The sequence below is a fragment of the Dendrobates tinctorius genome, unplaced genomic scaffold (assembly GCF_039654945.1).
Source record: "Dendrobates tinctorius isolate UK_male_01 unplaced genomic scaffold, ASM3965494v1 ptg000126l, whole genome shotgun sequence".
NCBI lineage: Eukaryota > Metazoa > Chordata > Amphibia > Anura > Dendrobatidae > Dendrobates > Dendrobates tinctorius.
This window is the reverse complement of record NW_027361794.1, coordinates 27,982,206-28,054,294: the sequence shown is the minus strand read 5'-3', so window position 1 is coordinate 28,054,294 and position 72,089 is coordinate 27,982,206. Positions and strand designations below refer to the sequence as shown.

The window sequence follows — 72,089 nt, the reverse complement described above, 5'->3', positions numbered from 1 at the left end:
AGGATAGGATTAGATACAGAGCTCAACAGTCAGTATCACACAGGAGAGGATTAGATACACAGCTCAGCAGTCAGTATCACACAGGATAGGATTAGATACACGGCTCAGCAGTCAGTATCACACAGGAGAGGATTAGATACACAGCTCAGCAGTCAGTATCACACAGGATAGGATTAGACACACGGCTCAGCAGACAGTATCACACAGGATAGGATTAGATACACGGCTCAGCACAGTATCACACAGGATAGGATTAGATGCACAGCTCAGCAGTCAGTATCACACAGAATAGGATTAGACACACGGGTCAGCAGACAGTATCACACAGAATAGGATTAGATACACGGCTCAGCAGTCAGTATCACACAGGATAGGATTAGATGCACGGCTCAGCACACAGTATCACAGGATAGGATTAGATGCACGGCTCAGCACACAGTATCACACAGGAGAGGATTAGATACACGGCTCAGCAGTCAGTATCACACAGGATAGGATTAGATGCACGGCTCAGCACACAGTATCACACAGGATAGGATTAGATACACGGCTCAGCAGTCAGTATCACACAGGATAGGATTAGATACACGGCTCTGCAGTCAGTATCACACAGGAGAGGATTAGATACATGGCTCAGCAGTCAGTATCACACAAGATAGGATTAGATGCACGGCTCAGCAGTCAGTATCACACAGGATAGGATTAGATGCACGGCTCAGCAGTCAGTATCACACAGGATAGGATTAGATACACAGCTCAGCAGTCAGTATCACACAGGATAGGATTAGATACACAGCTCAGCAGTCAGTATCACACAGGATAGGATTAGATACACGGCTCAGCAGTCAGTATCACACAGGATAGGATTAGATGCACGGTTTTTATGTGTAATATAATCATTATAATTTGTTATAACTAGAGTTGAGCGATACCGTCCGATACTTCAAAGTATCGGATCGGAATGGATCGGCCGATCTTAAAAAAAGTATCGGTATCGCCGATTCCGATACCGGAAGTCCCATTCAAGTCTATGGGACTTCCGGTATCGGAATAAGAAAAACCCTGTTTTTGCCTTGTACAGCCTCTCTGGGGTCTATACGGGCCTTTCGGGGGGCTGTGCCGGCCTGCCGGGGGGTCTGTGCAGGCTCCGGTGGTCTGTGCCGGCCTGCCGGGGGGCTGTGCAGGCTCCGGTGGGCTGTGCCGGCCTGCCGGGGGGCTGTGCCGGCCTGCCGGTGGTCTGTGCAGGCTCCGGTGGGCTGTGCCGGCCTGCCGGGGGGCTGTGCCGGCCTGCCGGTGGGCTGTGCAGGCTTCAGGGGTCTGTGCAGGCATCGTCTGATGGGACTACAAGTCCCATCGGGCGATGCCTGCTACCATGACAGTGATTGACACATTAGCCAATGATGGGACAGTAGTAGTCCCATCATCCGGCTAATGTGTTGAATGTAAAAAAAAATAATAATAAAAAAAAAAAAAATTACATGCTACATACATACAACATGCATACTACATACATGCTACATTCATACTACATATATACTACATGCATGCCATATGCATACTACATATATACTACATGCTACATACATACTACATATATGCTACATACATACTACATATATACTACATGCATGCAACATGCATACTACATGCTACATACATACTACATGCATGCTACATACATACTACATGCTACATACATACCACATACATGCTACATGCATGCTACATACATACTACATACATACTACATGCTACATACATACCACATATATACTACATACATACTACATACATACTACATGCTACATACATACCACATATATACTACATACATACTACATACAATACATTCATACAATACATACATAGACATACAGTACATATAACATAGAGTAACATACTTACCAATACTTGTCACATTGTTCCCCGAAGCCATTGTCTTTTACGGAATAAATATTAACATAACAAACCACAAAAATACTCACCCACGATCCGAAGCAGTCCACGAGTGTGTCCCACGACGATCTTGGGTAGAGAACTGCAGCATCAGTTGATGCTGCCGTTCTCTACGGGCTGCAGGAATCCAATGACGGAAGGTAGGTATCCTTCCGCACTGTATTCCTCTGCCACTTAAAAAAAAAAAGTCCCTAGTCTCACTTTATGCCATTGCTGTGTGGGAATTTCCCACGCAGCACTGGCATAAAGTGAGACTAGGGACTTTTTTTTTAAGTGGCGGAGGAATACAGTGCGGAAGGATACCTACCTTCCGTCATTGGATTCCTGCAGCCCGTAGAGAACGGCAGCATCAGCTGATGCTGCAGTTCTCTACCCAAGATCGTCGTGGGACACACTCGTGGACTGCTTCGGATCGTGGGTGAGTATTTTTGTGGTTTGTTATGTTAATATTTATTCCGTAAAAGACAATGGCTTCGGGGAACAATGTGACAAGTATTGGTAAGTATGTTACTCTATGTTATATGTACTGTATGTCTATGTATGTATTGTATGAATGTATTGTATGTAGTATATATGTGGTATGTATGTAGTATGTATGTAGTATGTATGTAGCATGCATGTAGTATGTATGTAGTATGTATGTGGTATGTATGTAGCATGTAGTATGTATGTAGCATGCATGTAGTATGTAGTATATATGTAGTATGTAGCATGCATGTAGTATATATGTAGTATGTATGTAGCATGTAGTATGTATGTAGCATGCATGTAGTATGTATGTGGTATGTATGTAGCATGTAGTATGTATGTAGTATGTATGTAGTACGTATGTGGTATGTATGTAGCATGTAGTATGTATGTAGCATGCATGTAGTATATATGTGTTATGTATGTAGCATGCATGTAGTATATATGTAGTATGTATGTATGTAGTATGTATGTAGCATGCATGTAGTATGTATATGGTATGTATGTAGTATGTATGTGGTATGTATGTAGTATGTATGTAGTATATATGTGGTATGTATGTAGTATGTATGTAGTATGTAGTATGTATGTAGCATGCATGTAGTATGTATGTAGCATGTAGTATGTATGTAGCATGCATGTAGTATATATGTAGTATGTATGTAGCATGCATGTAGTATGTATGTAGTATTTATTTATTTTTTTTTTAACATTTAACACATTAGCCGGATGATGGGACTACTACTGTCCCATCATTGGCTAATGTGTCAATCACTGTCATGGTAGCAGGCATCGCCCGATGGGACTTGTAGTCCCATCGGACGATGCTTGCACAGACCCCCGGACATCAGCACAGCCCCCCGGCAGGCCGGCACAGCCCCCAGGCAGGCCGGTACAGACCCCCACAGGGTGCACAGACCACCGGCAGGCCGGCACAGCCCCCCGGCAGGCCGGTACAGACCCCGGGCAGTCCACACAGCCCCCCGGCAGGCCGGCAGAGACCCCCGGAAGGCCCGAAATGACGGCGCATCATGATGCGCACACACCGCGCATCATGACGTCAGGCTGTCAATCAACTTTGAACTTCCGATTCCGATGCCGACTTCCGATATTGAAAAAATATCGGAAGTCGGTATCGGAATTCCGATACAGCAAGTATCGGCCGATACCCGATACTTGCGGTATCGGAATGCTCAACACTAGTTATAACTAACCACAGTTGGTTACTATGCCCGGGCAGCGCCGCGCTTTTCAGCTAGTACTCAATAAATATGGTGCACTTAATCTCATTTGCACCTTTAGGCTGTGCCCACGTTGCGTTTTTGAAGTGTTGTTGCCGGATCAGACACTTCACAAACACTTAAAATAAGCATCCCATTCATTTTAATGCATTTTGGCCTTTTTGTGCCAATTGATGCATTTTTTTCCGCATAGGAAACGCTTAGCGGCTAAAAACGCAGCATGCACATTATTTTCCACATAAGTCCGCGTTTTTAGCCATTTCCTGAGTCCAGAAGACGTGCGGAAAAAACTGCATCAAAAACGTGCGTTTTCTGGGAAGGAGTCCAGTTTTGTGTCAGGTTTTAAATGCTAACGTGGACACACAGTCTGATACTGACACTGTCTTAGGATACATGTTACTGTATGATGGCACTTCTGCACATAGCCACTAGGTGGAGCTACATTTGACATTTGCATGAATTTTTATATCTACACATGATTTACACAAATTATATTTTCTTGTGGTAACTCTATACTATTTACCATTAGAAGCTGAGTATTTCTGTAATTGTATGTATACTGTACATGATTGATTACCACTTCTTTCTCTGTAAAAACAATCCCCTTTCTGACATTGGGTGTAAATGTACTTCCTCCCTTTGATGTGGGCTCCGGCGGTGAGCTCACATCTTTTCCGGCACATGTCAGCTCTTTTGAACAGCTGCCATTTGCCCCTAACAGCCTCTGACAGCGGCACTTCCAGCAAGATTTCCGGAAATGCCACCCATCGGTGACCCCATCACATGATCATGGGTCACCGATGGGTTGGCATGATAACCAGAGGTCTCCAGCAGACCTCTATGCTTGTCACTGCTGGAATGCTGTGTGCGCCGCCCGCTAGCCAAAACCACATGGATCAGAGATCGTCCTGCTGAACTCCTGCTCTACTTTTAACATGTTCAAAACGCTACTCAGACAATGCAGGGTGAGGGTAACACAGTGTGGGCAATGCTTTACTGTACAACAAAACAAGCAGATAACACATAGAACAGTCCCAGGAAAATACCCAAGATGGGGCACATTACAGAGTCTCATGCTTCTGCTGACTCGCTGCGATAATGGCAGCTGTGACTTCAGATCTTCCAGGGTCGCTACTCCACCTGTGGCACACACAGCGAGGAGGTAATGACAAGCGTAGGAAGATGACAGTCCAAACAAGGCCAGTTGATCCGAGGATCACAACCTGGCTTCATCTTCCAGGGTCAACTACTCCAGCTGTGGCACGCACACAGAGACGAGGTAACAACAAGTGTAGGAAGATGACAGTCCATTGAGTCCATACAGGGTGCAAAGCCACTTGATCTAAAGATCACAATCTGGCTTCTCCGAACATATCCATGGTTCAGTGATGGTGAATGGAGCAGATCTGTATTCTTCCAACCGAGGCTGAAAACCCCTAGGTTGTTTCCCATAGAATGATAGATCCGTGTCCCTTGTGATAATATGGCTGCTGTCCTGTCTCTTGTCCTTTGGATGTATAGATGTCTTGGCAGAATCTCTCTGGCTGTTTCTCTCTCAGTCTCTTTATACAGAGGCATGTAACCTATTTTTAGACTTAAAAAGTGTCCCTCATTCAGTATTTACATAAAGGGTAAGAATGGAGATGAGATTATTGCATTACTTGATTATTTAAGCTATTTGCATAGTTTTTCCCTCTCTGCTTTAGAAGTCAGCAAACTGGCTCCATAACACAATGCATAATTAGCATATCAGCAAACATCACTAGTGATCAAGGATAAGCGCACAATAAAAGTCAATATTACCGGCTTACACAAGCAAAAGTCTGTTTTGTTGACCAACCAGAAATCAACACTTAAATTTAAAGCCAACATACAGATAACATTCTATTATTCTTCATTTGCTAAAAAATAGTAATCTGGTTAATTAAGATACAATGCTGTATGTCTTCACAATGCCAAAAGTAAAAAAGTTTTTAAAAATATTAAAATATAAAAGTTCAAATCACCCCCCTTTCAAAATAAAACAATTAAAAAAATCAAGCATACACATATTTGTTATAGCGGCGTTCAGAATCGCCCGATCTATCACTATAAAAAAGAATTAACCCGATCGCTAAATGGCGTGATGAGATAAAAGGTCAAAACGCCAGAATTACTTTTCTTGGTCACAACAACATTAAAATTCAGTAAAGGACGACCAAAAGATCGTATCTGCACCAAAATGGTATCCATTAAAAAATTCAGCTTGACACGAAAAATAAGCCTTCACCCAACCCGAGATCATGAAAAATGGAGAAGCGATGGATATCGGAAAATGGCGCAATTCTTTCATACTTTACCTAATAAAGAGGAGTTATTTTTACTGATACAGTGGGTATGGAAAGTATTCAGACCCCTTTAAATTTTTCACTCTTTGTTTCATTGCAGCCATTTGGTAAATTCAAAATCATACTATCTATTCCTGACACTGGAGTGGCTTATAAACTTCCAAAGTATCGCTTGAATATAGGTCAATATTAAATAGTCTCTTGATGAGTCGCCTTTGGTGAGGACGATGAAACCCATACAAATGAAAGGCTTGGAGAGTGAGTGTGTATACATCACCTCACCCTATATACTGAGATGTGGGGTACATGTTTTTTCTATTAGTCACCTTCTGACTAATCTTCAAGGGGTGAATTATGGGTATAGCTTTATATTTGGAATTAATAAGGTTTAGTTTTATCCTTTTGTCAGCAAACATGAGGAATGACAAGAGACAACCCATTTAAGAAGATTCAATTTTGGTTAAAACTATTCCAACATTATGAATATAAAAAAAGGCTTCTCCCCTATGTGACGTCTCTGATGTTTATTAACAGTTGATTTCCAAGTAAAATATTTCCCACATTAAGAAAATGAAAATGGCTTCTCCTCTATGTGACTGCTCTGATGGCGATCAAGAAGCGCTTTCTGGTTAAAAAATTTCCCACATTAACAGGAAAGAGGCTTCTCCTCTGTGTGGGTTCTCTGGTGCTGAACATAATTTGATTTCCTGCTAAAACATTTCCCACATTCTGAACATGAAAAAGGCTTCTCTCCTGTGTGAGTTCTTTGGTGTTCATCAAGATCCCCTTTCTGGTTAAAACATTTCCCACATTCTAAACATGAAAAAGGCTTCTCCCCTGTGTGGATTCTCTGGTGCTTAACAGAATCTGATTTACTGTTAAAACATTTCCCACATTCTAAACATGAAAAAGGCTTCTCCCCTGTGTGGATTCTCTGGTGCTTAACACAATCTGATTTACTGTTAAAACATTTCCCACATTCTAAACATGAAAAAGGCTTCTCTCCTGTGTGAGTTCTCTGGTGCTTAACACAATCTGATTTCCTGCTAAAACATTTCCCACATTCTGAACATGAAAAAGGCTTCTCCCCTGTGTGAGTTCGATGGTGTTTATCCAGACTCCCTTTCTGGTTAAAACATTTCCCACATTCTAAACATGAAAAAGGCTTCTCTCCTGTGTGGATTCTCTGGTGCGTAACACAATCTGATTTATTGTTAAAACATTTCCCACATTCTGAACATGAAACAGGCTTCTCCCCTGTGTGAGTTCTATGGTGTTTATCCAGACTCCCTTTCTGGTTAAAACATTTCCCACATTCTGAACAGGAAAAAGGCTTCTCTCCTGTGTGAGTTCTCTGGTGCGTAACACAATGTGATTTAATGTTAAAACATTTCCCACATTCTGAACAGGAAAACGGCTTCTCCCCTGTGTGAGTTCTCTGGTGCTTAACACAAACTGATTTATTGATAAAACATTTCCCACATTCTGAACAGGAAAAAGGCTTCTCTCCTGTGTGAGTTCTTTGGTGGGTTACAAAATATGATTTATGTGCAAAACATTTCCCACATTCTGAACAGGAAAAAGGCTTCTCCCCTGTGTGAGTTCTTTGGTGGGTAACAAAATGTGATTTATGTGCAAAACATTTCCCACATTCTAAACATGAAAAAGGCTTCTTCTCTCCTGTGTGGATTCTCTGGTGCTTAACACAAGCTGATTTATTGATAAAACATTTCCCACATTCTGAACATGAAACAGGCTTCTCCCCTGTGTGAGTTCTATGGTGTTCATCAAGACTCCCTTTACGATTAAAACATTTCCCACATTCTGAACATGAAAAAGGCTTTTCCCCTGTTTGAATTCTCTGGTGGTTAACAAAATGTGATTTCCATGTAAAATATTTACCACATTCTGAACATGAAAATGACTTCTTTGCTTTAGGAGCAGTTTGTTTTGTAATGTCTCTTTTGTGACTTTGGTTTCCCTTAGTAGTCAGTAATGAATCAGGAGATGGGACCTGTTTCATAGGATCAGATGACAGATCTTTGCTGTGAATGGATGATGATGTGTCTGGAGTAACGGCATTCACTTCAGTTGTATCTTGTAGGATCTCAAGATCATCAGATTTAAAAATTGAAGATGTCAGCTGTCCCTCTGATCTCCTTGTACAGTCATCTAACATAAAAAGCAATTTTTTAAAATAAAATATCCTTGAGTTTTATATTTTTCAACACTTCTACTTAAAAAATGGCAAGCAATGTAAAAAAATTTATTTACCAAGACAATGACAGTTCACAGTCTAATTGAAAACCTTGTTGGATGAACCAGTAGCGTGCGGTGTTCAACTGTTTATTCATTCTGCCTCCCAAATCTTCTATAATAATAAATGCGCTAAGCAGCTTCCGGGTTGTAACAACTTCCGTCCAGTTGTAACTGGTGACGTCACAGCACACCTCTTGCCATGTTAACCCTCAACACACCACTCCTCCTCAACACACACTCCTCTCACCTTTCACCATCTCCACTCACGTCCACTCACTTTTTCACTCCACATACGACCCTTTCTCTCACTCCGTCTCTCATACTCACGCCGTCATCGCCGCTGCTCCACGATCCCCGACATCATCTTCCGCCGGCACCATCCTGGATCCAGACGTCGTCCACGCCGGCGACATGTTCTTGCGGCGACGCCATCTTGAGTATCGCGAAATCCCGCAATCCAGACAGATTTATTATTACCTCTCAGTGTCTTCGGGACAGCAGTGGTTTTATCTTTAAATTGGATTAATTTGTAATTTAATCTTTTCTAGATGTTTCTTGGCTTCGGATAGTGTTTGAGAATGATTTGGTACAATATTTGTGGTATGTCCTGATGAAGGGGTCACCTGAACCCCCCAAACACGTAGAACCACGTTAACACCTCTACAATTTCTGGAATTCTTCTTGCGGCAGCGCGGGGATGATCCTTCCTTCCAATCTAAGTGTATAAGCACTGACAGTGTAGCAGGCATAGCCCGATGGGACTTGTAGTACACACAGCCCCGCAGACCGCCCAATGACCCCCGCACAGCCCCGACATATGCCTAATGACCCCCGCACAGCCCGGCAGACCGCCCAATGACCCCCCACACACACACACAGGCCCATACACGCACACAGTCACCGCCCACACACATACACAAGCACACAGTCACCGCCCACACTCCGCCCCCACTCTTCCCCCCCTCCCGATCTGCAACGTTTCATCCACAGCAAAAACGCAGATCTTTTTTAGATCTGCCGTTTTGCTCCGGATATGCCCGACTTAATGCAAGTCAATGGGTGCAGAAACGCTGCAGATCCGCACAAAGAATTGACATGAACCCGCAGCGTTTCCACGCAGATTTTTCTGCAGCATGTGCACAACGCTTTTCAATTTATTCACTTTCATAGTACTGTACAACGCAGCTTATTCTGCTGCGCACCCGCAGGGCCAAATCTACTGCAGAATCCGCAACGTGTGCACACACCCTTAGCATGCCTGTACTTAGCAATATTATAGTGAGAAGAACCCACTTAATTTGCGGTGTCTCCTGGAACTCAATCTGGGCACTATGTGCTGGGTAATAAAATGGCAAATGTGTAATTTTCACTCTCCAACATCCACTGTGTGTTAATTTCCGGAAAGTGGCTGTGGAGTTAAAATATTCACTCCTCCTAAGGATTATAACCCTCAGTGAATTAATTAATAACATGGAATCACTTTATGGGGATTTCTACTATTCTGGTTTTCTGTTATTTAGTCATATTAGGGCTTCTGCATATGATGTGTCCAATCTCATCTGGGATCTGTTCCTGCTGTCCAGCTGGAGTAATCTGCTCCCTACTTCAGCCAATTGGAAAGTACCACACCCTACTAAAGCGCAAAGCACATGGCCGGAATATGCCAGATACAGCGCTGTCTCCTCTGGTTCAGTCCTCTGTGCTCAGCTTGCGGCTTGTGTATTTATCCCCTGCTGTGACCGTGGCCCGTTTACTGACTACTCTTGTGTCTTCTGATTCTGTGTTCTGTCCTTCTGGTTCTGACCCAGCTACCTGACTATTCTTCTTGCCATCTAACTCCACAGAATAGCAGGTAACACCATGGTCCAAGCCTAGGGGTCCCTGTGTAAGTCCAGATCCATGTAATGGTGTTAAAGGGCGATGAGCAAGGCAATCCTTGGGATATGGAGAGTAGAGAAGATAGAGCCAAGCATGTTCATGGAGGACATCTTTTGAGTTGCCAGGTGACCATGAACAGTGCTCCCAATACATTATGCCTGCAAACTATTCCAGCTAGATCTGCATTCATATAGCTAAATGGCGCTCCTTCCCTTCTGAACACTGCCATGTGCCCAGACAGTAGTGTACAACCGTATATAGGGTACAGTGCGAAGCTGGAAAATAATTTGTAAGATCCATTTGTTTCCTATTATCCTCTGTGAATAATTTATCACCACATAAAGTGACACACGTCAGATATTAATAATGGGGCCTGATTAAGAACACAAAACTGGCTGCAGGAAGAGGTTAAATCAGAGGATTTTGGACACTACTGTAATCAAACACTGTGACTATAGACAATAACATCTACTGAAATGATCAAACTCCACAGTCTCCATCAGTAATAAATGAGTAACTAGTGGTGAAACCTCTCTGGGGTAATTAGCGTATGGGGCTCGGTGACGTCACAATCTAAACTATCATAAGCTCCAATATTTTCTGTCAGATGAGATTCAAGAAGAAATATTACACATTTATAGAGAACTGTGTATAAGGCCGGTATCACACGTCCTGATATTTCCGGTACCGGAGATGTCCATGTGTGTAATACTTGTGGCAGACATGTGACAACCATGTGCAGCATCAGTGCAGTATGTTCCCCGGTGGCGGGTGCTGAAGACGCTCGGGGAGAATGATGAGAGTTATACAAAAGTCAGAATGATGACAGCAGGTGGCGGCTTTTGGGACTATTACTCCCATCAACCTACACCTGCTGCTAAGAACAGTGACAGCAGGAGCGGATGATGGGAGTATTCCTCACCCGCCACCTGCGCTATAACTAAATAAATGAATGAAAAAAAATGGCGTGGGTTCCCCTGTATTTTCTATAACCAAAGAAAAAAATGAATGATGCTTTGAGAAAGAACAAGATACTGTTCGAAACGCGTTGCTTGTTACACACAACCATGTGATTCTCTTTTACTGGATCTTTTGGACTTGCTTTTATTCACAATAAATTGGAATTTTGGAAGCTGGATTTTTTTTCCCTCTTTTTTGCTTATTTTCTATAACCAGTCTTTCAAAACTCACATCTGGGGCCTGCAACCCTCAGCTGTCAGCTTCAGCAAGGCTGGCTATCAAGACTAGAGGGGTCCCCACTCTGTTTTTTAATCATTTAAATAATTTTTTTTAAAAAACAGCGTGGGGACCCCCCATTTTTGACAACCAGCCTTGCTAAAGCTGACAACTGGGGGCTGGTATTCTCAGGCTAGTAAGGGGCCATGGATATTGAACCCCCAGCCTAAAAATAACAGCCCGCAGCTGCCCAGAAAAGGCACATCTATTAGATGCTCCAGTTCTGGCGCTTTGCCCGGCTTTTCTCACTTGCCCTGTAGTGACGGCAAGTGGGGTTCATATTTGTGGGGTTGATGTCACCCTTGTATTGTCAGGTGACATAAAAAAAAAACTTTATTCTGGCTGTGTCTTTATTTACCATATAACTATAGAATTAGTAATGTATGGGTGTCTTAAAGACAGCGCTCCATTACCTGGGCTTAGTAATGGAGAGGTGTCTATAAGACCCCTATCCATTCCTAATCCTATAGTTATATGGTAAATAAAGACACAGCCAGAATAAAGTCTTTTATTAGAAATAAAACAAAACACAGGGCAAGTGTGAAGAGCCGGGCAGAGCGTTGGAATTGGCGCATCTAATAGGTGTGCCATTTTTGGGCAGCTGTGGGCTGGTTATTGTTTAACCCCTTCGGTGCCAATCCGACCAGTGACGCCTATGTGGCATCATAAATAGATCTCCCTCCTGTGGGTCGGGTGACCGGGTTCAATCAAAGGTCACCCGACCCGCCGTTACAGGGAGACCTAGACTCGGGGATACGATCACTCCTGGTGACCTTTTAGTCACCCCCCTCACATCTGATTGGAGCTAGCGTCCATGTGACGCTAGCTGTCCAATCAGATATGGAGGGGCAGAGTAAAACGATGGCCTCAGCTTCATCCCGTTTGTGGAAGCTGAGGAGTGAGGTGACTGACAGCTGCCCTGCCCCGTGATCAGCGCCGCCGCCACTGACATACAATACACACCTCTTCTTCCCCACTGCCTGTTTCCATCCCCTCAACCTCCGCTAACTACACCCTGCACTCCTGATTAACCCCTGCCCCCCTGATCAACCCCTGCACCCCTGATCATCTCCCCTGCTGCTGCAGGCTCCTCAGCCCCTTCTTCCTGTGCCTGACAGCCCCCTCCTGGCCCCCCCGTGATCACCCCTCAGCCCCCGATTAACCCCTGCCCCCTGATCAACCCCTGCACCCCTGATCATCTCCCCTGCTGCTGCAGGCTCCTCAGACCCTTCCTCCTGTGCCTGACAGCCCCCTCCTGGCCCCCCCGTGATCACCCCTCAGCCCCCGATTAACCCCTGCCCCCCTGATCAACCCCTGCCCCCATGATCAACCCCTGCTGCTACATATCCACTTCCATCTCATCAGCCCCTTTCTGCACCCGGTGATCATCCCCCTGCTGCTGCTGCAGCTCCCTCCTGCCCCCCCCGCGCTCCTGACAGCTCCTTCCTGCCCCCCCACGTGCCTGACAGCCCCCTCCTGACAGCCCCCTCCTGATAGCCGCCTCCTGCAGTAAAGTTTCAACAAACACTCGCACATACACACGCACTATAATAAACCTTTTTTTTACGCACGCACACACACATAATGTCCCGCTCATCCGAGTCATCAAGGGTCTACTCAATTGAGGAGTCATATGACATTATTGCCTCCGAAACTGATAGTGAGGGACATGACCCCACTTTTCTCTATTCCTCCCACTCTTCCTCCTCCAGCGACACAGACTTACCACCACCAAGATGTCACAGGACAAAAAATCGTCTGGAGCCCAGGGAGGAAGAGACGGAGGCCGGGGAAGGAGACCCACAGCCAAATGTGAGTTTCCCCCAACCTAGTGCTAGTCAGGCCCAACCTAGCACTAGTGCCCCCTCCTGGACCCCTGTCCCTGAGAATTTTGCTCCACGGATTCCTGATTTCATTCCCCAATCAGGAATCCAGTTTGAGACTGCCAACTTCAGGGAAATAGACTTTTTCAAAGTCTATTTCTCGGAGTCAATCGTCAGTCTCATGGTGGAGCAAACAAACTTGTATGCCCAGCAATTTTTGGCGGAACACCCAATTTTTTCATTCTCTACTTGGAGTCCCATTGACTCTGTAGAAATGATGAAATATTGGGTACTGGTCCTGAACATGGGGATTGTGAAGAAACCAGAAATTCGTTAATACTGGAGTACTGATATTTTATATCAAACTCCAGTATTTGGCATGGTTATGAGTCGCAGACGTTCTGAGGCGATTCCTAAATTTCTTCATTTCAGGGACAATACTCACAGCCTTCCCCGCGATGACCCCAATTTTGAAAGACTGTTCAAAATTTGGCCGGTCATCGAACACTTCAGCAACAAGTTTTCTGAAGTGTACATTCCCCAAAGGGAAATTTCTGTGGCTGAATCCCTCATCCACTTCAAAGGGAGGCTTCAGTTCTGTCAGTACCTGCCCAGCAAAAGGGCGAGGTACGGGATAAAACTCTACAAGCTGTGCGAGAGTACCTCAGGGTACACGCTCAGCTTTAGAGTTTACCAAGGGAAGGACACCAGGATCCAGCCCCCAGAATGTCCACCTGCTCTGGGGGTGAGTGGGAAAATAGTGTGGGATTTGGGCCACCCTCTGCTTGATAAAGGTGGCCATCTGTACGTTGATAACTTTTATACAAGCATCGCACTCTTTCACTCCCTCTCTGCCAGAGCCACCGTCGCTTGCGGTACCGTGCGCAGAAGCCGGAGGGGTCTCCCTTTGTCACTAATTGAGCAGCCTCTCCCAAAGGGTGAGAGCTGAGCCCAATGTAGCGGCAACATGCTTGTGGTCAAGTTCAAAGACAAAAGAGAGGTCTTTCTCTTGAAATTCCATGGTCCCGGCACCACGGCCACCACCGTTCGAGGTACCCCAGACCAGGTCCACAAACCGGACTGTGCCCTGGGGTACACCAAACACATGCGGGGGAGTTGATCTTTCTGATAAAGTCCTCCAGCCCTATCGTGCCATGAGGAGCGCAAAAGTGTGGTATAAAAAACTGGCTGTGCACATCGTACAAACGGCACTGTATAACGCATGCGTGCTATCACGATGTGCAGGCCAGACCAACAACACCTTCCTTCAGTTCCAGGAGGCGGTGATAAAGGCCATGATTTTTGGAGAGGAGGACGGAGCGTGCCCCAGCACCCCTGGAACTCAAGTTTCCCGTGTGGTACCAGGACAACATGCTCCCACTAAGGGGAGAACAAAAATAAAGGTGCCGGGTGTGCTATAAAAGGGGGATAAGAAGGGAAACTCGTTTCCAATGTGAAGCGTGTCCTGACAAACCTGGACTGTGTACGAATGAATGCTTCAGAATTCATCACACGTCCGGGGACTAAACACATCCTGACATTCCACTACAGAACTCACCCACACCAGGCTGACATACACTACACCACACACACCGACCTGACATACACTACACCACACACCACAACCTGACATACACTACACCACACACCAACCTGACATACACTACACCACACACCAACCTGACATACACTACACCACACACCAACCTGACATACACTACACCACACACCGACCTGACGTACACTACACCACACACCCAACCTGACATACACTACACCACACACCAACCTGACATACACTACACCACACACCGACCTGACGTACACTACACCACACACCCAACCTGACGTACACTACACTACACACAGACCTGACATACACAACACCATACACACAGACCTGACATACACAACACCACACACACCAACCTGACGTACAATACATCACACACCGACCTGACATACACTACACCACACACAGACCTGACATACACACCACATACAGACCTGACATACACAACACCATACACACAGACCTGACATACACAACACCACACACACCAACCTGACGTACAATACATCACACACCGACCTGACATACACTACACCACACACAGACCTGACATACACACCACATACAGACCTGACATACACAACACCATACACACAGACCTGACATACACTACAACACACACAGACCTGACATACACTACACCACACACACCAACCTGACATACACTACACCACACACAGACCTGACATACACACCACATACAGACCTGACATACACAACACCATACACACAGACCTGACATACACAACACCACACACACCGACCTGACATACACTACACCACACACAGACCTGACATACACAACACCACACACCGACCTGACATACACAACACCATACACACAGACCTGACATACACAACACCACACACCAACCTGACATACACAACACCACACACACCAACCTGACATGCACTACACCACACACCCCAACCTGACGTACACTACACCACACACCGACCTGACATACACTACACCACACACACCATCCTGACGTACACTACACCACACACAGACTTGACATACACAACACCATTCACACCAACCGGACAAAGTGTGTCAGGTTGTTGTGTGAGGCGTAGTGTACGTCAGGTTGGTGTGTGTGGTGTAGTGTATGTCAGGTTGATGTGGGTGGTGTAATAAACACCACACACCAATCTGACATATACTACACTACACACACTAATCTGACGTACACTACATACTTTCCATACTCGACACGTTGTCCGCTAACGATTGGAACTAATTTTCCCTTCAAAAAGTCAAATGGCGCTCCTTCCCTTCCGAGCCCTGCCGTGCGCCCAAACAGTGGTTTATGACCACATATGAGGTATCGGTGTACTCAGGAGAAATTGCCCAACAAATTTTAGGATCCATTTTATCCTGTTGCCCATGTGAAAATGGAAAAATGAGGCTAAAAGAACATTTTTGTTGGAAAAATTAAAATGTCCATTTTTTCCTTCCACATTGCTTTAGTTCCTGTGAGGCACCTGAAGGGTTAATAATCTACTTGAATGTGGTTTTGAGCACCTTGAGGGGTGCAGTTTTTGGAATGGTGTCACTTTTGGGTGTTTTCTGTCATATTGACCCCTCAAAGTGACTTCAAATGTGAGGTGGTCATCACTAAGAAAAAATGGTGATGTAAAAATGAGAAATCGCTGGTCAACTTTTAAACCTTATAACTTCCTAACAAAATTTTTTTTTTCCCAAAATTGTGCTGATGTAAAGTAAACATTTGGAAAATGTTATTTATTAACTATTTTATGTCACATAACTCTCTGGTTTAATAGAATAAAAATTCAAAATTTGAAAATTGTGAAACTTTCAAAATTTTCACCAAATATCCAATTTTTTCACAAATAACCGCAAAAATTATTGACCTAAATTTACCACTAACATGAAGCCCAATAGGTGATGAAAAAAATCTCAGAATCGCTAGGATCCGTTGAAGCGTTCCTGAGTTATTACCTCATACAGGGACACTGGTCAGAATTGCTAAAAAAAGGCCCGGTCATTAAGGTCAAAATAGGCTGGGTCAGACTTATATAAGTCAGTTCACATATGGTGTACCAAGATGGCGTCTGTGTCTTCAGACAACACCCTGGAAGAAATCCTTGGAATGCAGAAGCTGAGATACTGGATACCATATATGGAAGTGAAGCTGAAATGGACCTATCATAGACTGACACTGGCTACTCAGAAGATTGTGTGACACCCATTTTCTGTCACTTTGTCTTGAGAATAAACATCAGTTGTGTGCAAGCCTTTGCTGAGAAAGGAGTAGACATCTAACTCTGTGCTCGGTGTGACTCTTTAAGCGTGCACTCGGCCTATATTGGGTCAGGTACAAGCAATCATATAGATCTCGCTTTAAGGGATCACCCTCACACTAATCCCAGGGGGTAGGTGGATCCTCCAGGTTGTAAGTTATATAGAAAAGGGCTTTCAATGCCCAAAGTCATTTGAACAGTATTGGGTGGAGGAGAATGTTGTGTGTTGTGAGTTCATTTTTCCCTTCGTCACTGAGGTCTGGTGAACTCCCTATTCTGGTAAAGGAAGGTAATGAGCCTGATTATCAGGCACCTGAGCCTAATGAGGATGACTGGCTGAGTGGAGTCACGGACTGGATATAAGGCTGCCGACGCCCTTCTGCCCTGCGGGTGATTTCTCTGTGGACTTCTAGGACACCAGTCTGATTCCTGCTCCTCTAAAGCTAAGTTTTCTGCTTTGCCTGTTAGCATTTGTGTTTTGTTTTTGTTTGCCTTGCTTTTCTGGATTCTGCCATTCCCTGCTGGGGTGAGCTGAATCTCCTTTTGCCGGTTGCTCTGTCTTCAGAATATTCCTGAGTACTGACATAGCTTTTTTGAAGCCTAGCGTCTTCAGGGCCTTTTTCACTGTCAGTCTGTTGGCTCTTATTTTCATAGGGTTTTTCACGGATTGCAGACAGCAGCCTTCCTGTCCTTTCCTATCTAGTTAGCTTGGGCCCCGTCTTTGCTCAGTCTATCTTTCTGTCTGTGTTAGTGTTTTCATCTTGCTTCACCGTCATTATATGTTGGGGGCTGCCTATTGCTTTGGGGTCTGCTCTGCGGCAGTTTAGATTTCCCCTTTCTTTCTTTAGGCCTATTTAATTCTCCGGCTGTGATCGAGGGGTCTAGGGCATTGTAGGAACCCCCCACGGCTACTGTTAGTTGTTGTGGATAGGATCAGGGGTCTGCAATCCGATAGCTGCCAACCTCTCTGGTTTTCTGTACTTAGCTAGCATTTCTGTTTTTGCCTCCTACGGTGACTCAATCATAACAGTTGTGGTCTAGAGGCAAAATGGTGATCATGGTTTTACGGCCGGACTACACCACCGATAAAGCATCCACAGCCAGTGATTGAGAGGAATCTGTGACTTCTCTGCATTCAGTGGTTACTACTCACCTGGGTAGTCATATGTGGGAATCTCCTCTTTACACCACTCATCATCTCTCACATATGTCTCTGTAGTATTAATATGGGTCAGATCTTCACCCTGAAACACATATTGTAAAAGTCACAGACAGATGGAGAAGTCCCATCTATGATCAGCTCTAATCCTGCCATCTCCACCGCTCTCATTACACAAGTATAAAACATATAATACTGGTGGATAAAACAAGTCTGAGCACAAGACCTTCACAGCCGTCTACACATCATAGGGGGATCTCCTGACACCTTCTCTCCATCTACCTGATGATCCTGAGGAGCACTGGGATCTTCTTGGTTACAGTCCTGTGGGAGAAGAGGACGGGGACATCTCTCTGGTATTGTCCTCTTACTGGATAGATCTGGAGGAAACACATACAGGGACTGAATTCATTCTCTACATACAGATAATTATAGGCCGTGTGTATTTAGTCCTGTCTATTACCTGGAGATGTGAGGGGCTGGGGAATCTCCATTATGACGTTCTTGTACAGATCTCTGTGTCCTTCTAAATACTCCCACTCCTCCATGGAGAAATAGACAGCGACATCCTGACACCTTATAGGAACCTGACACATACAATGATACCGTCATCCCCCGATCCCTACATAGTGTTACTGTATAATGTCCCAGCAGTGTCACCTCTCCAGTCAGCAGCTCAATCATCTTGTAGATGAGTTCTAGGATCTTGTGCTCATTGATGTCCTCATGGATCAGGGGGTGAGGTGGAGGCCCCTTGATTGGGCTCAGGGGTCTTCCCCATCCCTCAGACACAGGGTCCTGACAGCGATCACTAGAGGTCTTCTTCACCACTGTGTAATCCTGGTTATGGAGAGACACATTAATAAATCTCACTACAGACATTTCCAGAGTCATCACCTCTCCAGTTCTGTCCATCTGTTATTCCCATAGATAAGAATGATGTAATGTGACGTCATCAGAATCTCTCACCTCTCCAGTGAGACGGAAGAGGATCTCTAGGGTGAGGTGTAACATCCTCTCCGCCATCTTGTCTCTGTCCATATCCATCCTTGATGGGTAAATCAGGAAAATTCACTTCTGTAGTAGATCTTCACTGAGAGGATCCGATATTGTAGAGACCTGAATGAGAAGAAGATGATCCGATGTAACATCATAAGAATCCGGTGTAATAATACAATTACTGGAGATAATAAGGGAAACATATGAGGAGATTTATTATCTTACAGGGTTTAGTTTTCTTCCCTGACATCTACTAATAAAACCTATATATTTAGGCCACAGACAACAAGCAGCTTCCTCCTCGGAGTCGGCAGCTGAACACGTTCCTCATAGACTCATCTTCCATAACGCTAATTCTCGTCTCATTACCGACACTGGAATCGGCATTAGCAATACTGCAGGAGATATTCATTACACGCGACATGAGAAATAACTCCTTCATGGTGAGGACGACATCTTCATCTCCTACTGCGGCTCTAGAGACAGATTTGGCCAGAGTCGGTCACTGCCTCCATCCCCACCGGCCGTCTATATGAAGGTTTCCCGTCTTCCCCGCACTGGAATCTTCTCTCACGTTAGATCTCAGCTCTGAGTCACACACAGAAGTTTGAAGCTTTTAGAAAAGATTTTTAGTTTCCACAAACACAACGGACAGAAATGATCTGATCCCAAAGTCTCCATGTACAGTGATTTATGGGGTTTATTTCTGGCCTTAGGCTTTCCTATATTACAAGAAAAACTCCAGAAAAAGCCGATCTTAAAATGTTTCTAAAGAAAATTGGCTCCAACAATTCTTGCAAGAAGAAAGAAAATATACAAAAAGCAGAAGACACATTTTATAATTTTTAACATGTTGAACATTTATTAAAAAGAAATGAATCTTTTTGTGCCCCAGAACATAGATGTACACCGCAGGGACGGCACAGAGGAGGCTGCAACAAAAACCCTGACAGTTTAACCACTTGCTGCTGTGAAAAGCAAACATGGCATCTAAGAAGGTGTGACAGAGTTTGGCTGAATGCCCTCCGCCTCCAAGTACTCGATAGTATGGGGCGGCCTAGTTACTCCGATACTTACATGCCTACTAATGGGGTCTGGGCTGCAATGTATGAAGGTCTATTAGGCCGGGCCAGAGGCAGCGTCCAATAAGTTACCTTATAACGCCCCCATACACATTACACTAAAGTTCCATGAAAGCACTGATTTCGGGGGGTTTGGCCGACCATATAATGTATTTGGGGGCCTCCCGGCAGATGATGTCAGGGCAGAGAAGGATCTGACATCCTGAATTTCAGAGGATAATCTGTTTGTTCTTCCTGTAGATAATCCTCCTCTAGAGGAGTCTGGAGGCGACTCTGTCATACAGACCACAGGAAAGCTGGAATATTTGTGTGTATGGGGGAGTCGGGAGAGATCGCCGTCTGCCAAATGACCGTTCAGCCAACTCTGATCTCATGTGTGTGGGGCCGTTAGTATTACACTGACAGGCAGTGATGATACACGGCACTACAGTAGTACAGGGCATCACCGGAGCCATCAGAGGCTTGTATGTTGTATGATCGCACTGATCAGAGGGGTTTAAAAAAGGTTTAAAGTGAAAAAAAATCACAGTTTCAGCAACAAGAAATATCCATCACTATATGGAAAGCAGAGTCACTGCACAATGTTAGTTACGTCACGTCCATAACTACTTTATTATACTCGATCATCCAAAAAGCAACAGGAAGCCATGTCTAAAATATAGCAATCTTTATTGAAATATAGTTAAAAAAGTTTTATGTAAAACTGACAATACGGGTATTAAAAGTGCGGGCACTACAAAAAATCACCACATCAAGAGGAAAACCGCACAAAAACATCCAAAATTTACATATGCAAAAAATGCTTGAATGGTTGCAAAATAAACAAGTGTTTATACATGGGACTTGTGACTTATTTCAATAAATTCCAGTGCATCTCAAAACAAATTTTTTATAAGTCAAAAAACTGCAAATGTGCAAAAATATAAAAAGGATTGAAGCATTGTATAATCAGCATATGAGTGTCTTTAAAAATGTGACAAAATAAGCAATCCAAAAGTATGCAGATTTGCATGAATGAGAATATACAATTAGGGGATCATATAGCCAGTGTGTGCCTGTGCAAAGTAAGGCAGCAAAAAAACCCTAAGAAGCATTTCCAAGCAGAAGGTAAGTATAAAATAAGACAATATGATCAGTGCATTTTACCTCAGGGTGCGGGCAGGAGGACCCCGACGCGCGTTTCGTGGCAGCTTTATCAAGGCACCCTCAATAAAGGAGTGGTTTTGCAGATGGGGACCACAGACCACATCTCAGTACCAATGCTTTCTGGCTGATGTTTTGGTCACTTTTGAATGTTGACTGTGCTTTCATACTCGTGGTAACATGAGACGGACTCTACAACCCACACAAGTGGCTCAGGTAGTGCAGCTCATCCAGGATGGCACATCAATGCGAGCTGTGGCAAGAAGGTTTGCTGTGTCTGTCAGCGTAGTGTCCAGAGGCTGGAGGCGCTACCAGGAGACAGGCCAGTACACTAGGAGATGTGGAGGGGGTTGTATGAAGGCATCAACCCAGCAGCAGGACCGCTACCTCCACCTTTGTGCAAGGAGGAACAGCAGCAGCACTGCCAGAGCCCTGCAAAATGATCTCCAGCAGGCCACAAATGTGCATGTGTCTGCACAAACGGTTAGAAACTGACTCCATTAGGATGGTCTGAGGGCCTGACGTCCACAGATGGGGGTTGTGCTTACAGTTCAACACCGTACAGGACGCTTGGCATTTGCCACAGAACACCAGGATTGGCAAATTCACCACAGGCGCCCTGTGCTCTTCACAGATGGAAGCAGGTTCACACTGAGCACATGTGACAGACGTGACAGAGTCTGGAGACGCCGTGGAGAGCGATCTGCTGCCTGCAACATCCTTCAGCATGACCGGTTTGGCAGTGGTCAGTAATGGTGTGGGGTGGCATTTCTTTGGAGGCCACACGATGTTGGGCTGTGAGCACAACCCCCATGGAGACACAATTGTGCCTTTACCTGGAGATAAATTCCCAGTGGGGGCAATTTCCAAAATGCAATAACTTAAGTGGGGAATTCAGCTCTTTTCGCACTTAAGGGATCTGTATATGGAGTCTACAAACTACAGTGGGGAAATAAGGATTTGTTACGCTGCCAATTTTGGGGCTAAAGCCACATTTTTGTGAGGAAATAAAGTAAAATTGTCATTTTTTCCTTCCACATTGCTTATATTCCTCTCACACTATCCGAATTCAGATATTGTCCTGTCAGAAAGGAGAATACAGGGAGCGAAAGGGTTAATAGGACTCACAGGAGGAACCGGCCCAGAAAGCAGAAGATCCAGGAGTGTCTGCCACATATATGACTGCTCTGTGCACAGGACCTGTGATGAGGTCACAGGAGGGGAGGAGTCAGGGGTCACATGATCAGGGGCCTCAGTGTGTGCAGGACTCAGTGTGCTGGAGCGCTCCCGATAATCAGCTGCGTGTGTCGCGCTGTGTGATAGTCACAGCACCTGCATGGAGGGCGACACACGCAGCTGATTATCGGGAGCGCTCCAGGGATCCGGGGTCCCGATGCAGCTATTCGGTAAGTGATATTAGCCAATAACAACTTCTCCGACGATATTCGCTCATCTCTAGTAATAACAGCTCAAAGAAATTCACCAAACTTTTCATTAAGTTTAATAGCGAGACCCTATTAAATATTGAGCACCAGTGGGATGAAGCATTGACAGCGGCATGTAAAAGTGTGGGCGCCCCTGGTCAAAATGACCGTTATTGTGAGCAGTAGTAAGAAGAAGATGAAATGATCTCTAAAAGGCCGAACCTCTAAGATGACACATGGCCTTTGTATTTTAGGCAAAAATAATAAAATATTTATATATAGACTATTTTACAATTTCATAATTGCAAAAAGGAAAAAGGGGCGATGCAAAACTTTGGGCACCCTGGGAGATTTGTGTACTGAGATAATTTTGATCAAGATTTTACATCTTAATTAGCTTGTTAGGGTTATGGTGAGATCACATGGTGACCAGGAGCTACAGTCTGAGGAAAGGGCTAAAAAGCCTTCACTAGACCCCTGTACAGCTGTATAATGAGGTCCAGGCTTTATAGTGAAGGGACAGGAGTGAGGGCCTGTTCCCAGGAGCTACAGTCTGAGGAAAGGGCTAAAAAGCCTTCTCTAGACCCCTGTACAGCTGTATAATGAGGCCCAGGCTTTATAGTGAAGGGAGAGGAGTGAGGGCCTGTGCCCAGGAGCTACAGTCTGAGGAAAGGGCTAAAAAGCCTTCACTAGACCCCTGTGCAGCTGTATAATGAGGGCCAAGCTTTATAGTGAAGGGACAAGAGTGAGGGCCTGATCCCAGGAGCTACAGTCTGAGGAAAGGGCTAAAAAGCCTTCACTAGACCCCTGTACAGCTGTATAATGAGGCCAGGCTTTATAGCGAAGGGACAGGAGTGAGGGCCTGTGCCCAGGAGCTACAGTCTGAGGAAAGGGCTAAAAAGCCTTCACTAGACCCCTGTACAGCTGTATAATGAGGCCCAGGCTTTATAGTGAAGAGACAGGAGTGAGGGCCTGTGCCCAGGAGCTACAGTCTGAGGAAAGGGCTAAAAAGCCTTCACTAGACCCCTGTACAGCTGTATAATGAGTCCCAGGCTTTATAGTGAAGGGACAGGAGTGAGGGCCTGTGCCCAGGAGCTACAGTCTGAGGAAAGGGCTAAAAAGCCTTCACTAGACCCCTGTACAGCTGTATAATGAGGGCCAAGCTTTATAGTGAAGGGACAAGAGTGAGGGCCTGATCCCAGGAGCTACAGTCTGAGGAAAGGGCTAAAAAGCCTTCACTAGACCCCTGTACAGCTGTATAATGAGGCCAGGCTTTATAGTGAAGGGACAGGAGTGAGGGCCTGTGCCCAGGAGCTACAGTCTGAGGAAAGGGCTAAAAAGCCTTCACTAGACCCCTGTACAGCTGTATAATGAGGCCCAGGCTTTATAGTGAAGAGACAGGAGTGAGGGCCTGTGCCCAGGAGCTACAGTCTGAGGAAAGGGCTAAAAAGCCTTCACTAGACCCCTGTACAGCTGTATAATGAGTCCCAGGCTTTATAGTGAAGGGACAGGAGTGAGGGCCTGTGCCCAGGAGCTACAGACTGAGGAAAGGGCTAAAATGCCTTCACTAGACCCCTGTACAGCTGTATAATGAGGCCCAGGCTTTATAGTGAAGGGACAGGAGTGAGGGCCTGTGCCCAGGAGCTACAGTCTGAGGAAAGGGCTAAAAAGCCTTCACTAGACCCCTGTACAGCTGTATAATGAGGCCCAGGCTTTATAGTGAAGGGACAGGAGTGAGGGCCTGTTCCCAGGAGCTACAGTCTGAGGAAAGGGCTAAAAAGCCTTCACTAGACCCCTGTACAGCTGTATAATGAGGCCCAGGCTTTATAGTGAAGGGACAGGAGTGAGGGCCTGTTCCCAGGAGCTACAGTCTGAGGAAAGGGCTAAAAAGCCTTCACTAGACCCCTGTGCAGCTGTATAATGAGGGCCAAGCTTTATAGTGAAGGGACAAGAGTGAGGGCCTGTGCCCAGGAGCTACAGTCTGAGGAAAGGGCTAAAAAGCCTTCACTAGACCCCTGTACAGCTGTATAATGAGGGCCAAGCTTTATAGTGAAGGGACAAGAGAGAGGGCCTGTGCCCAGGAGCTACAGTCTGAGGAAAGGGCTAAAAAGCCTTCACTAGACCCCTGTGCAGCTGTATAATGAGGGCCAAGCTTTATAGTGAAGGGACAAGAGTGAGGGCCTGTGCCCAGGAGCTACAGTCTGAGGAAAGGGCTAAAAAGCCTTCACTAGACCCCTGTACAGCTGTATAATGAGGCCCAGGCTTTATAGTGAAGAGACAGGAGTGAGGGCCTGTGCCCAGGAGCTACAGTCTGAGGAAAGGGCTAAAAAGCCTTCACTAGACCCCTGTACAGCTGTATAATGAGTCCCAGGCTTTATAGTGAAGGGACAGGAGTGAGGGCCTGTGCCCAGGAGCTACAGACTGAGGAAAGGGCTAAAATGCCTTCACTAGACCCCTGTACAGCTGTATAATGAGGCCCAGGCTTTATAGTGAAGGGACAGGAGTGAGGGCCTGTGCCCAGGAGCTACAGTCTGAGGAAAGGGCTAAAAAGCCTTCACTAGACCCCTGTACAGCTGTATAATGAGGCCCAGGCTTTATAGTGAAGGGACAGGAGTGAGGGCCTGATCCCAGGAGCTACAGTCTGAGGAAAGGGCTAAAAAGCCTTCACTAGACCCCTGTACAGCTGTATAATGAGGCCAGGCTTTATAGTGAAGGGACAGGAGTGAGGGCCTGTGCCCAGGAGCTACAGTCTGAGGAAAGGGCTAAAAAGCCTTCACTAGACCCCTGTACAGCTGTATAATGAGGCCCAGGCTTTATAGGGAAGGGACAGGAGGGAGAAAAGTGGGGAAAGGAGCCAGAAGAGCCGGACTGCCCATCACTAACCTGCAGAGCCGCACTCCACATATATGGCTGCTCTGTGCACAGGACCTGTGATGAGGTCACAGGAGGGGAGGAGTCAGGGGTCACATGATCTCCGGAGTGCAGACCTCCATGGAGCCTTCTCCTCAGTGACATTCCCGCCATTATTCGCCCCTCACTACTGGCACAATTACCCCGCGCCGCCTTCTCTACACAGTGTTATGTGTGGAATGTAACGTGTGATTTCTCTGGAGGGAAATAGACCCCACACAGGAGGGAATTCTCACCGGTTACCGGCCGTCTACTATATGGCGGCATATGATTGTGCTATCGACTCCACACCAGGAGCTAAAATGCCCAAATCTCTAATGTAACCGCTATAAGAGAAGATATAACAAATTTCCCCTAAACTCACACAGCGGAGGAGGCCTCACTTGGAGCAATGTGACTCGCGCACAGAAAATCTATTCCCGGTTCTGTGATAAGTTATCTGCCAACAGGAAGAAGAAAGGTCTGAATTACAGCCCAGACTGGAGGAGAAACTGCAGGAGTGAGAATTGGCCAATCAGCGCTCTTCACCCCTATACTTATCTACACAAACACAAGATATGAAATGACAATTAGACGCCATTCTCACCACCAGAACGGAGAGGCGCTAACTTGGAGTAAAGCCGCGTTTTATCACCATGCCAATAAGCCTAATAAGATGCCGCTCGTAAGCTCAGAATGAGAGAGTCACTGCATATAATCTCCTCTATAAAAGACCCTAAGGGTCAGCTCTCAGCCCACCCCGATGTCATGTATAGCACTTATAATGAATACCCCAGAGTTTGTATTCGCCCCACAATCACCCCCCTCACTACTGGAGTCATTCCTTCACACACTACATCTACCTAACCTGACTGAGTCCGCGGCACAACAACTCCATTTACACATCTCTGAGGAGGAAATAGTTTCATCAATCAAAAACTAAAAAGAGGAAAGGCCCCGGGGCCGGATGGTCTTACAGCAATATATGATAAAAAATGCAGCGATGTGCTGACACCACATATAAAAACCTCTGTAATTCACTACTAAATGGCTCACAGCTGCCCCCTGAGTTCTACGTGGCGCATGTAACCGTAATCCCTAATCCTAAGAAAGATCATCTCACCACAAATTATAGACCTATATCCCTCTTATACATTGACTTCAAAATCTTTACATCCATTGTGACTAACAGGATCAATAAAATCCTCCCTCACCTCATCCATCGGGATCAGGTTGGTTTTATACCAGCGCGACAGGCCCCAGATAATATTAGGAGAGTGTTAAATATTATTCATACAACTAACATACAGCGAAAGCGACTTCTCCTGCTTGCATTAGATACTGAGAGGGCTTTCGATTCGGTGTCCTGGACATATCTCTTTACGGTTCTATCGGAAGTCGGATTCTCCCCTAAACTTATAAAGTGCCTCCAATTGTTATATGATAGCCCTATCGCTTATGTAAAACTCCCGTCACCACATCACCCTCCAATTAATATTCAGAGGGTACCAGGCAGGGCTGTCCTCTATCTCCGGATCTTTTTGCACTTGTAATGGAACCCATTGTGGAAGCAATAAGGAGAGATCAGAATATCCTGGGCCCTGAGAATATGGGAGACCAATATAAAGTCAGCCTCTTTGCGGATGATCTCCTGCTAACATTAATACGTCCCCACACTACACTCCCTCACTTGTTTTCCCTCCTTCACGAATTTGAGAAGATCTCAGGGTTAAAGATTAACATTGATAAATCCGAAGCATTATTTGTAAATTTTCCTAAGAGCAAACTAATATAGCCTCCCATTTTGGGTTTATACACAAAGAACATTATCTAACATATCTGGGTATCAACTTAACAGCCAAGAGGTCACCTCTGTTTAGGTGGAATTACACTCCACTGATCCAAAACTTCCAGAGGGACCTGGATAGATGGGCTTCCTCAAAGTTATCCTGGCTCGGCAGAACACATGCACTAAAAATGGTGTCACTGCCTCGCTTCTTATATCTATTTAGGTCCCTCCCAATTATGGTACCAGCCAGAACGTTCACTCATTTACACTCTGTGATGTCTAAGTTTCTTTGGCTAGGAAAACAACCCAGAATTGTGCAAAAACTTATGTTCCGTCACAGAAAAGAAGGGGGTTTATCCCTCCCTAATTTTACACTTTATTACAAGTCGGCACAGATTGCTCCATTAATAAGTGCGTGTTCATATCCCAATAGTCCGAGATGGGTTATTCTGGAATCATTTCTTTCCAAACCATTCTCTTTATCAGGCCTCATGTGGACCACAGACCGACTTCCACGGGGGTTAATGAATGTGGCTCCTTTTACAGTCCACTCGTTGCTTCTTTGGAGGAAAGTTTAAATATAACTTACAATCAAGCCCTTCTCCCCTGACAGCTATATTACAAAACCCCATGTTCCCGCCAGGCCTTGAGACACAAATGTTTTCTTGGTGGAAGCTGAAAGGTATTCATATACTTAAACATTTGTGTTCCCCATTTAATATCTTACTTGACAGACAGGAATTTGTTCAAAAATTTGAACCTCCAGTTAGGGAGGTAATGCGACTGAACCAGATCTTCCACTTTGCAAAGCAGATCCTCCCGAGCGGTACTACTCTCAGGGCAACCAGTTTTGAAAATAAATGTCTAAATGACCCTTTGGGCAGGGGAACGATCTCATTGATCTACTATGCTATAAATTCTCCACAAAATGATAAAAAATTGAAGTATATGTTACAATGGGAGGAGGATTTGGGGTTTGAACAGTCAATTGATGAATGGTATCGTAGCTGTGACACCCTATCATGAGGTAGTCACCAGACTTCCCTTGTGGAGACCTTCTTAAAACTATTGCACAGAGTCTATTATGTACAGGAAAAAATTCACAGCATTTTTCCTAAAATCTCGGGAGACTGTTTTGGGGCTGTGGAATATCTGGTGACATGAGACATATTTGATGGTCTTGTACGGTGGTTTCTGAGCTTTGGGAGAAGGTGAAGTGTCTGATAGCACAGATGTATGGTGGACCGGTTGTTCTGGAATCTTCTACCCTTTTACTGGGAACCAGGCCTTCCCGGCTTCCAGAAAGCTTTCAGAAGCTAGTAAACTACTTATGTATGGCCACTAAAATCCACATTGCGGCAAAGTGGAAGTCGCCCTCCCTGCCAATATCTATGGTGAAACAGAAGATGAACGACATTATGTTACTCTCATTTGTGGCCCCAGCGTTTCTCGTAGAATAAATCCCTTTCTCACACAGTCCTGTAGTAATGACTTTGTTCTCACGTTTTGTAGGAGGGTTCGTCTGACTCCATCTTATGTTATCAGTATAAGTGCGAGAGATGAGAGACCGACGACCGCAGTTTTACCGTGTGTGTCCGGCGTCAGTTCTACAGGGTGAGATATGTGGGGTCTGTGACCGAAGCTGGGGGTATATGGGTGTATACAGCATACACAGAGGGGTCTGTGACCGAAGCTGGGGTTATACGGGTGTATACAGCATACACAGAGGGGTCTGTGACCGAAGCTGGGGGTATACAGGTGTATACAGCATACACAGAGGGGTCTGCGACCAAAGCTGGGAGTACACAGAGGGGTCCACACAAACGCAGCTCCGCTCCGTACACCTCGTACACACACAGCGCTGCTCGGTACATCTCGTACACACACGGCTCCACAACTCCGTACACCTCGCGCACAAGCGGCTCCACCACTCCGTACACCTCGCGCACACGCGGCTCCGCTCCGTACACCACGCGCACACGCGGCTCCGCTCCATACACCTCGCACACACAGAGCTCCGCTCCATACACCTCGCACACACAGAGCTCCGCTCCGTATACCTCGCACACACAGAGCTCCGCTCCGTACACCTCGTACACACAGAGCTCCGCTCCGTTCATCTCGTACACATACGGCTCCGCTCCGTTCACCTCGTACACACGCGGCTCCACTCCGTACACCTCGTACACACGCGGCTCCGCTCCGTACACCTCGTACACAGATGGCTCTGCTCCGTACACCTCGTACACACATGGCTCCACTCCGTACACCTCGTACACACGCGGCTCCGCTCCGTACACCTCGTACACACACGGCTCCGTGTCGTACACCTCGTACACACACGGCTCCGCTCCGTACACACACGCGGCTCCGCTCCGTACACCTCGTACACACGCGGCTCCGCTCCGTACACCTCGTACACACACGGCTCCGCGCCGTACACCTCGTACACACGCGGCTCCGCTCCGTACACACACAGCTCAGCTCCGTACACCTCGTACACACGCGGCTCCGCTCCGTACACCTCGTACACACGCGGCTCCGCTCCGTACACCTCGTACACACGCGGCTCCGCTCCGTACACCTCGTACACACGCGGCTCCGCTCCGTACACCTCGTACACACGCGGCTCCGCTCCGTACACCTCGTACACACGCGACTCCGCTCCGTACACACGCGGCTCCGCTCCGTACACCTCGTACACACACGGCTCCGCGCCGTACACCTCGTACACACGCGGCTCCGCTCCGTACACACACAGCTCAGCTCTGTACACCTCGTACACACGCGGCTCCGCTCCGTACACCTCGTACACACGCGGCTCCGCTCCGTACACACGCGGCTCCGCTCCGTACACCTCGTACACACGCGGCTCCGCTCCGCACACCTCGTACGCACGCGGCTCCGCTCCGTACACCCCGCACGCACGCGGCTCCGCTCCGTACACCTCGTACACACACGGCTCCGCTCCGTACACCTCGTACACACGCGGCTCCGCTCCGTACACCTCATACACACGCGGCTCCGCTCCGTACACCTCGTACACACACAGCTCCGCTCCGTACACCTCGTACACACGCGGCTCCTCTCCATACACCCTGTAAACCCCTCCTGACCCCACACAGAAACTTCCCCTCATCCGGCACCATGACAACCAGCACAGCAGAGTCCTGCACACACTGAGGCCCCTGATCATGTGACCCCCTGACTCCTCCCCTCCTGTGACCTCATCACAGGTCCTGTGTGCACAGAGCAGTCATATATGTGGCGGACACTCCTGGACCTTCTGCTTTCTGGGCTGGTTCCTCCTGTGAGTCCTATTAACCCTTTCGCCCCCTGTGTTATTCTTTCCTTAGTTTCCCTGTCTCTGTGTTTCGGGTCGTTGTTCTGTTCGAAGACCCAGCCTCCACCCATCTTCAATGCTGTTACTGAGAGAAGGAGGTTGTTGGCCAAAATCTCCCGGTACATGACCCCATCCATCCTTTCTTCAATACGTTGCAGTTGTCCTGTCCCCTTTACAGAAAAGCCCCCCCAAAGTATGATGTTTCCCCCACTGTGTTCTTGGGGTTGTACCCATATATTACATATAGATGGAAGATTCCAGTGCGGGGAAGACGGGAAACCTTCATATAGACGGCCGGTGGGGATGGAGGCAGTGACCGACTCTGGCCACATCTGTCTCTAGAGCCGTAGTAGAAGATGAAGATGTCGTCCTCATCATGAAGGAGTTATTTCTCATGTCGCGTGTAATGAATCTCTCCTGCAGTATTGCTAATGCCGATTCCAGTGTCGGTAATGAGACGAGAATTAGCGTTATGGAAGATGAGTCTATGAGGAACGTGTTCAGCTGCCGACTCCGAGGAGGAAACTGCTTGTTGTCTGGGGCCTAAATATATAGGTTTTATTAGTAGATGTCAGGGGAGAAAACTAAACCCTGTAGAATAATAAATCTCCTCCTATGTTTCCCTTATTATCTCCAGTAATTGTATTATTACACAGGATTCTTATGATGTTACATCGGATCATCTTCTTCTCATTCAGGTCTCTACAATATCGGATCCTCTCAGTGAAGATCTTCTACAGAAGAGAAATTTCCTGATTTACCCATCAAGGATGGATATGGACAGAGACAAGATGGCGGAGAGGATATTACACCTCACCCTAGAGATCCTCTTCCGTCTCACTGGAGAGGTGAGAGATTCTGATGACGTCACATTACATCATTCTTATCTATGGGAATAACGGACAGAACTGGAGGGGTGAGGACTCTGGAAATGTCTGTAGTGAGATTTATTAATGTGTCGCTCCATAACCAGGATTACACAGTGGTGAAGAAGACCTCTAGTGATCGCTGTCAGGACCCTGTGTCTGAGGGATGGGGAAGACCCCTGAGCCCAATCACGGGGCCTCCACCTCACCCCCTGACCCATGAGGACATCAATGACCAGAAGATCCTAGAACTCATCTACAAGATGATTGAGCTGCTGACTGGAGAGGTGACACTGCTGGGAATGCTGGGACATTATACAGTAACGCTATGAAGGGATCGGGGGGATGACGGTATCATTGTATGTGTCAGGTTCCTATAAGGTGTCAGGATGTCGCTGTCTATTTCTCCATGGAGGAGTGGGAGTATGTAGAAGGACACAGAGAGCTGTACAAGAACGTCATAATGGAGGTTCCCCAGCCCCTCACATCACCAGGTAATAGACAGGACTAAATACACACGGCCTATAATTATCTGTATGTAGAGAATGAATTCAGTCCCTGTATGTGTTTCCTCCAGATCTATCCAGTAAGAGGACAACACCAGAGAGATGTCCCCATCCTCTTCTTCTACAGGACTGTAACCAAGAAGATCCCAGTGCTCCCCAGGATCTTCAGGTAGATGGAGAGAAGGTGTCAGGAGATCTCCCCTATGATGTGTAGACGGCTGTGAAGGTCTTGTGCTCAGTCTTGTTTTATCCACCAGTATTATATGTTTTATACTTGTGTAATGAGAGCGGTGGAGATGGCAGGATTAGAGCTGATCATAGATGGGACTTCTCCATCTGTCTGTGACTTTTACAATATTTGTTTCAGGGTGAAGATCTGACCCATATTAATACTACAGAGACATATGTGAGAGATGATGAGTGGTGTAAAGAGGAGATTCCCACATATGACTACCCAGGTGAGTAGTAACCACTGAATGCAGAGAAGTCACAGATTCCTCTCAGTCACCGGCTGTGGCTGCTTTATCGGTGGTGTAGTCCGGCCGTATTACCATGATCACCATTTTGCCTCTAGATCACAACATTCTCCTCCACCCAAAACTGTTCAAATGACTTTGGGCATTGAAAGCCCTTTTCTATAGAACTTACAACCTGGAGGATCCACCTACCCCCTGGGATTAGTGTGAGGGTGATCCCTTAAAGCAAGATCTATATGATTGTTTGTACCTGACCCAATATAGGCCGAGTGCGCGCTTCAAGAGTCACAGCGAACACAGAGTTAGATGTCTACTCCTTTCTCAGTAAAGGCTTGCACACAACTGAAGTTTATTCTCAAGACAAAGAAACAGCAAATGGGTGTCACACAATCTTCTGAGTAGCCAGTGTCAGTCTATGATAGGTCCATTTCAGCTTCACTTCCATATATGGTATCCAGTATCTCAGCTTCTGCATTCCAAGGATTCCTTCCAGGGTGTTGCCTGAAGACACGGACGCCATCTTGGTATAGAACTGACTTAGGCTAGTTTCACACTAGCGTTTCACTGACCTGCGTCGGTCTGCGCACGGCCGCCGCTAAGCTCCAACCCAGGCAGTACCTCCTCCCAGCCGCTCCACCTATGGGCGCAAGACGCTGCATGTGACCTGCGTACCCTATCTTTAGCATTGGGTACGCAGGCCGTGCGCAGGTATGCGTTTGCTGGCGCATGCGTCCTTTTAAGGGTGCGCCGTGCGCACCAAAATGCCACATGATCCAGGATAGGGCCAAGTCTGTGATGCCAAGAAATGAGAGAATCTGTAGCAGAAGGGACTGGTCCATGGTGTCGAAGGCAGAGGACAGAGTAGTGTCGCTTGCTCTTGGCAGTTAGTAAGTCGTAAGTGACTTAAGTTAGGGCAGTTTCAGTTGAGTGATGCGGGCGGAAGCCAGATTGTAACCGGTCAAAGAGGGAAAAGGAGGAGAGGTGGGAAGACAGTTCAAGATATACATGCTGTTCCAGTAGTTTTGAGGCGTAAGGGAGGAGAGATGTTGGGCGATAGTTAGACACAGAGGATGGGTCAAGGGGGGGCTTTTTGAGGATGGGTGTGATTGAGGCATGTTTGAAGGATGAGGGAAAGACACCATTTCTGTCCAATAACAGCAGAGTTTCCCTTTATCCTGACTTTTCAATTTGTATTAAAACCAACTAACTTCAAGGAGGATTGTGATAATCTCCAGGACAAACATTCCACCTGTGCCATGATAGATCTCTAAGCTGTGTGTGGCTGATGGCTGTAATATACATTTATTCCCGCCTGCAGGAGATGTGTTGGCTCCAGCCCTGGTGTCATGGATTCACTCCATGTCATGAATTACATTGTTTCTGATCCTAAGGAATTCAGATTACTGCACAATCTCTCCTGAAATGGGGAGCAATATTATTATCTCTAATCTTCTGCTCAGGATCCATAGTAGCTCCAATGGTCCACCATAAATGAGGGCAACTCTGGTTTACTGTTGTGTAATCTGTATTTGTAGTTTTCAGTTAATGAGATTCTCATGCTCTGGGGCGGGACTGTGGGTGGGGCTGTGGGCGGGGCTTTATGTGGTGCTCTGATTACATATTCCTCTGTATCGGCCTATGACTGGTCGCTGATCCCTCACTGACCTGCCCCCATTATTACATAATGCATATAATAGCATTGATATTATTGTTGATAATGCCTATAATATTGTGGCTATTGTGAGGCTTAGAAAAAAAATCACATTCAGCAAAATGACACCAGCGGCCCCTGTGCAGTAGCCTCTATCTCTTACTTATAGATGCTACTGTGCAGGAGCCGCCATCGCCGGTGACATTTTGCTGGATTTCATTTTTTTCTAAATCTCAAAATAGCCACGAGTCTAAACAGTGGAAATCCCCCAACAAGTGACCCCATTTTGAAATCTAACCCCCCCCAAGGAAATGTGTGGTGGGCACTTTGAACAACCAAGTTCTTCACAGAAGTTAATTACGTAGAGCCATGAAAATAAAAAATCATATTTTTTCCACAAAAAATGATCTTTTTGCCCTCCATTTTTTTTTCAAAGTGTATCAGGAGAAATTGGATCCCAAAAGTTGTTGTGAAATTCAGCCTGAGTATGCTGACACCACATATGTGGGGGTAAACCACTGTTTGGGTGCATGGCAGAGCTCCGAAGGGAATGAGAGCAATATTGGAGGCAGATTTTGCTGGAAGTGTTTGTGGGTGACATGTCACATTGTCAGAGCCCTTGAGGTGCCAGAACAGCATAAGCCCCAAAAGTGACTGCATTTTACCAAATACTTCCCGGAATGAATTCTTCTCGTGGTGCAGTGAGCATACTGACCCCACAGCTGTTCCATAGAAAATTATACCATTGGGCAGTGAAGAAGAAATAATTACATTTTTACCACTAAAATGTTGTTTTACCCCAGATTTTACATTGGAAAATAGGTAGATAGGTAAAGGGTCACTACACCCATAGATGAATTCACAGAGGGGGGTCATTTCCCAAATGGGGTCACTTCAGGGGGGATTCTGCTGTTATGGTACTTTGGAGAGCCGCTAAGTGCCAGAACAACAGAATCCCCCCTAAAGTGACCCCGTTTTGGAAATGACACCCCTCTGGGAATTCATCTATGGACAGGGGGTGGCACGGTGGCTCACCAAGGACAACATCTGCAAGGAGTTTGTATGTTCTCCCCGTGTTTGCGTGGGTTTCCTCCTGGTCTCCGGTTTCCTCCCACATTCTAAAGACATACTGATAGGGAATTTAGATTGTGAGCCCCATCGGGGACAGTGATGATAATGTGTGCAAACTGTATGTGCGGAATATGTTAGCACTATATAAAAATAAAGATTATTATTATAGTGACCACTTTCACTACATGGATGATTTCCAGAAACTCGTAGTGGAAATTTCAGAGCAAAAATTGCAAAAATGTCATTGTAGTGCCCAATATATTGTGCCCAGCTTGTGTCTCTGGAGACCTCCCCCCACCTACCCCCGGAAATTGTTAAGTCAGCTCTACTCAAATGTGTCTGTCACTAAATAAACCAAATGCTTGAATGTCAAAACAGTTCAAAACCGTGGTTCTGTGTGGAAGATTGTAAAGCCGTCATGGAGGCATAAGGCTGGCAGTGATGGGCATTGTGGGTAATAATAGCGGGGATCATGCCTCAGTCCTCTCTAGGAACATACACGACATCTTCTCTGGGGTTCTTTCTTGTTTCAGTTACTGGGATGAGTGCAATAAAATGTCGCTCAGTGAGTCTTCTGACATCTTCACATTCTAAAGGATTGGTGGGGACAAAATTATCAAAAACAAGATTTACATGACCTTTTCCTGATAATCAAGGAAAGTATCTGCATTTCCGGCTTTTTTGTATAATACAAAAGAATTCTATGTGGCCACCTGAAACAAATACATGACTAACTTTTTATACCAGATATATGATTTTCTTGATACCTGGTATGGCTGTAGAACCTGACCTGCAAGGTCCACACCCCATATATTTGTTGTAGTCAGTGACAGACACAGGTTTTGGAGTAGTGGATCCCTGTTGGTCTGCAGTGGCCCTTGTGGCATCTGTGGGGATCAAGCTCAGGATAAAAATACTAAAGCCCTCGAAATCCACATCTCCATCTGACCCTGCACTTTCTTCGCTGTCAGAACATAAAAGTGCATAAGGCTACTTTCACACTTGCGTTTTTTTGCTGCGCGTTTTTTGCGCACACAAACGCATGAAAAAATGCATCATGAGTTTGAGTGCGTTTTTTGCAGGTTTTGGTGCATTTTATAGAAAAAAAACGCATGAGTTTTTTTGCGCATAGGTGCGCATTGCAATGAGCACGTATACGCACCCATAGACTTTAATAGATGTTTTGCTGTAAAAAAGCGCATTGCGTGCGTATGCGTTTTTTGGGGGCAAGTCGGACGCACAAAAAAATGTAACAGGATGCATTTTGTGCGCCCGAGCGCACACTGCAAAAAAACGCGTGCGCATATGTATGCACACCCATGTTAAAGTATAGGGGAAAAAACGTATATGCGTTTTTTTTTGGGCTAAAAAGCAACGCAAAAAAATGCAAGTGTGAAACCAGCCTGAGCCTCCTCTGCACTATAATACTGACGGGCCATTTTATTCATTTTTATTTTTTTACCGGAAATAGAAAACTACGACGTGATTGACGTGACCAAATTATTGGGGAAGCAATTGAGAAAAGCCTAATTCTTTAGCCCCAACACTGACCCTAACTATAGCACTAACCCTAACCTGCCTTATCTGTATTGTTACTTTATAGCACAATCGCTGACTGACACAGCTGTTGGCAGCAGCACTTGTGACACTGCTTCTCCTCTAATCTCTCACTGACAGGAGATCTGAGGAGAAGCAGCGGTTTTTATGGGGTAGATCACCCGGGAAAGTTCACTGCTACAACAAACTCTCCAATGATTTGTCTCATTGGCTGGTGTGACGCTGACATCATCAGGACCTGAACCAATCAGGTCTCGATGAGGTCAGGGGTCACAGGAAGCGTTGTGCGCCAGAATCCCCTCTTTATAAGCAGGGCCAGTTTTAGGCAAAGTGGGGCCCTAGGCAAAGTGTAAAATGGGGCCCAAATGCTGACAGATGGCACATCACAGAGAAGCATTTTGGTTGTAGTTACATTCGCTGAGTTCAGGACGCTAAATGAGTGTGATCGTCAATATAGAAATCGTTCCACACTTGTTTCCCGGCCTCTTTCCACCATCTGAGAAAGAATGATGGGGACAGAACAATCACTATTAGATCAATCTGTCCCCAGACAGTATCATGTATGGCATCAAGCCGCACATCTACAGTTTACACCGGCGATTAGCTGCTGAGAACAATGGTTTTTGTTCTGGCTTAAACAATCCAATCACTCGATGAATATGCAGCATTTTGCTTGTTTAGTATAATACACCCCATAGTCCGCCATATATTATAATGTGCACCACAGTCTTCCATATTGTAAAATGCACACCCCATAGTCCTCCATATAGTATAATACACTCCCCATAGTCCTCCATATAGTATAATACACTCCCCATAGTCCTCCATATAGTATAATACACTCCCCATAGTCCTCCATATAGTATAATACACTCCTCATAGTCCTCCATATAGTATAATACACTCCCCATAGTCCTCCATATAGTATAATACACTCCCCATAGTCCTCCATATAGTATAATACACTCCCCATAGTCCTCCATATAGTATAATACACTCCCCATAGTCCTCCATATAGTATAATACACTCCCCATAGTCCTCCATATAGTATAATACACTGCTCAGTCCTCCTCAGTCCTCATAGTGCCCCATATAGTATAATACACCACCATAGTCATCTATGTAGTACAATTCACTTCCATAGTATAATGCACCCCATAGTTCTTCATATAGCATAATGTATTCCCCATAGTCCTTGATACAGTGTAATGCAGCCCACATATAGTATAATGCAGCCACCCCATAGAGCATAATGCAGCCACCCCACAGAGTATAATGTAACCCCCCATAGAAAAAAAATGCAATCACCCCTCATAGAATATAAATATAATACAGCACCCCATAGAATATAATGTAGCCCCAAATAGAATATAATACAGCCCACCTCCCCATAGAATATAATGTAGGTCCTTCAAAGAGTATGATGCCATCCTCCCTCATAAAATCTAATACAACCCCAATAGAATATAATGTAGCCCCCCATAGAATATAAAACAGCCCTCCTCCATATAGTATATAATGTAGCCCCCCATAGTATATAGCACAGCTTCCCCATAGATTAAAATATACCGCCCATAGTATATAACACAGCCTCCCCCCATAGAATATAATATACCCCCAATAGTATATAACCCAGTCCACATATATAACCCAGCCCACATATATAACCCAGCCCACATAGTGTATAGCATAGGCCTCATAGTATATAGCACAGCCCGCATAGTATATAGCACAGCCCGCATAGTATATAGCACTGCCCATATAGCACAGCCCTCATAGTATATAGAACAGCCTGCATAGTATATAGCAAAGCCCCCATAGTATATAGCACAGCCAGCATAGTATATAGCACAGCCCGCATAGTATGTAACACAGCCCGCATAGTATATAGCACAGCCCACATCTTCCCCCCCCGAGAATGGCCCCAAAGTCCAGTAGTCACTGTTATAGTAAAAAAAAACACTATCCTCACCTCTCATGCCTGCGCTGCTCCTGGCTCTTGTCTCAGCAGCTGCCGATGCGCTGCCTGGCACACAGTGAGTGCGCGATGACATCATCGCGCACCCGCAGTGTGAGGCAGAGCGGGGAATGATGGGAGAGGGAGCATCAGCTAACACTCTCTCCTCCAGCATTGCTTAGAACTGTACCAACAGATGCCGGTATAGTTCAGTGTGGTGGTGGAGGGGGGTCAGTGCTGGCAGCTGGCGGGCTCCCCTGCCTCACAGGCCCCATTGCATCTGTGTGATGTGCTGCTAGCTGGGGGCCCCTGGGGGAACGGGGGCCCTAGGCAGATGCCTGGTCTGCCTGCCCCTAACGCCAGCCCTGGCTATAAGGTGCGTGGGGTTCCCGATCAGCACGATAGGCAACTGTTAGGTGGATTCATAACTGGCTTAGTGATCGGACCCAAAGAGTGGTCCTAAATGACTGCACATCCAGTTGGAAGAATGTCTCAAGTGGGGTACCACAGGGCTCTGTCCTGGGCCCTGTATTGTTCAACATCTTTATCAACTATTTAGATGAAGGAATTGAAGGTAAACTGATTAAATTTGCTGATGACACAAAGCTAGGAGGGATAGCTAATACTAGAGAAGATTCAAGGAAGGAATTTTTATGGATTAAACGTGCGCTACCAGACCATCACTCCTCACAAGTTGTGTAGTTAATACATTTATTTGCCTACGCGTTTCAAAGTTAAAAACTTCTTCCTCAGGGGATGATATGTACAGACAGGTATAGACAACGCCGGATTTATACATACACAATTCAAAAATTGGCGCCAAGAGTCACATGTTGCGAGGGAGAAAAAAAAAATCAGCGGTCATCAGTGTTACGATATCAAGGGATATTAAAAACTTATTCTTTTCAACAAATTAATTATTTTAATATATTTTCAGATGACTGTATAAAGGAAAAAGAAAAAAAGAAGAAAAAAGGAAAAAATTATGAACAAAAAAGGAAAAGAACCAGAAATAACGAGGTCCGAAAGAGAGCAAAAGTCAGTGCATAGACCACCACTCTGAATGAGACGATAACGTGTCACAAAGAAGAAAAGGGGAGGATGGATGGACATCTTTCTATAAAATATATAAATATTTATTGAAGTTTATAAAATTAATAAAAAGGAATTTATCAAAAACTTTATTGCATGTAAAAAGAATAATTAAAATTATAAAAAGCATGTGTGTAAAATGTGAAAAAAAGTGTCTATTTGATAAACCCGCAGCAGAAGAAGTATTGCATAAAAATTAGCACCTTTATGGTGACAAGAGTTAAAAATGCGTGTCTAAATCCAGAATAAAGGAGTATGTCTGGTAACAGATTTATCCTTTATTCTGGATTTAGACACGCATTTTTAACTCTTGTCACCATAAAGGTGCTAATTTTTATGCAATACTTCTTCTGCTGCGGGTTTATCAAATAGACACTTTTTTTCACATTTTACACACATGCTTTTTATAATTTTAATTATTCTTTTTACATGCAATAAAGTTTTTGATAAATTCCTTTTTATTAATTTTATAAACTTCAATAAATATTTATATATTTTATAGAAAGATGTCCATCCATCCTCCCCTTTTCTTCTTTGTGACACGTTATCGTCTCATTCAGAGTGGTGGTCTATGCACTGACTTTTGCTCTCTTTCGGACCTCGTTATTTCTGGTTCTTTTCCTTTTTTGTTCATAATTTTTTCCTTTTTTCTTCTTTTTTTCTTTTTCCTTTATACAGTCATCTGAAAATATATTAAAATAATTAATTTGTTGAAAAGAATAAGTTTTTAATATCCCTTGATATCGTAACACTGATGACCGCTGATTTTTTTTTTTCTCCCTCGCAACATGTGACTCTTGGCGCCAATTTTTGAATTGTGTATGTATAAAACCGGCGTTGTCTATACCTGTCTGTACATATCATCCCCTGAGGAAGAAGTTTTTAACTTTGAAACGCGTAGGGAAATAAATGTATTAACTACACAACTTGTGAGGAGTGATGGTCTGGTAGCGCACGTTTAATCCATAAAAATTCCTTCCTTGAATCTGAAGATTTATGGCCACGGCGTGGTCATTTGGATGTGCAGCAAGCTGACCTTGTTCCTTTATGCCTGTTACTCTCCTGCAGAGGGTGAGTATAAACCATTGACTTATATCTGTGTTTTCTCGGGTAAGACCCTATTGCGCTCTTTTTCTTTCAGTTTCTACAATACTAGAGAAGAGAGAGAGAGGATTCAAAAAAATATAAATAAATTGGAGCAGTGGGCAGCAACTAACAGAATGTTTTTTAACAGGGAAAAATGCAAAGTACTACATCTGGGCAATAAAAATAAAAAAAGCATATACAGAATGGGAGGAATAGGGCTAAGCAACAGCTCATGTGAAAAAATCTTGGGTATACTAATAGATCACAGACTGAATATGAGTCAACAGTGTGATGCAGCAGCAAAAAAGGCAAATGCAATTCTAGGATGTATTAACAGAAGCATACAGTCTAGATCACGTGAAGTCATTATTTCCCTCTACTCCTCTTTGGTCAGACCTCATCTGGAATATTGTGTCCAGTTTTGGGCACCACATTTTAAAAAAGACATCAACAAACTGGAGCAAGTTCAGAAAAGAGCGACCAGAATGGTGACCGGTCTGCAAACCCTGTCTTATGAGGAAAGGTTGCAGGATTTGGGAATGTTTAGCTTGCAAAAGAGAAGACTGAGAGGAGACTTAATAACTCTACAAATATCTCAAGGGCTGTCACATTGTAGAAGGATCAACTTTATTCTCATTTGCACAAGGAAAGACTAAAAGCAATGGGATGAAGCTGAATGGGAGGAGACACAGATTAGATATTAGAAAAAACTTTTTGACAGAGTGATCAATGAGTGGAACAGGCTGCCACGAGAGGTGGTGAGTTCTCCTTCAATAGAAGTCTTTAAACAGAGGCTGGACAGACATCTGTCTGGAATGATTTAGCGAATCCTGCTTTGAGCAGGGGGTTGGACCAGATGGCCCAGGAGGTCACTTCCAACTCTACGATTCTATGATTCTATGAAACCTCCGACCATAGGCAAATGTCGGCTCTGCACAAAGCCCTGCTAGTGCTGACGTTTATCTACCGTTGGCAGTCATGAAGCGGTTAAGTTAAGGGTACCATCATTTCTGTCCAGGCCTATTTCATGAGTTTAATTTTTTTCATTCTGTGGAAGCATGGCTGGAAAGCAATGTCTGACTTTCATTTGTTCATTTTCATAGATTTTTGATTTATTATTACTTTTGTAGGATTCAAGTTATTTCTGTGACCATTGTGGGTTTTTCTGTAACTAAATGAGGGGTACCAGCAATTTAGACCACATGTGTAGGAGGAGTGAATATTTTGACTCCACAGCCACTTCCCGGAAATTAACACTTAGTGGATGTTGGAGAGGGAAAATTACACATTTGCCATTTTATTACCCAGCACATAGTGCCCAGATTGTGCTCCAGGAGACACCGCAAATTAAGTGGATTCTTCTCACTATAATATTGCTAAATACAGGGATCCTAAATGTTGTTTGTGCACACTGCAAGACTCCGAAGTGAGAGCGGATTTTGCCGGATTGGTTTATAGAATCCTTGTTGCTTTTCAGCAGCCTTTGAGCCACTAATAGTGTGGGAACCTCTGTTTCTCCATTGACAGATGATGGACCTGAGTGGGGACTTGTTTTTTGTGAGATGAGAATTGGTATTATTTTCGCCTACATAACATTGATTGGATTCTTTTTATTCGATATTTGGGAGGCAGAATGAACAAACAGTTGAACACCGCACACTACTGGTTCATCCAACAAGGTTTTCTATTAGACTGTGAACTGTCATTGTCTTGGTAAATAATTAAAGTTTTTTACATAAACTGTCTGTAAAAATGGCAAGCTAAGTAGAAATGTTCAAAAATATAAAACTCAAGGATATTTTATTAGAAAATAATAATTGTTTTTTATCTTAGCAGATGACTGTACCAGGAGATCAGAGGGACAGCTGACATCTTCAATTTTCAAATCTGATGATCTTGAGATCCTACAAGATACAACTGAAGTGATTGCTGTTACTCCAGATATACCATCATCCATTCACAGGAAAGATCTGTCATCTGATCCTATGAAACAGGTCCCATCTTCTGATTCATTACTGACTACTAAGGAAAATCAAAGTCACAAAAGAGGCATTAAAAAACAAACTGCTCCTAAAGCAAAGAAGTCATATTCATGTTCAGAATGTGGGAAATGTTTTACATGGAAATCACATTTTGTTAGGCACCAGAGAACTCACACAGGGGAGAAGCCTTTTTACTGTTCAGAATGTGGGAAATGTTTTACACATAAATCATATTTTGTGACCCATCAGAGAGCTCACACAGGAGACAAGCCTTTTTCATGTTCAGAATGTGGGAAATGTTTTACATGGAAATCACATTTTGTTAGGCACCAAAGAACTCACACAGGGGAGAAGTCTTTTTACTGTTCAGAATGTGGGAAATGTTTTACACATAAATCATATTTTGTGAACCATCAGAGAACCCACACAGGGGAAAAGTCTTTTTCATGTTCAGAATGTGGGAAATGTTTTAACTATAAGAGGGATCTTGAGCAACATCAAAGAATTCACACAGGGGAGAAGCCTTTTTTATGTTTAGTATGTGGGAAATGTTTTAGCCGGAAAGTGCTTCTTGTTACACACCAGAGAATTCACACAGGGGAGAAGCCATTTTCATGTTCAGAATGTGGGAAATGTTTTAACTATAAGAGGGATCTTGAGCAACATCAAAGAATTCACACAGGGGAGAAGCCTTTTTTATGTTCAGTATGTGGGAAATGTTTTAGCCGGAAAGTGCTTCTTGTTACACACCAGAGAACTCACACAGGGGAAAAGCCTTTTTCATGTTCAGAATGTGGGAAATGTTTTAACTATAAGAGGGATCTTGAGCAACATCAAAGAATTCACACAGGGGAGAAGCCTTTTTTATGTTCAGTATGTGGGAAATGTTTTAGCCGGAAAGTGCTTCTTGTTACACACCAGAGAATTCACACAGGGGAGAAGCCTTTTTCATGTTCAGAATGTGGGAAATGTTTTAACCAGAAATCACATTTGGTTAAGCACCAGAGAACCCACACAGGGGAAAAGCCTTTTTCATGTTCAGAATGTGGGAAATATTTTAACCGGAAAGCGCTTCTTGTTAGACATCAGAGCAGTCACATAGAGGAGAAGCCTTTTTCATTTTCTTAATGTGGGAAATATTTTACTTGGAAATCAGTTGTTAATAAACATCAGAGACGTCAAATAGGGGAGAAGCCTTTTTTATATTCATAATGTTGGAATAGTTTTAACCAAAACTGAATCTTCTTAAATGGGTTGTCTCTTGTCATTCCTCATGTTTGCTGACAAAAGGATAAAACTAAACTTTATTAATTCCAAATGTAAAACTATACCCATAATTCACCCCCTGAAAGTTAATCAGTAGGTGACTAAGAGAAAAAATATGTACCCCACAGTTCAGTGTATAGGGTGAGGTGACGTATACACACTCACTCTCCAAGCCTCTCATCTCTGAGGGTTTCATCATCCTCTCCAAAGGCGACTCATCAGGAGACTCTTTAATATTGACCTATATTCAAGCGAGGCTAGACAAAAAACCCCTGAAACTATATACTGTGTAAGTTTATAAGCCCCTCCAGTGTCAGGAATAGATAGTATGTGACAATACAGTATAATTCTTGTGTTTTCTCCTATAGGGACTGCCCTAGTTTGGTAATGTAACTGCTGATAATTAGTAGTGCAGACAAATTGTCCTAGACTAAACTCAGTCTTCAGACGGCCCAATATGTACCACTCAGGGAAAACTTACCTGCTCCAAAGATCATTAGCAGCTCCTAACTAATGGCCATGCTGCAGTCTGTCAGGGAATGAGTGCAATATCGGTATAAAGACTAGGGATATGTGCAATCATAATGTCTGGGAGATCTGTGCCATTATTTAGTATGAATATGGAAATTATCTCTGACAGGTAAGTGTTCCCTGAGTGGTATATACGGTTTTATCACATACTATCTATTCCTGACACTGGAGGGGCTTATAAACTTACACAGTATATAGTCTGAGGTCGCCCAATATGGGGCTAGTTTTCTGACTGTTTCGGTTAACATGATACATGATTTTAGGGTTTTCTTCGTCTAGCCTCGCTTGAATATAGTTCAATATTAAATAGTCTCCTGATGAATGAATGAATCCAGTGAATATTCATGCCAGCAGGAAGCCGGTGGCTGACACTGCGCGCTACTGAAGAATGAATGCTCACTGCTCTCTGTGTGCACAGTCCCGGTGAGTACTCCGGCAGCTGTGCTCTGCTTGAGAACAACGCATGACGTCCCTGCCATGTGCTGCTTACAGGCATAAAGCAGTTGCTGGCATTGGAGCAGACGCTGTGAGGGAGCGCAAGGATAGGTAAGTGTAATGGGTTTTTTTTAATGTCTTCTGATGGGGCCATGCATACCCGGATGGGGGTGGTGGCCAATTATAAGGATTGGGCCATACATACCAGGACCACAATGGGGGCCAATCATACCATAATAGGGATGGGGCCCTGCATATCAGGATAGGGATGGGGCCATGCATAATAGTATAGGGATGAGGGCGATAATTACTGCCAGGATAGGGATGAGGAGGCATGCATAATAGGATGGGAATGAGGAGTCATGCATACCAGGGTAGGGATGAGGGGGCCATGCATACCCGGATGGGGGTGGTGGCCAATTATAAGGATTGGGCCATACATACCAGGACCACAATGGGGGCCAATCATACCATAATAGGGATGGGGCCCTGCATATCAGGATAGGGATGGGGCCATGCATAATAGTATAGGGATGAGGGCGATAATTACTGCCAGGATAGGGATGAGGAGGCATGCATAATAGGATGGGAATGAGGAGTCATGCATACCAGGGTAGGGATGAGGGGGCCATGCATACCAGGATAGGGATGAGGGGGTCATGTATACCAGGATAGGGAAGAGGGGGTCATGCATACCAGGGTAGAGATGAGGGGGCCATGCATACCAGGGTAGGGATGAGGGGTCCATGCATAACAGGGTAGAGATGAGGGGGCCATGCATACCAGGATAGGGAAGAGGGGGTCATGCATACCAGGGTAGGGATGAGGGGGCAATGCATACCAGGATAGAGATGAGGGGGCCATGCATACCAGGATAGGGAAGAGGGGGTCATGCATACCAGGGTAGGGATGAGGGGGCCATGCATACCAGGATAGGGATGAGGGGGCCATGCATACCAGGATAGGGATGAGGGGTCCATGCATACCAGGATAGAGATGAGGGGGCCATGCATACCAGGATAGGGAAGAGGGGGTCATGCATACCAGGGTAGGGATGAGGGGGCAATGCATACCAGGATAGAGATGAGGGATCCATGCATGCCAGGAAAAGGATGAGGGGGCATGCATGCCAGGGTAGGGATGAGGGGGCCATGCATACCACAGTAGGGATGAGGGATCCATGCATGCCAGGATAGGGATGAGGGGGCATGCATGCCAGGGTAGGGATGAGTGAGGGATCCATGCATACCAGGGTAGGGATGAGGGGGCCATGCATGCCAGGATAGGGATGAGGGGGCCACGCATGCCAGGATAGGGATGAGGGGGCATGTATGCCAGGATAGGGATGAGGGGGCATGCATGCCAGGGTAGGGATGAGTGAGGGATCGGATCCATGCATGCCAGGGTAGGGATGAGGGATCCATGCATACCAGGATAGTGATGAGGGGGCATGCATACCAGGGTAGGGATGAGGGATCCATGCATACCAGGGTAGGGATGAAGGGGCCATGCATGCCAGGATAGGGATGAGGGATCCATGCATACCAGGATAGGGATGAGGGATCCATGCATGCCAGGATAGGGATGAGGGGGCATGTATACCAGGGTAGGGAAGAGGGGACCGTATATACCAGGATAGGGGATATTAAGTAAAGAATTTACTACATTTTTTACCTAATTTCCTCCTCTAAAACCTAGGTGCATCCTATAGTCCAAAAAATACAGTATATATATTTTTTTTTCTCAGCTCATTCCTCATGTTTGGCCTCAATAAAATAAAAACACATACTCCACTGGCGTGCCAGTGGCTGACACTGCGTGCTACTGAAGAGCAATGAATACTTACTGCTCTCTGCAATGAACCGTCCCGGTGAGTACTCTGGCAGCTGTGCTCTGCTTGTGAGCATTGCATGACGTCCCTGCCATGTGATGCTTACAAGCATAAAGCAGTTGCTGGCACCGCAGCAGACGCTGTGAGGGAGCGCAGGATAGGTAAGTGTAATATTTTGTTGTTTTTTTTAATGTTTTCTGATGGGGCCATGCATACCAGGATGGGGGTGGTGGCCAATTATAAGGATTAGGCCATGCATGCCAGAACCGAGATGGGTGCCAATCATACCAGAATAGGGATGGGGGCCCTGCGTACCAGGACGAGATGAGGGCCCTGTATACCAGGATAGGGATGGGGCCATGCATACTAGTATAGGATGAGAGTGATAATTCCAGCCAGGATAGGGATGAGGGATCCATGCATACCTGGGTAGGGATGAGGGGGCCATGCATACCAGGGTAGGGATGAGGGGGCCATGCATACCAGGGTAGGGATGAGGGGGCCATGCATGCCAGGGTAGGGATGAGGGGGCCATGCATACCAGGATACGGGATATTAAGTACAGAATTAACATTTTTTGCTTCAATTTTTTTCCTAATTTCCTCCTCTAAAACCTAGGTGCGTCCTATAGTCCCAAAAATACGGTATATATATCTTTTTTTCTCAGTGAGCTCAGTCCTCATGTTTGGCCTCATTAAAATAAAAACACTCATACTCCGCTGGTATGCCGGCTCCACTTCAGTGATGTCGAGACTCACTGTCCCGGGGCTTATGTGAGGTTGTTACATCACACGAGCCCTGCACCCAATCAGCGGCAGTATTCTGACTCTTCCTGCTGGCTGTGAATCCCAAGGGTTCTAACTATCAGCTTCTTAGATAATTGTATAACTCATACTCACACCACCAGGCGTTTTCAGGTCGTTTTAACTCCACCGGCAATGCAACTGTAGAAAGACCAAGAATACCTCTTTGTGGCATTTTGACTTTTTTTTCTCATTACGCCATTTAGCAATCAGGTTAATTTTTTTTTTATATTGATAGATCAAGAAATTCTGAACGTGTTGATACCAAATATGTGCATGTTTTTTTTAATTGTTTTATTTTGAATGGGGAGAAATGGGGTTAATTTGAACTTTTATATTTTTTTATTTTTTTATTATTTTTAAAAACATTTTTTACTTTTGGGATTGTGAAGACATACAGCATTGTATCTTAATTAACCAGATGACTATTTTTATCAAACGAAGAATAATAGAATGTTATCTGTATGTTGGCTTTAAATTTAAGTGTTGATTTCTGGTTGGTCAAGAAAACAGACTTTTGTTTGTGTAAGCCGGTAATATTGACTTTATTGTGCGCTTATCCTTGATCACTAGTGATGATTGCTGATACGCTAATTATACATTGCATTATGGAGCCAGTTTGATGACTTCTAAAGCAGAGAAGGAAAAACTAAGTAATGCTATAATAATCTCATCTCCATTCTTACCCTTTATGTAAATACTGAATGAAGGACACTTGTTAAGTCTAAAAATAGGTTACAGGCCTCTGTATAAAGAGACAGAGAGAGAAACAGCCAGAGAGATTCTGCCAAGACATCTATACATCTCAAAAGGACCAGAGACAGGACAGCAGCCTTTTTAGATCATGGCACCATTACGAGGGACACAGATCTATGATTCTACAGGAAACAACCTAGGGGTTTTCAGCCTCGGTTGGAAGAATACAGATCTGCTGCATTGACCATCGGTGAACCATGGATACGTTTGGAGAAGTCAGGTTGTGATTCTCGGATCAACTGGTCTTGTATGGACTGTCGTCTTCTTACGCTTATCATTACCTCCTCTATGTGCATGCCATAGGTGCGGTAGTGACTCTGGAAGATCTGTAGTCACAGCTGCTATTATCCCGGTGGGTCAGTGGAAGGGTGAGACTCTGTAATGTGCCCCATCTTGGGTACTGTGCTGGGACTGTTCTATGTGTTATCTGCCTGTTTTGTGGCTCAGTAAAGCATTGCCACACTGTTTTACCTTCACTCTGTGTTGTCTGAGTAGCATTTTGCCCATGTTAAAAGGAGAGCGGGAGTTTGGCAGGATGATCCCTGGTCCATGCATTTTCGGCTAGCGGGCAGCGCTCATAGAAATAGACTTCTGCTGGAGACCTCTGGTTGTCATGCTAACCCATCAGTGATCCACAATCGTGACGGGGTCACTGAAGGGCGGGATTTCTGGCACGCTTGCTGGCATGTGCCAGAAAAGATGTGGACTCAGCGCTGGAGCAGACATCAAAGGGAGGGAGCCCGACATCGGCATACATTTACACCTGATGTTGGAAAGGGGTTAAAGGGGATTGTTTTTACAGAGACAGAAGTGGTAATCAATCATGTATACATACAAATAATAACAAAAATACACAGCTTCTAATGGTAAATAGTATAGAGTTACCACAAGAAAATATAATTTGTGTAAATCATGTGTAGATATAAAAATTCAGGCAAATGTCAAATGTAGCGCCATCTAGTGGCCATGTGCAAAAGTGCCATCATAGAGTAACATGTATCCTAAGAGAGCGTCACTATCGAGGTGGAAATGAGATGAAAGGGAAGGTGCCGAGATTTTTGATAATTTATTGTAAAAATGAAAATGATCTAAGAATATGATTTCATCTAAGCTTGACTCTGTTATGTTTATGTTTTTTTTTTACTGTTTTGGTGCAGCCACTGGGCGCTGCCATTTTACCTTGCAGGTCTGTAATGGCTGCTGAACGACACTTTCCATCCTCAAATACGGCAGTCCTTGGGCATAGCAGACATTAGTCGGACACTGACCCTATCTCTAACATTGCAGCCGCATCTGCTGTGACCTGGGTACGCCTCTGTGGGCTGCTCAATTCACAGCTGTAGTTGTGGCCAGACGCCATTTTATTAGAGACCAGCGCTATCCGCTAAGCTCCATTTACACTCTATCACAAGCCCTATTATGCCGGATGCTGTACTGTTCACTGCCAGCATAATAGGTCTTGGATGGTCACGTTGCACTTACCGGAGGAGCTGCAGGAGATCAGGACAGGATACTGGACGAGTTCCTGGAATCCTGACGAGCTGCTGCCTGCTGTAGACCCGACGAGCTGCTGCCTGCTGTAGACCCGACGAGCTGCTGGAGACAAGATGACCTGCTGTATACCAGGTGTGTTGCAGCAATGAAGGGAGTGGGGTGGTGACATCATCCATTGGTAACTATCAGGGCTGCAGAGGTGAAGGGCCAGGAATACTGCTTTTTGTACAGAGGCAAAAATATGAGAGGTGGTTGATGGTATATGTCAGGGGGGAAGTAGCATATGGAGGTTGTGCATGGCATATACAGGGGGAGCTGGAATATGGAGGTTGTGTATGGCATATACAGGGGTGATCTGGCATATGGAGGTTGTGTATGGCATATACAGGGGTGATCTGGCATATGGAGGTTGTGCATGGCATATACAGGGGGAGCTGGCATATGGAGGTTGTGCATGGCATATACAGGGGTGAGCTGGCATATGGAGGTTGTGCGTGGCATATACAGGGGTGAGCTGGCATATGGAGGTTGTGCGTGGCATATACAGGGGGAGCTGGCATATGGAGGTTGTGCGTGGCATATACAGGGGGAGCTGGCATATGGAGGTTGTGCGTGGCATATACAGGGGGAGCTGGCATATGGAGGTTGTGTGTGGCATATACAGGGGGAGCTGGCATATGGAGGTTGTGTGTGGCATGTACAGGGGGAGCTGGCATATGGAGGTTGTGTGTGGCATATACAGGGGGAGCTGGCATATGGAGGTTGTGTGTGGCATGTACAGGGGGAGCTGGCATATGGAGGTTGTGTGTGGCATATACAGGGGTGAGCTGGGATATGGTGGTTGTGTGTAGCATGTACAGGGGGAGCTGGCATATGGAGGTTGTGTGTGGCATATACAGGGGGAGCTGGCATACGGAGGTTGTGTGTGGCATATACAGGGGTGAGCTGGCATATGGAGGTTGTGCGTGGCATATACAGGGGGAGCTGGCATATGGAGGTTGTGCATGGCATATACAGGGGGAGCTGGCATATGGAGGTTGTGCGTGGCATATACAGGGGTGAGCAGGCATATGGAGGTTGTGCGTGGCATGTACAGGGGGAGCTGGCATATGGAGGTTGTGTGTGGCATATACAGGGGTGAGCTGGGATATGGTGGTTGTGTGTGGCATGTACAGGGGGAGCTGGCATATGGAGGTTGTGTGTGGCATATACAGGGGGAGCTGGCATATGGAGGTTGTGCATGGCATATACAGGGGTGAGCTGGCATATGGAGGTTGTGCGTGGCATATACAGGGGGAGCTGGCATACGGAGGTTGTGTGTGGCATATACAGGGGTGAGCTGGCATATGGAGTTTGTGCATGGCATATACAGGGGTGATCTGGCATATGGAGGCTGTGCATGGCATATACAGGGGGGAGCTGGCATATGGAGGTTGTGCGTGGCATATACAGGGGTGAGCAGGCATATGGAGGTTGTGCGTGGCATGTACAGGGGGAGCTGGCATATGGAGGTTGTGTGTGGCATATACAGGGGGAGCTGGCATATGGAGGTTGTGCATGGCATATACAGGGGTGAGCAGGCATATGGAGGTTGTGCGTGGCATGTACAGGGGGAGCTGGCATACGGAGGTTGTGTGTGGCATATACAGGGGTGAGCTGGCATATGGAGTTTGTGCATGGCATATACAGGGGTGATCTGGCATATGGAGGCTGTGCATGGCATATACAGGGGGGAGCTGGCATATGGAGGTTGTGTGTGGCATATACAGGGGTGAGCAGGCATATGGAGGTTGTGCGTGGCATGTACAGGGGGAGCTGGCATATGGAGGTTGTGTGTGGCATATACAGGGGGAGCTGGCATATGGAGGTTGTGCATGGCATATACAGGGGTGAGCTGGCATATGGAGGTTGTGCGTGGCATATACAGGGGGAGCTGGCATACGGAGGTTGTGTGTGGCATATACAGGGGTGAGCTGGCATATGGAGTTTGTGCATGGCATATACAGGGGTGATCTGGCATATGGAGGCTGTGCATGGCATATACAGGGGGGAGCTGGCATATGGAGGTTGTGCGTGGCATATACAGGGGTGAGCAGGCATATGGAGGTTGTGCGTGGCATGTACAGGGGGAGCTGGCATATGGAGGTTGTGTGTGGCATATACAGGGGGAGCTGGCATATGGAGGTTGTGCATGGCATATACAGGGGTGAGCAGGCATATGGAGGTTGTGCGTGGCATGTACAGGGGGAGCTGGCATACGGAGGTTGTGTGTGGCATATACAGGGGTGAGCTGGCATATGGAGTTTGTGCATGGCATATACAGGGGTGATCTGGCATATGGAGGCTGTGCATGGCATATACAGGGGGGAGCTGGCATATGGAGGTTGTGTGTGGCATATACTCCTCACACAATGTGCCCATATAATACCCAACACGTGCACAGTAGGATGACTCTACAGTGTCCCTAGCGCGGTATGATGCAGCAACCGTGTCCACACCATAGTATCATGTCCCCACAACCACTAACACAGTATAATGCTGCAACCGTGTCCACAACATAGTATCATGCCCCCACAACCACTAACACAGTATGATGCTGCAACCGTGTCCACAACATAGTATCATGCCCCCACAACCACTAACACAGTATGAGGCAGCAACTGTGTCCACAACATAGTATCATGCCCCCACAACCACTAATGCAGTATGATGCTGCAACCGTGTCCACAACATAGTATCATGCCCCCTCAACCATTAGCGCAGTATGATGCAGCAACCGTGTCCACAACATAGTATCATGCCCCCTCAACCATTAGCGCAGTATGATGCAGCAACCGTGTCCACAACATAGTATCATGCTCCCACAACCACTAATGCAGTATGAGGCAGCAACTGTGTCCACAACATAGTATCATGCCCCCTCAACCATTAGCGCAGTATGATGCAGCAACCGTGTCCACAACATAGTATCATGCTCCCACAACCACTAATGCAGTATGATGCTGCAACCGTGTCCACAACATCGTATCATGCCCCCACTAACACAGTATGATGCAGCAACAATGTCCACAACATAGTATCATGCCCCCACAACCATTAGCGCAGTATGATGCAGCAACCGTGTCCACAACATAGTATCATGCCCCCACTAACACAGTATGATGCAGCAACAATGTCCACAACATAGTATCATGCCCCCACAACCATTAGCGCAGTATGATGCAGCAACCGTGTCCACAACATCGTATCATGCCCCCACTAACACAGTATGAGGCAGCAACTGTGTCCACAACATAGTATCATGCCCCCACAACCATTAGCGCAGTATGATGCAGCAACCGTGTCCACAACATAGTATCATGCCCCCTCAACCATTAGCGCAGTATGATGCAGCAACCGTGTCCACAACATGGTATCATGCTCCCACAACCACTAATGCAGTATGAGGCAGCAACTGTGTCCACAACATAGTATCATGCCCCCACAACCATTAGCGCAGTATGATGCAGCAACCGTGTCCACAACATAGTATCATGCCCCCTCAACCATTAGCGCAGTATGATGCAGCAACCGTGTCCACAACATGGTATCATGCTCCCACAACCACTAATGCAGTATGAGGCAGCAACTGTGTCCACAACATAGTATCATGCCCCCTCAACCATTAGCGCAGTATGATGCAGCAACCGTGTCCACAACATAGTATCATGCTCCCACAACCACTAATGCAGTATGATGCTGCAACCGTGTCCACAACATCGTATCATGCCCCCACTAACACAGTATGATGCAGCAACAATGTCCACAACATAGTATCATGCCCCCACAACCACTAACACAGTATGATGCAGCAACATTGTCCACAACATAGTATCATGCCCCCACAACTATTAGCGCAGTATGATGCTGCAACCGTGTCCACACCATGTTATGATGCCCCCAGAACCATTAGCGCAGTATGATGCAGCAACCGTGTCCACAACATAGTATCATGCCCCCACAACCACTAATGCAGTATGATGCTGCAACCGTGTCCACAACATAGTATCATGCTCCCACAACCACTAATGCAGTATGATGCTGCAACCGTGTCCACAACATAGTATCATGCCCCCACTAACACAGTATGATGCAGCAACAATGTCCACAACAGAGTATCATGCCCCCATAACCATTAGCACAGTATGATGCAGCAACAATGTCCATAACATAGTATCATGCTCCCACAACCATTAGCACAGTATGATGCAGCAACTGTGTCCACAACATAGTATCATGCCCACACAACCATTAGCACAGTATGATGCAGCAACCATGTCCACAACATAGTATCATGCCCCCACAACCACTAACACAGTATGATGCTGCAACAATGTCCATAACATAGTATCATGCCCCCACAACCATTAGCACAGTATGATGCAGCAACAATGTCCACAACATAGTATCATGCCCCACAACCATTAGCACAGTATGATGCTGCAACAATGTCCACAACATAGTATCATGCCCCCACAACCATTAGCACAGTATGATGCAGCAACCGTGTCCACACCATATTATGATGCCCCCAGAACCATTAGCGCAGTATGATGCAGCAACCGTGTCCACAACATAGTATCATGCCCCCACAACCACTAATGCAGTATGATGCTGCAACCGTGTCCACAACATAGTATCATGCCCCCACAACCATTAGCGTAGTATGAGGCAGCAACCGTGTCCACACCATATTATGATGCCCCCAGAACCATTAGCACAGTATGATGCTGCAATCGTGTATACAGCATAGTATCATGCCCCCACAACCACTAACATAGTATGATGTGACCATTGCACACCCCATTCATTATGATACTGCAACAGCCCCCTCCAATGCAGTATGTTGTCCCCACAGTGCCCCCAACACCGTATGATGCCAACATTCTTCCCCCACATACATTATGAGGCCCCTACACTGTAAGAATCTTCTACATCCCCCCACACAGTATGATGCCTCCACAGCCCCACAAAACAGTATGATGGCCCCACAGTACCCCATACACAATGTGATGGCCCCCAAAGTCTCACACACCGTATGATGGTCCCAGCTGCCTCCAATATAAAGTATGATTTCCCCCACAGTTCCCTACATAGTTTGATTACCCATACAGTCCCCTCACACAAAATTGAGGCCCCCACACATAGCATGATGTCCTCATAACTATGTCCAAGAAGTATCATTTCTCCTTGCGGAGAATGACATGCTAAGCATGTCGAGGTGAGGAGACTTAAAGCCGCAATGCTCCTCTGGGAAATATGCTAATTATGCAAATTGTCTCTTCAGAGAGGAAGAGGACTAGAACTCTAGTGCCACCTATTGGAGGTAGCAATCCTAAAAGTCAATGTTGACCCTTTAACGAGCCTAGTTACATGACTTAGGATAAAAGCCAAGCCAGAATCTCCATTTGCAGACACTGTGTTTCGGGGTACTGCCCCTCATCAGTGCAAAGTGGGAGAAGATCTGGTTTGGCTGTGAGAGAGGCGTCTGACCGATATCCAAGAAGTATCATTTCTCCTTGCGGAGAATGACATGCTAAGCATGTCGAGGTGAGGAGACTTAAAGCCGCAATGCTCCTCTGGGAAATATGCTAATTATGCAAATTGTCTCTTCAGAGAGGAAGAGGACTAGAACTCTAGTGCCACCTATTGGAGGTAGCAATCCTAAAATTCAATGTTGACCCTTTAACGAGCCTAGTTACATGACTTAGGATAAAAGCCAAGCCAGAATCTCCATTTGCAGACACTGTGTTTCAGGGTACTGCCCCTCATCAGTGCAAAGTGGGAGAAGATCTGGTTTGGCTGTGAGAGAGGCATCTGACCGATATCCAAGAAGTATCATTTCTCCTTGCGGAGAATGACATGCTAAGCATGTACCCCGAAGCACAGTGTCTGCAAATGGAGATTCTGGCTTGGCTTTTATCCTAAGTCATGTAACTAGGCTTGTTAAAGGGTCAACATTGCCTTTTAGGATTGCTACCTCCAATAGGTGGCACTAGAGTTCTAGTCCCATAACTATGTACACAGTATGGTGACCCCCACAATTCCATCCACAGCACACACAGTATGATTGCTCCTACTCAGCATGCTCGCTCCATTCCAAAAGAATTGACTGACAAAATTGTTTAAAAATGTTCTCACGCAGCCCAATTCCTCCAGTGCCCTTCACCCGTCTGTGCAGGCTCGATCTAGTCTCATCATTGTGCCTTCTGGCTGACACTCAGATCTACAGACTGAATACAGTTCTACCATTGAATTCCACTGTATTGGCCTCGGAAGCAGATACTGGTGAAATGTAGCCACCAGCACAGGGAGGGCAATGTTGCTTTACACCACACCCCCCACACACTCACGGCTCCCATCATGGCTGCATGGTTTGCCGCTGTTAGCTTGAAGCGGGTGGCATACTGCTATCATTTAGACACTTTTGTCTATGAATGATAACTTTGTGATCGGTGGGGGTCCAACTACTAAAAGCAGGGTTCTGCAATGAGCCATCAGAATGGAGCGGTGGCGGCACATGCGTTCCACCGCTTCTTGTATTGTCTATAGGATTGCTAGAGAGAATCAAGTAGAGCTGTACGCATGTGACGGCCATCCAGGCAAAAAATTGAGTGATGGAGGCCACAACTGTTTCATCGTCCTGTTCTCTGGATCTATGGGGATCCAATCTGTCCGACTCCCACCAATCACAATGACCAATCCTGTGGAAAATGTGAAGCTAAAGACTGTTTATAGATGGACGGTAGTTTGCTGCGAGGTCAGGTGGATCTTCTGCATTGTCTCTAATGGGCCATCCAGTTGTTAGCGAAGGTAGAAATGACCATTCTCGACCAATAATAACTTTACAGCATACTAGACTTCTATTGTAGAAAAATAAAAGTCTAGTTGTTATGCTTCTCCATTGCTTTTCTGTACAAGTTAAAAGAAAGTATACCAATGCGTATACATCAAACGTGATGATAACACAGCCCTAAACCTGAACTCCAATGCAGTTTCACATTGAAGAGCAGTTTTATAGTTACACGTAGCTAGAATTTACAGGAAACATTGGAAATTTATTGAGGCTTTTGTTTCAGTTTTCGCGCATAAAAAAAAATCACCAAGTTTGTACCGTTTCGTGCAGCACTGAAAATTTGGTGCAAAGTACAATAATGCAGCCCGAAAAGCAACTGACTTCAAGCTTCAATTCATCTCATTAATATTATTATTATTATTATACATTTTATAGCGCCATTTATTCCATGGCACTTTACATGTGAAATGGGCAAATATGGACAAGTATAATAAACATGAGCAAAACAAGGTGCACACAAGTACAGAAGGAGAGAGGACCCTGCCCGCGAGGGCTCCCCATCTACAGGACACGGGTGAGGGTACAGTAGGAGAGAGTAGAGCTGGTCGTGTGGCGGTTCAGTAGACTGAGGATCACCGCAGGTTGCAGGCTTGTCGGAAGAGGTGGGTCTTCAGGTTCTTTTTGAAGGTTTCCGTCGTAGGGGAAAGTCTGATGTGTTGAGGTAGAAAGTTCCAGAGTATGGGGGAAGCACGGGAGAAGTCTTGTATGCGGTTGTGCGTAGAAGAGATAAGAGGGGAGTAGAGAAGGAGATCTTGAGAGGATCGAAGGTTGCGTGTGGGTAAGTACCGGGAGACCATGTCACAGATGTATAGAGGAGACAGATTGTGGATGGCTTTGTATGTTATAGGGTTTTGAACTGGAGCCTCTGGACAATAGGAAACCAGTGAAGGGCTTGGCATAGAGAGGCTAAAGAATAACAGGGAGATAGGTGGATTAGTTGGGCAGCAGAGTGTAGGATGGATTAGATTGGTGCTAGAGAGGAGGCCAGAGAGTAGGAGGTAGCAGTAGTCGAGGCGGGAGATGGTAAGGGCATGCGCTAGTGGTTTTGTGGCTTCATAGTCAAGGATTGTATGGATCCGGGAAATATTTTTGAGTTTGTGTCAGTAGGAGGAGGCAAGGACTTGGATATGTGGCTTGAAAGAGAGGGCAGAGTCGAGGATCACCCCGAGGCATTGAGCATGCGGGACTGGGGAAAGTTTATCTCATGATAAATTCCCTCTTGTAAGTCACTTTGTAAGGACATTATTTTGTCATGTGCATATCTTATATATACTCTCCTCTCCTTAGCTCAGATTTGCTTGTCTTGTGTCAAAAGCGAGCTCCTTCTGATAAGTTTTATATATGTCCTAGTTTAGTCTTTATCCCGTGACATAATCTCTCCCAGAATGCAGAGCAGAAGACATTAGATTAGCCCACCAAGGGATGTGTCTGTCTACAGATGGTAAGCTGTTTTAGGGGCAATCAGCAGAAATGTACTACAAGCAGACTTTCTGTAGTTCAGGATCATTAGACCCTTAATTACTGCTGTAGAAACCTTATGGGTTCTTCTAATGAGTGCACCAGTGTTACAGGACGATGCTTCAGAAGAAGACTACAGCGCTGTGTCCTGCACTGTACAGATGCTCAGGCTGATGCTTGCAGCCTTGAGCATTAACAATGATCGGAGTCCAAATTGGTCTAGGATCATGTAACCCCTTAGATGCCAAAATGAATGGTGACTGCCAAAAAGTATAATAAAAAAACACAAGTTCTCATAAAGCTATGTTGAAAGAAAGATGAAAAAATTGTGGATCTTGACATGCAATGATAAAAAATGGAGAAAATGGTTGGTTCTTGGAGCCATATTCTTGGTATCAGAAGGCACAGATCCTACTGACAGCTGTCAGTGACGGTAATTCATACATGTCTATGAGGCAGACAGAGAAGCTGCATAATGTGCCGTGTAGAGGACAGGCAGTCACCTGCGTCCTCCAAGTTTGTGAAGTCGACTCATTTGTATTGATGTCAGAGGAGAATGCAACTTTTGTTTTATTTCATTTTGGCAGTGATCCCACCGGCTTTGTCTTTTTGGTGGTAATGGCTATTTTCTGAGGCTTCAAATGCTTTGGCTTCCTATTTAAAAAAAACACTTAAGTGTGAACAGCAATATATAAATTATGTCATGTCTAAGCTCCAGTAACAGAGGCGTATCTAGGCTTTCTGGCACCCGGGGCAAGAATTTGGTTCGGCGCCCCCCCCAGTACATATGCGACTTGCAAGTACCCACAAGCCGCTCTCCCTAATGCTCTCAATGTTCAGTAAAAAACTGAAAGCAGGAAGAGAAGCTCGTTGTCACAGGACCATAACTATGAAAATCGCGTATGAGTGAAGTGTCCATGTGATGACTACTGGAACCTGCAGAGCTGAATCCTGACATTGCAGCTTCTGAATTCTCACAACGAATGCACTGCACACTTTTAGGATCCTCCCTTGCCGATGTACAGTCATGTCAGCACAAGTATGCGAGTTATATACTTCTGGCCACATTCCGACTAGACGTGCCCGGCCTCGCTCTGTTCATTTTCATTGAGTGAGGCCACACATGTCTAGTCAGCATGTGACCGTATGTATGTAAATTACCGGCACGAGAGAATCCTGACAGCGTGCAGTGAGCACTGTGAGAATTCAGAAGTCTGCAGTCACACAGAATGACTGTAGACTCAGCACAAACCTGGACAACCCCTGTAATGCTCCTAACAAATAAAAACATGAGAATAAGTCAGTATCACAAATAATATATACATCCAGGTACCTTATAGATGACGGCGTCTCTGGAGTCGTTCTCCTTCTTTTCTTCTTCTTGTCCAGACCCCATGATGAGTTTTCTCATCCACAGCTGTCTCTGTAGACTTCCATCTTCTCCGTTCTTCTGCACCAATTCTCCACGCGATGCCTTAAAGATTGAAGTGTCATTATAATAATAATAATCTTTATTTTTATATAGCGCTAACATATTCCGCAGCGCTTTACAGTTCGCACACATTTTTCATCACTGTCCCCGATGGGGCTCACAATCTGAATTCCCTATCAGTATGTCTTTGGAGTGTGGGAGGAAACCGGAGTACCCGGAGGAAACCCACGCAAACACGGGGAGAACATACAAACTCCTTGCAGATGTTGTCCTTGGTGGGATTCGAACCCAATGCCCCTAAATACAAATATCTGCAATATACTGTCGCCTCACACTATTCCCCTCCCTCCTCATACTGTCTCCTCTAACATCCCACCTGTTCACCATACTGTCTCCTCATATATTTACCCCCTCACTCTCTATACTGTCTGCTCACACATACCCCTGACTCCCCATACTGTGTCTGCACACATCCCATCACCCTCACTCCCCATACTGTGTCCACATACATTTTTCCCATCACTCCCCATACTGTGTCCACATACATTCACCCGTTCGCACCCCTTACTGTCTGCACCCATCCCCCATACTGTTTCCTCATACATGCCTCGGCACACAAAATTTATGAAATATAATGCTCAACTTTATAAGACTAAAGCAATTCTGATCAAGTTATTTCAATACATATACTGTATGCTGATACAAAGAAAGTACCTCAGATTACCACCACCGAGATAAGCAATACTGTGGTAATCTGAGGTACTTTCTTTGTATCAGCATATATGTATTGAAATAACTTTATCAGAATTGCTTTAGTCTTATAAAGTTGAGCATTATATTTCATAAATTTTGTGTGCCGAAGTTTTTCTACTGTACAATATATGTCTTTTAACTCTGAGCACCTAAATTGGCAGTGAGCACCCCATTCTCTACAGTATTCCTCATAAATACTCTTCATTTTGTGTCCTCAAATCACCCCACACACATTAAATCCCATCCCCACTCCAAATCCCCCCACATTAAGTATTCCCCATCCCCACTCAATAACCCCCGTCCCAACACACACTCATTATGTAGCCCCCACTCATTATGTACCCCCACTCATTATGTACCCCCACACATTAACCCCCATCCCCACTCATTAACCCCCCCACACATTAACCCCCATCCCCACTCATTAACCCCCCACACATTAACCCCATCCCCACTCATTAACCCCCCACACATTAGCCCCCATCCCCACTCATTAACCCCCCTCACATATTAACCCTCATCCCCACTCATTAACCCCCCCACACAATAACCCCCATCCCCACTCATTAACCCTCCACACATAAACCCCCATCCCCACTCATTAACCCCACACACATTAACCCCCATCCCCACTCATTAACCCCCCACACATTAACCCCATCTCCACTCATTAACCCCCACACATTAACCCCCATCTCCACTCATTAACCCCCACACATTAACCCCCATCTCCACTCATTAACCCCTCAACTCATTTACCCCCATCCCCACTCATTAACCCCCATCTCCACTTATTAACCCCCATCCCCACTCATTAACCCCCATCCCCACTCATTAACCCCCATCCCCACTCATTAACCCCCCACTCATTAAACCCCATCCCCACATTAACCCCCATCTCCACTCATTAACCCCAAACATTAACCCCCATCCCCACTCATTAACCCTCCACACATTAACCCCCATCCCCACTCATTAACCCCCCCACTCATTAAACCCCATCCCCACATTAACCCCCATCTCCACTCATTAACCCCCAAACATTAACCCCCATCCCCACTCATTAACCCCCACATAGTAACCCCCATCCCCACTCATTAACCCCCCCACTCATTAACCCCCATCCCCACTCATTAACCCCCACACATTAACCCTCATCCCCACTCACTAACCCCCCACACAATAACCCCCATCCCCACTCATTAATCCCCCACACATTAACCCCCATCCCCACTCATTAACCCCCCACACATTAACCCCATCTCCACTCATTAACCCCCACACATTAACCCCCATCTCCACTCATTAACCCATCAACTCATTTACCCCCATCCCCACTCATTAACCCCCATCTCCACTTATTAACCCCATCTCCACTCATTAAACCCCATCTCCACTCATTAACCCCCAAACATTAACCCCCATCCCCACTCATTAACCCCCCACACACTAACCCCCATCCCCACTCATTAACTCCCATCCCCACTCATTAACCCCCCACACATTAACCCCCATCTCCACTCATTAACCCCCACACATTAACCCCCCACACATTAACCCCCATCTCCACTCATTAACCCCCATTCCCACTCATTAACCCCCCACACATTAACCCCCATCTCTACTCATTAGCCCCCCACACATTAACCCCCATCCCCACTCATTAACCCCCCACACATTAACCACCATCTCCACTCATTAATCCCCACACATTAACCCCCATCCCCACAATAACCCCCATCTCCACTCATTAATTCCCCCCATCTCTCATCTTCAGTGGTTCTTCAGCTCCACAGTGGAGCACACATACCACCTCCATCAGCGTTTGCTCTGGGCGCCGGGGAGTGACGTCAGCAGTGTGATCACATGACCTGATCACGCTGCTGACGTTGCTCTGACCTGGCGGTCAGAGCTTCAATTGTACTGGCGTCTGTGTAGACGCCAGTACAATTGCTGCCTGGGAGCCGGCGCGGCCTCCTTCTCTGCTGTCAGAGAGAACAGCCGACTCAAAGGACAGGAAGCGGCAGAACGCAGCCGCCGGGAAGGAGACACTGCGGACCGCTGCATTAGGCGGCCCGACTGCACCCCCCTGCTGGCTGCGCCTGAGGCAACTGCCCTGGCTCCCCCCCAGGATACGCCTCTGTCCAGTAAGACGGATCAATGTAGCAAGTCATAGCAATATCCAACACATCCACATCTCATAGACAGGACTCACCTGTAGTGATGAGCAAGCGAGCAAGCATGCTCGCCACGTGAGCGATCACCGGGTGCTCGGGTGCGCATCGAATATCACTGGTGCTCAAGAGTCCTGCTCAAGTCCCACCCTCGCATGTTTTGTGGCTGTTAGGCAGCCAATAATCATGTAGGGATTGCCCATGTATGGCAGACAATCCCTGCGTGTTTTCTGACTTTTTATCAGTCCCCGGGGTGGGGACTTGAGCACGGCTCTTGAGCACCAGCAATATTCGATGGGTACTCAAGTGGCGAGCATGCTCGCTCATCACTACTCACCATACATATTCATTCACATTACTAAAAAGGACCCTTCACCGGATCAAAAGCAGACAGTTTTGCTCTTATTTTATTGAATGGTCCATTTTTTTGGTTTTGCTTAAATCTGCCATACGGTTCCAAATGGAGGGGCCTCTTCATTTACTGCTAATTTTTGTATCTTTCCCAAGGGTGCGTGTCTCACAGGATTCTCTAGGGACGTGTCTTTAGGCTGCTATGGAATGTTACCCTGTGAGCCATACCCATTTGATAAAGACCATAATTTGCACTGAATAAAAACACCAAAATCTCTGGAACCATTTTGGCGAATTAAAAAAATAAAAATAAAAAACCCTGCATATTCAAGGGAGCAGCGGAAGTAAAATAGGAGCAAAAACTGTCCACCTTTGACCTGGTGGAGGTCTTCTGTAATTAGTCTAGTACTCAGTTATGGAGAAACATTCAGCATTTCTGTGAGTTCTCTGAAGACGTATGTATCTAAATGTCTGAGTTCTCGTACAACTCACAAGGTTGGTGCGGCATACATGGCCCCTTCTGTGCATTATTCTAGTAGAAGATCTGGATCATATTTATGGGTGAGGAGCTTTGGTAAGATGGTTTTGATTTTTGACAGTGGGATATGTTAATAGGTATGATGCTTATGTAATACCATGGCCGCCGGGGGATAGCTTCTGCGGTCGCTCCAGTACTTACTGTGCTGGAGGCTGTTACATCACCCATATGCTGTTCACTTTGGGGACCCGATTGACTGCAGACAGAGGCTGGAAGCAACTTTAACAACTCAGCTTTATTCTCTTCAGGGCACAGCATATCCACTATGGCTACAGGACTCTTTACTCGGTAACAGCAATACATCTTCATCTACAGCAGTACGTCACTTCTTCCTTCACTTCACACATAAGCACCACACAGGCAAGCTGACACGTCACATGGAGCACGATGAACACGGAACTCTTCCCTTCTTCCAGAGCCCGACTTCAGCCCACAAAGGTACCCGACTTTTCTGTTACAGCTCACACCCTAAAGGCACTGTTGCTCCTGTTCGTGTCCTAGATTCACAGCTCACTAAACTCTCCACAAAGCTCCCGTACTCCAGCTGCTACTCCCACAGACCTCCCTGGCTTGCAATTCTCCAGACAGGGCTGGACTCAGTAGACTGGCTTGGGTTGTCACTTCAGCTCTTCCTTGCTAGCTGACTTGACCGACGAGACTCCTTCTTCTGTCTCGCTAGCCTTACAGTCCCCAGTCCCTGACTGCAAGGCCTCCAACACCACAACGTGCCAGGTAATGCTGTAGGCACTCTGCTGTTCTTCACTCTCCTCCTGTCCTGTTCGCTACCCCCAGCTCAACTAACTCTTGGAGGGAAATCTATCTCCTTTCCTCCTGTCTAGCCACTCCTCTAAGTTAACCCCTAAGCAGTCTTCTCACTAGTTGAGCTCAGTGCCCCCATCTAGTGGCCCTTTTCTAATATTCTAATATAACGGTGACAGGACAATTGTGTACAAGATAATTGTGTACGGACTATTGTGTACAGACAATTGTGTACAGGCCAATTGTGTACAATGACAATTGTGTACAAGGCAATTGTGTACAAGGCGATTGCCCTGTACACAATTGTCCTTGTACACACTTGTCCTTGGACACAATTGGCCTGTACACAATTTTCTGTACACAATTGTCCGTACACAATTATCTTGTACACAATTGTCATGGAACCTAATATAACACCTATCTAACTATTGTTGTGTGGACGCAAACACACACACACACAACATACATACATACAGATAATACACATTAGGCGGGGGTCACACTGGCGAGGAATACGGCCGAGTGAGAGGCGCTAAAAGCATGCATTACACACGGACCAATGATTCTCTATGGTGTTCCTCGCACCAGCCGTATATTTCTCATCCGTATTCTACGCTCCGTGCCACTCGCAGCATGCTGCGATTGTCAGCGTACTACGCCTGTAATACGCCAATGCAAGTCTATGGGCACGCAAAAAATATGGATTACACACGGACCACACATGTGACTTGTGAGAAATACGCACCCGGTGTCTTTTAGCAAAGCCAGCAATTCAGTGCGCTATACAGTAAACTCACACTGACAGGTTTAATAAAGAAACAAAAGAATAGATATAGACACATAGAATACATATATCTATATATACATACATTCTATGTGTATATATCTATTCTTTGGTTTATGTTATAAACCCTGTCATAGGGCTCCATTATATGTCCATTTTGCAAGGTGGCGAGAAAATCTCACCATACGGATGCCATACGGATTACATACGGATGCTGACATGCGCAAAATACGCGACCACACCTTGATTACGGATGACATACGGAGCACTATTTAGGGGTCATTCATCCGTATTACGCCTGTAAACTACTGACCGTATTTTGCGTCGGTTAGTGTTACCCCGGCCTTAATGTTACTATTTACAGGGCGAGGCCCTTGACCTCATTACAATTAATGCATCAACCCCCATGCACATTAGAGCAAAATCGGCCAAAACCATCTTTTTTTTTTTTTTTTACGGTCCTGACCTGAGGCCCACTGACATCCTCAAATAAATAGTGTACGGAGAAAGAAGGATCGGGCATGTTGTGTCTTAACACCTGATCTATTTGCACTTAGAAAAGTTAGTCCACCAGTGGCCAAACTACGTATATATGTGTAAGGGAGGTCAGTAGGAATAAAGGTATATGGCAACCTTTAGCCATAAATGAAGGATGGACCAAATAAGTGGTCATAAACTTGTAAATAACTCATGAAAGAATAAAGTTACATTAAAACCAAGCACACCATTGTTTTTCTTGTGAAATTCTCAATAAGTTTGATGTGTCACATGACCCTCTTCCCATTGGAAAAAATAAAGTTGGATCCAAAATGACCGACTTCAAAATTGCCGCCATGGTCAACACCCATCTTGAAAAGTTTCCCCCTTCCCATATACTAATGTGGCCCAGAAAGGAAGTTGATATCACCAACCATTCCCATTTTATTTAGGTGTATCCATATCAATGGCCCACCCTGTACAAGCCAGGAGAACGGATGGTTCCAAAATGGCATTCTGTCTATCTGCAGTCACCACTAGAGGGAGCTTAGGAGCTCATGGCATCAATACTATACAGTGAGCTCCTTCCAGTGGTGGCGGCAGGGGATTTGGAACTTTGCATCAGGTAAAAAAAGAAGCCACCTAAAAAGGCGCAACTATATACAAGAAAGTTTGTGATGCATTCCAAGTTCATGATCACTGCAGTTCAATTTTTCATAATAAATGCTGCCAACGCAACTAGGCAAACTGAAGAAAACATGATGAACAAAACAAACAGGCACAATGGTGCTAATACCCTCCTGGGTAACAGTTATTTATCTGGGGACTGTTCTTTAATGTGGGTCTCCTCCTGGGATGGTGGAAGCTGGTTTCTTGGGCTGCTTCCAGGGGAGAACTTCTGATTTTCCTGTTCCTGCTGGTTGTTCACAAATTGCATGTATTCCTTCTCCCAAGGAGTGAGGTTAGTGGTTGCCTGTGTAGATGGAGTGGCAGCTGATGTAACCGCTGAAACTGTTGCCTGAGGTTCTGCAGGGGTTGCAGGCGATACCAGTGACTGGTGCACTTCAACTTCTACAATAACTAGCGGTACTGCTACCTGTCGTTGCTGGCATGGTGCAACTTGAATGTTGCCACTTGGGTTCGGAACAAGCATAGGACTATTTCTGTCCACAGGCACAGTTCCTAGCACCAGGATCATGGCAGGAGCGGTGATCATACTTGGCGCCTCCCAGTGATATTCTGGCTCCGGTGTAGGTACAGGTTGGCGAACAGTGGCAGCTGCAACCTCCGAGGCTGCCTGGTGAGCTGGCGGCAGCTGGGTCCGAGCTGGTACAGGATTGGGGCACGCCGGTAGGAGCCTGCGCTGCCACGTCAGGTCCAGGCTGGGACTCAGCCCCGGTCCCACTGTCTGCTCCAGGACTCTCATGTACCTTCTCCAGACAGGTCGCATCCAGTGACAGTACCGGCTTGGAGGTGGTGGCGGGCGCTGTAAAGGGTATCTCAGCGGCCGTATGCTCCGCAGGTGCTGTCTGGGGGAGAGTGGTTTCTCCCCACTGTTTTCTCCTGGCCTCTGTCTTTCTTCCATCATGGCGTTCTGGCGTTCTCTCTCCTTCCCGGGCTCCTTTCCCGCCACAGGATCTCGCTCCTCCTTCTGGGGGCGGCGTCTTCTTCCTACTCCATACAAAGCCAGTATACGAACCCCTCTGGGGGTGGGCCATGTTGCTGTAGCATAGAAGTTTAGGCAGGGGAGGCCCAGGACAGTTTGCGCTCTTTTCTTAGGTCCACCTATGTTGTCACGCCCTTCTTCACCGCTCCGGCAGCCATTTTGAGAGTCCATTTTACAGTCTATCAATTTGGTTATTCTGCACATTCTCAGCAATGTTTAAGTCCAATAAATCTTCAGCACACAGAACCCGGTGGCACCGGGCTTCGTCATTCTGTTCGTGATGCCAAAAATGGAACACTTGCCAGGGCTGGTGGGGGTTCTCGGTACCGGGTCCGTCAATCTCAATGGGAGTTGTCACGGCAGCCGTGGCCCTGGGCATCCATTGTAAAAGGGGAATGTTAAGTGTGCTAGTAATGATGATTAAAGTTTGAGTGAATGATTCGTGACGCCACCTGTGGTGTTCGGCAAGGGAGGTGTTAAGCCGACGCTGCAAGCAGATCCTCTGGGACAGATGGTGTGGTGCAGCAATGATGTTGTGGCCCTCCACAGGTAGGGCTCTAGTCCCAGGGCAGTGTAGATGAAGAGATAGTCAAGCGATAGGGGAGAGATATAGATGGTGCAGTGCCAGGCACAGAGATGTAGCAGTGCTGAGCATGTTGGCGCAGGAATAACTGGAGGACACCAGGGCATGTAGTTCCAAAGCTTTACTCACAGTCTGTTGGGCATACAGGTACCCGCATCCATGACGTGTCCTCCGGGTCAGGGGCTCAGTCAACCTCCAAGATAGGTGAAGCACTCCGTTCCAACACTCCGCCAACATGTGCCTTTTCTGAACGTCTCCCTCTTAGGGCCTAGGTGAAGTACTCACAGTACTGAGTTACACTGGAGTTCCTTCTTTCAGATGTTCCTATGAACTCTACTTGTACGGCAGACAGCTGTAGCCTGCTTCAGGGACTCCTGGCTACTAAGTCCCGGCTCACTCACGATGCTGTTGTGCCCCCAAGTCTTGTGTGGGAATAAAGTGGTCACTACTTCTATTCCTCCGGTGTCTGCTGCAGGACCATTAGTATCCATACAACCTCGGGGACCGGACCCCGGCCTTGCGCTCAGAACTTGGGGAAGGTTTCTCTTCTAACCCTAATCCTTAGTCCTCTCCTTCCGTTCAAAACTATCTTTCTTATGGAGAATCAGGCTTTCTGAATATGTCTCTTTCCTGTGCCAGCAGACCCAGGTCACTGAGGTCTGCTGCAGCACTTCCCTCCTCCATCCCACTCCGGGGATCTCCTCAGACCAACTCTCGTCACAGGCACTCTGCCTCAGACTCCCTGAGTCAGACTGCCTGAATCCTAACCTCTCCCGCTCTCTGGTGCAGACTAAGCTCCACGCACCTCCCAGCACTCTTCGTGTTCCAAGCAGGGAGCCACCAAAGGTGCTTTGCTACACTACTATGTTGTGTGGGATGCAGGTGTTGGAGTGTGGTCAGGTGTCTCCACCTTAGGCTACTTTCACACATCAGGTTTTCGGCGTCAGGCGCGATCCGGCGTCGTGCCGGAACGCCGGATCCGGCAAATGTTTTGTAAAACCGGATGTGACGGATCCGGTTTTCTGCCGGATCCGTCTTTTTCTTGACAGACAAAACCGGATCCGTCTCATCCGGTTCATCCGTTTTTCTATCCGTTTTTCGACGGATTACGCCGGATCCGGTTTTTAAAATTGACCCTTGTGGCTACTGAGCATGCTCAGACCAAAAAAACCGGAACCGGCCACCGGATCCGGCTTTCGTCGGATCCGGCGCATTGCGGCGCTCATAGGCTTCCATTGTGTGAAAAAGCCGGACGCGCCGGATCCGGCGTGTCCGGCTTTTTCGCCGGAGACAAAAAAACGTTACAGTAGACGTTTTTTCCAGACGCCGGATCCGGACACATTGCCGGATCCGGCGAAAACCGGATGAAACGCATGGCCATCCGGCGCGATCCGGCGCAAATGCAAGTCAATGGGGGGGAAACCGGATCCGGCATTACATTTCGCCGGATCCGGTTTCTGTCAAAAGCGCCGGATCGCGCCTGAAGGCGAAAACCTGATGTGTGAAAGAGGCCTTACCTGGATGGTGGGGTACCACACCTCAGGAGGAGGTGCAGTACCTCTGTGGAGACTGAACCCTCAGGGGCACCACAGAATGGCCATCAAGGTCTCCCGATCTGACCCCTTAGACTTTTATCTTTGGGGTCATGTGAAGGCAATTGTCTATGTTGTGAAGATACGAGATGTGCAGCATCTGAAACAATGGATACTGGGAGCCTGTGCTAGCATTTCTTCTGCGATGTATATATGTATGATGTGTATATGGGCCCGGGACTATGGGATGACGGATATGTATGATGGGTATATGGCCAGGGACTATGGGATGGAGGATGCGTGATTGGTATATGGGCACTGAACTATTGGATGGAGGATATATATGATGGGTATATGGGCACAGAACTTTGGGATGGTGTTACGGACTCGGCTTCTGCTGAGCTCATCTTCCTTTTTAGAGTGGACCCTCTGGGCCGTGGCACCCACCCACCTAAGGCGAGCTGACCTAGTGAGAACACACCCCCTGTACAGGGAGTGTCAGGGGCAAGACCAAGGGGGTGAGCCACCACAACTGCTGGGACCAGCCGGCCGGCTCAAGGAGACACTATTGAGTGTCTGACAACAGGACGGACAGGATATCAAAGATAAAGCGAAGTCACACAGTTTCTTCCTCAAACATGGATTCACACTTTATTCAGGTGCAAGGCATAACAGGGAATCAGGTGCAGGGCACAAACAGTGAAACACGGCAGGATGCGTGCAAGGGGACGCCAAATGTTCCAGGCATAACACGTGCACGAAAACATACCAGGGTCCAGGACAGGATACGTGATAGGGATCACACAAGAGTTCCTAGAAGGGATGCATGCTAGGACACGCCAGGATCCAAGACGGGGTGCAATGGCATCGGACTCCGGACTACTGGCAACGACCGACAGGGTCCAGGCATCGGGCTGCGGACATCAGCTCGCAGTCATCTGGTTCCGGACCTCTGGCAACGGTCGGCAGGTTACGGGAATCCGGCAGGCAAGCCAAGGTTCAAGGCAGGGTGCGTGCTTGGAGACACGCCAGGGTTCAAGTCAGGGTGCGTGCTTGGAGACACGCCAGGGTTCAAGGCAGGGTGCGTGCTTGGAGACACGCCAGGGTTCAAGGCAGGGTGCGTGCTTGGAGACACGCCAGGGTTCAAGGCAGGGTGCGTGCTTGGAGACACGCCAGGGTTCAAGGCAGGGTGCGTGCTTGGAGACACGCCAGGGTACAAGGCAGTGTGTAGAGACACGCCAAGGCACGAGGCTCAAGACAGAGTGCGTGTGTAGAGACACGCCAAGGTCAGGGTTCCAGGACAGGGTTAGGGCCTGTGCGTACAAGAGGGCACGACAGGGAACATGGCAAAGCCTGCGCGTACTTTTACAAAAGCACGGGGAGGTATGCCATGGATAGGCGAGGGCCTGCGCGTGCTTTAGAGAGCACGCAGAGCACAGTGCGGAAATAGCGTGAAGTGCAAGGGAGCACAGAGGGCACGGCTGGGGCACTGGCTAGCTGATCGGGCTGCAGCACTAACAGACGGGCAAGACTCCAGCGAACCCGGCTGAGGCATGGCAGGTGACACAGCTGTCACTGACCGACGAGCACGGCTGAGGCACAAGCAGGCGGGCACGGCTAGGGCAGGCGCATGCAAAGAGCATACGAAGAAACAGAGCAAGGGAAGACAAGAAGAGAAAAAAGGCAGGGCTTAAGCAGAGTACAGAACCAGGAAAGTAAGCATAGGCAGAAACACAGAACAAGAACAGAGCTAGCAGCGGAGCGTAGGCAGAAGCCCAGAGCCGGGCCAAGGGAGAACCTTGGGACTAGCCTAGAAACGTGCAAGAGAGCATAATAGGAAAGAGTCTAGCAGCGGAGCGTAGGCTGAAACCCAGAGCCGGGCCAAGGCAGAGCCTTGGGACTAGACATGGAAAAGAGCACAAACGGAAAGAGAGGAGGAATGGTGCGTGTGCCAGGGAGCACTACAGAGCACCATAGGAGAGAGCGAGGCAGAGCAAGCAAAGACAGAGACCATAGGGAGGAACAAGGCAAGGTACGAAACAAGGCATAGCGAAAACAGGCAAGGCAGAGAATAACAGAAGGACTACAAGTCCAAGCAGGACAAGGACAAACATGGCACAACGGACAAACATAAGACAAAGCACGGAACAAGAGATGGAGTACGAGCACAGAGCGTGTGCAGAGATGCACCACAGAGCAGAGTGCAAGGGCACAGAATAGAGGCAGCACCCCACAGACCAAGCAGCCATGCAGGGACACCACACAATACTCAGGCCCTGAGCATAGGAAGGGGCGGTCTAATATAGGGCATAGCACCTCCTCTTCCGGGTCAGGACCAGGGGAGAACTTCCTAGTTCAGATGCTCCAGGAGCACAGAGTGCAGTCACATGATCAGGGTTTCAGACATGACGAGATGATCACAGAACCAGACAGTGCAGGATCTTAGGAAACGTCACATGATCAAGGTTT

At 46.2% G+C, this 72,089-nt stretch overlaps 1 protein-coding gene across 1 annotated transcript; it reads left to right on the top strand.

Moving 5' to 3' along the window:
* Nucleotides 1–31,746: 31,746 nt before the first annotated feature.
* LOC141047208 (uncharacterized) lies at nucleotides 31,747–63,539 on the top strand. The gene is made up of 6 exons (XM_073542160.1): nucleotides 31,747–31,773; nucleotides 31,831–32,010; nucleotides 32,094–32,217; nucleotides 32,301–32,398; nucleotides 32,597–32,687; nucleotides 63,454–63,539. Exons 1-6 carry the CDS (start codon nucleotides 31,747–31,749, stop codon nucleotides 63,537–63,539), a joined length of 606 nt encoding a protein of 201 aa, XP_073398261.1.
* The last annotated feature ends 8,550 nt before the right edge of the window (nucleotides 63,540–72,089 follow it).

Excerpts from the sequence above, each read along its gene's own strand:
- LOC141047208 (XM_073542160.1), top strand. The coding sequence starts at position 31,747 with ATGGGAATAACGGACAGAACTGGAGGG. Across the intron at positions 32,011-32,093 it reads TTGAGCTGCTGACTGGAGAG|GTTCCTATAAGGTGTCAGGA; the intron begins GTGACACTGCTG and ends TGTATGTGTCAG. Across the intron at positions 32,218-32,300 it reads CCAGCCCCTCACATCACCAG|ATCTATCCAGTAAGAGGACA; the intron begins GTAATAGACAGG and ends TGTTTCCTCCAG.